Here is a 72089-nt window from a genome sequence, read left to right as displayed (position 1 = left end):
TTGCAATATATCGTAACTGTAGGTAAAATGTAATGTGTAACGCGAGTGCAAATTGTCTTTGGCGCACTCGAGAAACTTTCCACACTTGCCTACGGCTCGTGTGCAACATTTCTCTCGTGTGCAGAAAAGTACCACTTCACTCACTATTTACACAAATCACCATTTCCTGATTAATATTAGTAAACATTATTTTGATTTTAATTATTACAGGAGTGTGCAAAAAGTACGAGAAGGAGTATTACAAAGAGATTGGATGCAAGCCAGCCAAGATGGGGTCCGACGGCTGTCCGTTGAGCTACGATTGTAGTAAGAAATTGTAATTGTAATTCAAACTAACAATAAAAACATTACAATTTGTTTGTCTTTTTCTGAGTTTGTATAAAAGACTTCCGTAATTAATTGCGATAATGTAGATCTGCCCCGACTTCCATTGCTGGTAATTGTGTATATGCCTATATCTTCTCTGTAGTTATGATACGTCAGAAATATACTTTAATGAGTCCTTTGACTTAAATTATCTAACTATTGTAATTTTTTTATTAAAGTAGTACTGGTTAGGAGCAAGAAAATTTACCAGTGCAGTTTAAAATTATTTATATTATAAATACAAATGGCGCAGCATGCGCATTTTAATAGGTTAAACCCTAACTTTTAGAGGCAAAACGAGTCCAATCCATGCAATACCCTTTGAGCTTTCAAATATATGTTTCAAACATATGTGTCAAATATATGTTTGTTTGAGAGAGTTATTAATTGAACAATAAATAAAATTTATAGTTTTTACAAATACACCATAAATAGTCATTTAAACCTACCTCAATAAGGTTACAATTAGAAAGGAGTAACCTATTAAAAATATATTTTCAAAAAATGTCCCCGTATCTTATTTAAAACCTGTCTGTGGTTAAACAAACTGAAGGATCAGCTAAGTCCGTTTCACATTCAATCCGCTTTAAGGAAATTTGGCCCACAGTCAGCAACACTAAATTTAAAAAAAAAATAACTTATGAAATAAATGGAACACAAAGGGGGCAAAGTCTTACATGAAATTGCAGTGCCTTTATTGTTACAATTCGTCCCTCCGATGAATCAACAGCTTTAAAATAAAAAAGGTTAAGTTGGGCTACTGTAAAAAAGATTTACAGAGACCCCTTATTGTATTAACTGTAAAGATGGATTATATGGATTCCACAATCGGAACCATGAGTGATTCAAATTGTAAATTACTCTCAAAATGATGGACTTTAACAAGGACGAAATGTCTGTGTAAACGAACAAAAGTTTCCTCTTAAAATTCTAGGTGGAATCTATTCAATTTGTCATACTTTTGCATTACATGTCTTCAACACAGTATAAGTATAATTTACCGTGGTGGTATTCCTAGCATATATAACACGTGTGCAGGTACAATCAACCAACGTGCGTCTTCGAAATGCCACTCAAGGGGAAGGAATACGAGCAAGGCTTCCAGTTGAAGGAGACAGAAGATGAATGCATTGTAGAATGTTGCTGTGCCGGGTCTTTCCCAGATAACAAGTAAGTTCTTAGAATTTGAAAATAATTACGAATAAGAATATATTTATTTCCAAAATTACAAATCAGAGTACAATCGTGACTTAAAACAAATGTACAAAGAAAAAACAAATCCCCACAAAGACTGTTCATATGCGTGTGGGGAAAGTCTTCTTTGTCGCTCACAACTTCACGAACAAGTTAAAGATACTATGCTATGATATATAATACGATACTATGCGATTTAGAATATATAGCAAATTTCATCATTCAATTTCTACTGAAAAAGCTAAAAAATATGAGTTTCGTAGGTAAATTTTTAGATAATTTACAAAGCCTGTTTGGTTTTTGTCAAGATAACAAATTTATTAAAAGCTTCTTTAAGGGAGGGATTCTGACTGATAAGGACTCTTGAATGAGTTATTGTTTAAATAACACAACGTAGTTTATCATTGATGAAAAATCATAGTGCAGTTCTATTATGTATATTGCAATTGTTTATTGGTTCATTAAGACAAGTAATCTATAATAGTCAATATGAAGGCTATAATTATCATTACAGAACTAAAACTTTTCCTAGGGAAAAGTATGAAATAAAATATTAAATATATTATATCAATATAATTTGGCCTAGAACTGCTATAAAAACTGTGGGTTTCAAAGCGTTTTCTTGGAATACTTAACCGAGCTAATACCTGGACGTCCTGCTGATATTTATGTTGCTTATACAGCTCCACATTACCCCCGTTGCTGCTTTATATTAAAATATTAAAATTTCGCCCAACAACCTTATTATCTGGAAACGAAATAAGACTCTGTTTACCATAGGTTTTTTTATTGAAATTTCTCCCAAAAAATTTGTTTTATATGTGGAATTATTTAGTTTATTTCAATATTTTTGAGCTAGCATTGAAAAGTACGCATCATTTTTATTATTTCCTTTAAGTTTGTCTGAATAAAGTTAGGTTTCCCTTCAATTGTAATGTTAGCTACATGAAATTATAATCAAGCTTGGAATTAAATAAATCATCATACAATTAACTATTTTATAAAGTAATAATTTTTTTGGGAATGAGGGGGTATCACTATTTTATAACTTTCATCTTTGCAGATATAATAACACAAAGTAAATGAGATTGTCTTGTGGCCTTAAAAGTTGAAAAATATTGTGATTAAAATTGCCTTGCTTGAAACTGAAGCGGAATAAGTTAATATCGTAACGAAATAGACAATGTCATGTTTGTCTAAAGGAGGCCTATTGCCCTTTGTCAAATTAGTGCTTGTATGAGGGAGTACAATTTTAGAAAATAAAATGTTATATTTTATTGGCGTGTACACAAATGCCTGTAAAACACTACTGTATTTCGTGCCTTCACGTTGCAAATCTGGAGTGAGTGAAACAAAGTAATTAGAGTGAGACAATGTTAACATTGTCTCACTGATAAGCGAATTGGCCACTTTGCTTTCTCAAATCAGTGAGAGAACATGTACATTGTTAGGTAACTGTAGAAAAAATTCTAAGTTATTATGTAGCGATCTCAAAACGTGTAACTTTATAGCAGTCTTCTGGAAACTTATGAAATACCTGGCTTTTAATAACAGTACATGTTTATTATAGAGGAATGTGAAAATTAAATTTGGCGAGGGTGTTACAGTTGTCATGATGTGAAAAACTGTCTCGTCTTAATACAGTAAAATTAATTTACATCCACCAACAAGTTTGGCTCAAAGAATCTAGTCAATAACTAATTGATAAAATGTTATTGGTTCAAATCATTACATTTAACTTGAATTATAAGTGAATTGATTATATTTTGTACTGTAAAAATTTTAAGATGCGTATATTAGAGAAATATAGCCTATATTGTTTAGGATCAATTAGATTCATAATCTACTACTGACTATAAGCCTACTGTATGGGATAACATTCATCGTAGATGTGTGGAAGATTGAAAATTTTAACTCAGTTTCTTTACTTTTACTTAAATAAAATTTAGTAAATATAGTAAGCTGCTGTAATTCCTATGTTCTTATGTTTTAAATTGGTTTAACATAATACATCCGTCATGAAAAAAAACACTAGTAAAGTGTTTAGTTATTTAGTGTTATTAAATATATCAAACTATTGCAACGTGTTACAACTGACGTATGAATATTTCAAACTGGGCTTATCTAGTTTGGTTTCAAAAAAATGTCTACTTAAATGTTTATATTTTATATTTCAACAAAATGCTCTTACAAATCCACCCCTCTATGGCTTTGAAAAATTCCGAATTTGATATAAATGAGTTTCCCTTTATACACTAAAATTAAGCTTGAAGCAACTTGTCTGTTGGTTTGTAAAATTAAATAGGCCTACTATTAAAATACACACAAGACCACGTGCATTGAGAAATTTTGCTGTCATCATATCATTTACTAACACTTCAACAGAAATATTATATCCCTAATGAAAATAAAAACTTAAAAACATTTTTAATTTTCATAACTTGAAATATATGGATATAATATATAATATATAGCTACTAGGTGAAACCCGTCGAAATCGACGGTTACTTTCAAGGCTTACGCTAATTCATCTAACAGAGATAAATTGAGTGAAATTATACATATTTTGAGCATTTAGCATTGTTTTTTGTTTAAAGAGTAATAAAAGTGTAAAAACAATAATGATATTAATTGCGATAGTTACCAAATATGGTTGATAATGCAATGAATAAAATATTTTCCATACCGCACGTCATTGGAGTTAATATTAGTATGTCATCTGTATCTCTTCCTTTGGTAGAACCTTTAAATAGTATTGAAATCGTATTGGTGGATCTTTTGTAGTTAAACACTTCCGTGATTTCATCAGTGTATATAATGCAGATTAATATATGATTTTATTTGAAAAAAAAAATCTGTTTGTTGGGAAGACATGTTCTAACTTCAAAGGGTGGATTTTTCTTCAGTCATGTGGTGTCAGTTCATATCGTACTTCTGTGTCAATGAATAGCCCTCTAGCATAGTTTTGAGAAGTTGGTTGTGGGGCTACTGTCAAAGTTAGAATTAATTGACATGGAGGATGTCAGTTAGTTGTCTCAGCCTTATCAATTACATAAAGTAGTCAATATCATCTCGCTACGGAAGGTTAGGTGTAGTGGAATATAGCCTACTTAAAGTGAAGTTGGCTTTTATTGTTGAACTGGGGCCTCCTCGTTTATATGGTCATGCGGCTTCATTGGCAACAAATAATGTAAATAACATAGCAATGTGACATTTCCAAAAAGCAAAAAAATACTGTAAATTGGCTGCTACGTAAATATTGACGTTTACGTGCATTTTTAAAGGAATATGACCTTTCTGTCATGACAGTCGCTGCTTAAATAGTATTTACTAGTCGTGGTATTTTTACAGTAAAAATGTGTTATTTTTAATAATGTTACCAACCCAGTGGGCCACGGTCCGTAATATAGGCCACTGCAAATAATTTGTCAAGATAGGTACCATTTTAGGCAAGGTTTCTGTCTTTGGATGTTGTTATACACGGTAAGAACGCAATAAACTTCTTCTGCAGATGAATTATCTGTTGGACTAATATGAGCCGAATTATAAATGTCAGTTTGAGCATTTTGTAACTATATGGGTAAGTTACAGAGATTTTTGTTGGCTGCTGCTCAGTGCACATTAAGAATATATTTTTTATAGATAAATTAAACTGGTTTTGTTGCTGAGCAGCGCTGGTAAACATGCACAAACCTTTTCGTAAGTCTTATAACATTCAAAGGCTCTCTTTGAAGAGTTCAAGTTCTTATTTGTATATATATATATCTATATTGTGTTTTCACTAAGCTGTATGAATACATCAAAGTAACCTCTCTGAAAATTCTGCAGTATATTGCAGTTTTCCAGCTTAATAACTTTCTAAATCATATTGTAAAATGTTTGTAACATGTATGACAATAATCTCATGAACCTATGACGATCTGTCTAGAATAATATGATAAAATATAGGCAAAAGCGGTGAAAAAGGCAGACGCCGACCCGTAAAATAGATATAAGATAGTTCAATAAGAAATAATTGTAAGAGTTACTGTGATAAAAGGATTTTCCAAATTTATCGTAATGGAACGTTATATATTGCAAAACATGACATGATACAGAAGAAAATTAAATTTAAAATCAGAAAATAACATTGCAAATGCTTCTTTTGGACAATTCAGTAACTCCCAATTAATTTGTCTTGTTTAAAATACAATTTAAAATTAACAGCTGTTTCATTAAAAAGTATTATCCACATGGCCAAAATGTAAACAAATCTGTAGAGGGATCTTTAAAGGCTTCTGGGGCAGAGCACTAAGGGAATTTACTTCCTTTTGATACCTCATCTACAGACCAAGATCTTCCTTTTGACACCCCCACCAAGTTTCTACGCCCAGCCGTTCTCTCAAATTAGTGGAGACAAAGTTTCCAATTAAATTTTTAGATTCCCCCATGTTAATCTTATGGGAGAAAATCCAACTTTGATGGAAGATCCTACCCAAACTAATAAAGATATCAAAAAACGAAAAACACTTTGCAAAACTGCAGATCAGGGTGATTCTTTTGACACTTTAATCATCAAAATCGGTCCAAAAATGAGGGAGGAGTTCTGTTCACAAAAATCGGCTTAGCGTATTATATATATAGATATATTATAAAAATAGAAAAAACATGACTTAATGGACAACAACATACAGATTTAATCTATCAGTCTTTGGAATACAAAAAGTATCATTCATCAAGCCACTCATATACAGATTAACCTAAAAACCAAACCCAGCCACAGATGGATCTGCCAATTTGTTCAACTATCAATCAATCTTCCGTTTTTCAAATATTGTTCGCAAACCTGTTTGGTGTTACCATGCGTAGTAAGACAAGCTTAATAATTAAAAAAGTAAAACAAATTTATAAAAAACCCTTATGTTAAACTTTTAGGAATAAGATTTCGCTCTTAGTCTTTTAATGTAAATCACATTTTATAACAACCGTTTTGAACACGATTTTTCTAAAGTTGGCCTTCAAAAGGTATGTATGTTGTAATAGTACTGTAAACAATTTGTAACTTAGAATTATTGAAGCTTTTAAAATCAAAATGGAAAAAAAATTGTTTTACATTTTGGTCTAACAAAAGATAATCTGTAAGAGCGCATCAGTTTTATTACAACTGTTAAATTACTTTGAGAAGACCATTTAATCCAGCTTCGTACATTAGCACAACGTCATAAAAAACTAAATTTTATAATACAGTAGACTCCCTCTTATCCGAACTCCTTTTAACCGGACATCGGTTTAACCGGACTACACTCAGGGGAAATGACATCTCTTTAACCCGATAATCTTTATCAGCACATTGGTTTAACCGGACTCGATCGGCAGGAAGTGGGAAGTACTGAAACGACTGAAGAAAAGAAAAGAAAGATTTGAGACCAGTGATCACGTGTCTAAATACAATGCTCTCCTAAATTTAAGTCGAATGTCACAGCAAACAGCCCGTTTTAACGAGTTTTTGGGGACGTCGGTTTAACCGGAAAACCCGTTATCCGGACTGGCCTTGGTTCTGAGTAGTCCGGATAAGAGGGAGTGTACGTGTACGGTAAAATTATTTTATAGTCGATGGGCTTTCATAATGAATTATTATTCTTGGGATATTACTAAAATGAAACTTATTCAGTCTCAGCGATCGATTAAGTTAGAATTTAACCTGACCACTAACATAATTGTCACAAATGAGTATTCTAAAAAGAAAATCAGTTCCTTTTAGAAAGTAAATGTGACACATTTACCTTTTAAAATTTCAATTTAGAACTTAAATGAAACAACGTCGAAAAATGCCCCAGAGTAATTACTTTCAGCTGCAACGAAATTTACTTAAATGAAGTGTTGAAAGACTGAGATTCATTGTTACTTTGAGGAAGATTTATGCACTGTCAAACTCTAGAGTGGACTTTGCTTTCATAGTAATGAATTGTGTTATGCTGTGTTGCTGGACTTAGATCTAGTACATCACTCATCTAACCTAATTGTCTTTTCCCATAAATAATTAATTACAGCAATCATCAATTAATTAGTTATTAGTAATTAGTAATCAATTAGTTAAATAAAAAAATTAGTTCATATTTAAAATAATTTTATTTTTATCATTTATAATCACTGCATAATAACTACAATGATGTGACCAAAGGGCATTGCACAATTTTGGATCTTATCTGCAATTTGTTTAAAATTGGGATCATAAAGATTAAATGGTACTAAGCAAACATAATTTTTTTTAATAGTTTACAGTTGTTGGTTTGATAATGCAATGTTAGTTTGGATGAGATATGGAATTTCTCATTTAAAGTAATAACTTATTGCAATATTTTTTTATTGAAATTCATGTGGTTTTTTGTCGTTCATTTATATGTATATACAGGATATCTTTTATATATATATATATAGGATGATATTTACCCAACTGCTTTGGTCTGTTAATTATTAGTATAAAAAATGTGGTATGTCATGTGTTTAGGGGTATTACCACCTAACAGCATACATATTTAATTTTCTATATTCACCTAACCTAACCTATGCAGAATAACTTTTATGAAGTTGTTGTTTACATATTATTATTTGTACAGAAGTATGACGTCAATTACTAGGTATAAAATCTAGCACATTGTATCGAGCTCGAGAGACAAAAAGTGTTTCATATAAATCTAGAGACAACAGGATCTAGGTTGACAGCCAACACAGAATCGACTGAGAAACGCTTATTGCAATCTAAAATTTATTGGCAATTTGCTTTTGAGAGATAAAAGGCAAACTATTGCGATATATTTTACAATATCGAAATGACAAGTGTTTTTAGTGTCTGCGTTTCTTATTTAGTAGACACGTTTAGGGGAAGCACAATTTGTAACACAATTATTACAATACTCTTTAATGTACTAAGTTAGGAGTATCTTAAACAAATATTCCTATATCGTTTGAAGTAATTTGAAAAATGTATGTTGCATAACGGGTTAGAAAAAAAAAACTAAATAATATTAATATTTTCAGTTGCAAGTTCTGAATATTGATTTAGACCGCACATATAGAACCTTAATTGTTAAATTGTTTGTAACTGTTCCTTGTAACCCTTATAACATGTATTTTCATTACGAATTTTTAGTTTGTATTAATTTAGGTTTTAATTCACGGTAAAAAGTGTATAAAGTTATGACTAATCTAGAATGTCTTTGTATCATACAAAAGTGAACCACCACTGCTCATTTGCAGATGTTTTCCAAGGTCTGATGAATCGCAGTTTCCATGACAAAGGCAGCTGTTAACATCGCATTGTCTTGATACAATGAATAAACTGATGCCACGTAAAGACTCTATTGTTCTGTTTAAATTAACAGTCTGAAACTCCGATGTCGATTTCTAGAGTAAAATTGGGGGTTTCAAGTTCTAAAGCTAATTTCTGGATCTCGTCATGAACAATTTAGGTATCAAGTAGTTATGGGATCAATAGGTTTAGACGAAAATTTGTTAATAATGTATCATGGTTTACTTTGACAGAAACATTGATCTACTGTTATAAAATATACTTTTTAATTCTTATGGATAGTGACCAAAGTGTTTGTGGATCAAATTCATGAGTCATCTGGAGTCAAAATACCAACCAGAAATTAAAACTAATATATGTTTTTTATACTCAGAGAGAAAATGATTTTTTGTTACTGTTTACATGTGAATTAATATAATTCAGTATAATGCTATACAGTATATGCATCATTACATATATATTCAAAAGGTATTATGATTTTAAATGCTGTATATTAATATTATTTTATAGCATAAAACTATAAGTGTTATATGGACACAAAATGTTTTAAAGTAGTACGTTGTAATACGAATCATGGTAAATATTTCAGGGATATTGAATTATTTGACTTGGCATTGAATCAGAAGTTTTCTGAGGAAATGATAAACACAATTATTTGACAATCGAGTTGCGAGGTCTTTGGTAACTCTAACTCGATCAGCAGTCCTCAAGGGTTTGACGACAATGCTAAACTTTGGTTTTATTTATTAACCTTAGAATTATTGTTGTTTTGCCTCATTGTGCCATGGTAAAAACTTTCTCAACAACTCAAACAATAGGATTAATATTAAGAACTAAATAAAATTGATATATTAAAAAGAATGTGCAATCTTGTAACATGTTTTTAAGTTTCTATCTTCTTACTTATTAAAATATACATGGTGTATATAAACTATATTTAATTTAAATGTGTAATTGTAAATACCTCGTTAAGTAAAAACCAAAAATACAGACATTTTGAAACATATTTTTTATACATTTTTACTAACTAACTTCAGCTTAGTATTATTTTTTCCTGGGATATTCTATAAACTCTATACTACACAACCATACGCCTTTCTGAATTAAAGTGCTGTGGTTTGTTATTGAACAGACAATGTTTGTTGGTTTCTTAACTGTTTACATTTTGTGAGTTCATATACAACGTTGTTGCGGATAGACTTACATATTTTTCTGACAAGTTTCCGCGAGTTCAAGCACCTCCAAAACGAGGGAATCTTAGGTCGAATGACAGTATTGAAAAGTTATCAAGTTAAATGAAATCAAAATATTTATTATTTGTAGTTTCGTCAAGAAATAACAATGGCGTGATACAATAATATAACTTTTAATAATATAACAATAATATAATATAAAAACTAGTAAATCGATTGTTATGGTTTAATACATAAATGGACTGTGAAATTGCAATATATGATAAAGTTATATTTTATTTTCGCTATAACATTAATTAATAATGGGATTATAAACCAAAACATTTGAATGAAATAAATATTGAGAGCATATATAAGTTAAAAAAAATTTACTCCGTAATGTATCATTTTACAAAAACCATAATCTGAATCCGTGTACAGTATTACTCTATTTGTTTGTGTCGTATGATAACTTTCTATAATCGGGATGTACAAAGGACACTGTTTATGCATATTCCAGCTTTCAGTCATTATAATTTTATGTTAAACGGACTCAACCGAATATCTATTATTCCCCATGGTTCACAAAACAATGAACATAAACATCCTTTAAGAGATAGTTGAATATTTCACTAGAGGCTAGCGTTAGTTTCCCTGTTTATATAAAATCATTACATCAATCTAAATGGCGCACCGCCGTTGTCATAGAGTCGTGCACAGAAAACATGGTTATATCGTTAGGTAGGTTCAATGGTAAATATAAGAACATAAGTATTGTATTTAGTGTAGCATTGCAAAAATAGTATATTTCATTAACAAGAGTAGAAAGTGAGTCATTGCATAAAAAATGAATCCATGTTTGAAATTCGAGATTTATCAAGCACTTTAAATGGTCAAGAATATGTATAGACCTACTTTCACTCGTGTTTTGAACGTTACTTTTCGCTACACTACAAAGACTAATTAATTATTTACTTGAACATTACAAGACTCATAGCATTTTTCAGGTTATATAATCAATATTAGAAATATGTAATATTTCCTTTGGTTGTACAGTTTTTGTCGTTGAAAATTAATACAGTCGACTAAACAATAACAGATCATTGTTTGTTTACGTCGGCAAAATCCAAAAAAGATAGTAAACATTACTTTCGCATAGTAAACATTCTTTTGCTGTAGTAATGTAGACAATGTAATGATACATTTTCGCATGTGATAAACATGTAACGATCATTTCAGGTCATTTCACAGAAGTGTAGCTAAAAATATAATTCAATGCCATTCCCGCTCTTAACTCCAATCGTTGTTTTGTTTTTACCTAAGCTCTTTCGGAGATGACAATATTCATAATATTCAAAAGAACTCCATTTGTATTGCCTGCGTGGATCAATTTAACCTGGAACAATCAATTCTTAGATAGTCAGCTATGCTAAATATTTCTGTAAAAATGAATGTGGTTCTTTAATGCGTCTTAAAGAGTTTATGTAAATCCAATTATGTTTGTAATGGTGTAATTGATATTTTGGTGTATAACGCACATTCAATTATCTCTGACAGGGCTTAAGTGCTGACAAATGAACAATTGCATTATACATTCATATGATTCTCCAATTATAGTTATTTAATACAGATTTAATGATTGATAAATGCAGGGAGTCGAGCAGATATCTCATGCACACTGCATTAATATAACTATGCATGGAGTGTCTGTTTTCGTTCCTGGTTGAATGAACCGGAAATATAACAAATATGCGTGGGGTTTGTGTTCAACAATGTTTGAATTGTTACGCGTGTAATATTTGCTTGTGAGCCAATATTATATAAATGATTTGCAAGCAATGTATTATAAACTAGCCCAAAATGAATAAATTTCCCCAAAATGTACAGTAACCACGTATCAGTATAAATCAAGCATTGTCAATCATATTTTAATTCTACAATCAACGTAGAGTGATACGATCAACTAGTGATTGCAATTTCTGCGTTCCTTTATTCAAATTTTTACATCAGTTTGAAACAAAATGCACAATGTTTAGCAGGTAAATTAGTTACCATATTAAAGATAAGTGCAAGCACGTAAAAAGCCTATTTATTTAAAATGTATTATAGTGCTTATTTTTATTGACATACATTAAATATTTATACAAGTAACAATAACGTTGGTGGGTATTAACATGACATTGTATAACTAATGTCACTTCCGTCGTAGCGGCGAACAGACCGCTAGTTATGATTTATATCATTTTAACGAGACCAACGGTTGTCAACCATCCTTACTTCCGGTGCGGTTGGATATTTCCTCTTTACATTTCAATATACTATAGTCTACATGCAGGAAATGTTTTAGTTCGGTTAGTTAACTGAAAGATTAAGTGTCAGTTAATTGGTGCTATAATTTCATAATACAATGTTTTACACCATAGTTGTAACATTATTTTGCGTTCTAGCTGAATCTTAGACAATTTGTTTTGTGAAGTTTTACACATTTTTCAGAATTAATTCACTTTAACTTATTAATGGCAATACATTTTTATTTTATTTACTTATTGTGAGGTTAAATCATAATTTTAAAAAATTAGAATTCACTTTCTTCTTAATCTTTTCGTTTATTCTACTTTAACAAAGAACAAACTAAGAGAAAAATAACGGCAGGGAAAGATGGAAAACTATGAAATATTCCTGATATACTCGTACGTCTGGAACTTGTATTGACATTTGCAGGCTTAGGAAATAAAATATGCTTCCTCTACTTCATTGAGTGATAGGTACGCGATGATGTATTTTATACGTTCAATGATGTTTTTATATAACTCTAATAGTGGGTTAACAATGCTAATTTAATATGTTGAATTATTTTCATTTCCACAAAAAATGGTAGGAGGTGTAGGTAAATCGAAATCCAAGCAAGACAAAAATGGTCTACTTGAGTTTATGTACTAAGCTTTCTAACTGTAAATTAATGGATATCGATAAAAAAAAAACTTGCTACCTGGGAGACACTCTGGTCGCTATATAATCAACACAGAAAATTTCAGAGAATATACAAACTAAGGCCAAAGTTGTGCTTGGTGTCATTTAGCTGGAACGTATCCATGTATTAAGAGTTATTCATATTTTATTGATATCAATCGTCTTTAATCAACATTGTTTTCCAGAAAAATATCATTCGTCACACGTTTTAATTTTCTTTTTGGGTAGGTACTAGCTTTACTATTAATACGCTTCAAACATATTTTAAAGATGTTGGACTTAAAACTTTATAAAATAATTTAAACTTTGTGTCTATGAAAATCATTAATTCTATAATTGAAAACAACACCAAATATCTTGTGTAATTCCAAAGCCAAGATAACTGTGGAAATGTAGGTGGTGAGAAGGTAATACAGAGATGCTGTAAGTCTTGTGTCGAGTGATTGATTCGTTACATTCAAGTGATTAAACAAGAAGCTTGTTCCATGTGGAACTCATTGATCTTCCATTCAGAACTGCCTCTCGGACAACGTATAGCCATATTGTGCTTGCCGGGTTAATTGAGTTAGGTTAAATCGTTAAATTAAATCTTTGACTTTAAATAATAGTCAATGATAAAAAAAAATATAATTGGTAAAGACTCAAACTTTTAAAAGATACAAAGTAAATTGAAAAATATTAAACATCTATCGCAGACTTATGAGTAGGCTCCTTGAAGCATACTACAGTTTGTTAATAGTAGTTTGCGCAACGATCGCGTTCCAAGAATAGTCTTTACGGCACGAGTAGAAAATTTAAGGCACGGGCCTTTAAAACTTCTTCGAGTGTCGTGAAGGCTGATACGCGGGTTGCGTACACTAATTTTACCTACGATCGTTTTGTAATTACTGAACTACTCCTAACTTCTAAGAGAGTAGGTATGTTTTCGTTTAACTCTTTCAATGCGGCCGTCATGTTTACTCTTGAAAATTGCACTTATCTCAATGATAAGGAACCGGTCGCCGGCGACTGACCCGCACGCAATGTGTTAAGCTCTCATTGTCACTGATTGTGATGCAACAACTTAGTGTCCCAAGCACTCACTCATTGTTTAATCAGTTAAATTGGTCTTAGAAGCTAATAAGTTGAACTTTGCAGGGTTACAATTTTACTTCTTTCTCACAATTCTTGAACCTCATTGGTCCAAACTTGTACTGTAAAATAACAAATAAATACTGTAAAGGTCGTTTAACAATACTGTAAAGTCGATCTTTTCAATTTTAAAAACTGGATTGAAAAGGCTAGTTTAAAAACTGTCGTAAGCAAACTAGTTTATTGTGGTTTTAAAACATAAAGTACACTTTTATTTCAATGATAATAGGACAATTGCATAACAATTTAAGTTCGTGTTGCCCAACGCCAGCTGATCCAAGCGGAATGCAACATAAACAACAGAAGGTGATAAACGGCCCCATTCAACTTTAGTAATTCGAGAACTTTTATTGTTATCGTTCCCAACCGAATAGCATAAGTTTGCAAATTATGTTCGTATTTTTCTGTTTTAACTAATGAAAATTGCTCTTGAAAGCTTTAAAACTTTTCGTACACTTCTAACGGTACAACATTGTTATTTTAACATAATCGTTTAGCTTGTCCAATGAATTTTGTTCATACATATAACCTTTGCCTTTGAGAGCCCTGCACTTGTAGCAAAATATCCAAAAATTGTTAATAATCTGTGAATTTTACAAGAACAATTTCCGCTATTTGTCCTCATTTTACGCCGACGTGTCAAGCAAAAGCATCGCGATCGTAGAACATGATCACGATGTTGCCATATACACATGAGTCGTCGCAATTATAAAATATCATCGAGATATGATTCCGTTTGTTGCCGTGATGTCAGAAAGATATCGCGGTTGCTACGACTTCTATCAAGGGTGTTGCTGCAATCACAAGAAATCATCACCAGTGTAAAATGTGTAGTATCTGACGTGTATTACTATGTGACGTGTAGAATGTGACGTTTGTTGTGTAGAATGTGACGTATGTGACGTGTAGGACGACGCGATCCTGTAGGCGTGCAGCACCGTGCTGACCTCGCCTTATGAAGTAGCAGCAACTCAAGTTGTGTTGAGTTGTATTGGTATCTCGTCGTGGACCTCTCACGCTCATCCCTACACACTACACATTGTAAGTACATTGTATATGTAATACATTAATTAAAGACAATTAATTGGTAGAGGAAACCCGATGTTAAACATATGCTAATAAACTATAAAATATTACATTAACTGTTATATCGTCAAGTCTTAATGGTCAAGCTGTAAAAAATTTTAATACTGTAATGATACAATTTTTAAATGCAGAATTTTTATTTTTGTATTACCGTGTCAATAGTGAGAGTCTATTTAGGACTACAATGGTTTTCAATGACTTAAGACGTGCACAAAATTTTATGCAAATAGCACCAATACGTGAGCATGATCAAATGTTACCATATAATTTGTTTTATTACAGACTCTTTTTTATAATATGATGGAAATTGTACATGATTATGTAGGACTATGTTCATTTTTAACGTTTCCTACAAATCAAACGCTACGAGCAATTCTCGGTTCCCTGGTACTATTTTTATTTAATATCCACGTGGGATGTTTTAACTGTTTTCGCTGTTGTAAAAGAACATCCCAATCCCTGGTGTTTTCACTATCCAACAACAACAACAAGCTGTTTATTTTATCAAGCCACTTGTAGGCGGATAGTTGTGTAAAAAGAATCTAACTCGTTTTTATTTAAATAAGCATTTATTTTTCACTGCTATTGAGCTCGTACCATAAACATAAGTTTGTGGTCGAAACCAGTAGTTTAGTAGTTTCAGGTTTTTAAGATACTATAATTATTATAATTTGTAATTAGTTCAAACTACTTTATATATTAAAAAAAAGTACAACGTTGGCTCTTTGTAGCATCACGTTAGCTAAAAATTATGATCCTTATATTTTATGCATTCAATTAAGATGCGAGTTCAATTATTAGATAGAATTATAGCCAACATAAATGAGACACACTGTAAAGTTGAATTACAGTTTAGAGTATTATATTTTTGTTACTTTTAAATGTTTAAGTAATTCCTCTGAAAGATTCCATATTTTTTACGATATAAAACTCTTCAGTCTTTAATTTAGTCCAAAAATAAGCTTTAAGGTATTTATTATTTAAAACCGTTTAAATTATGAAACATGAGTAATTATGTAAGTTTAGGCTCATTAAAAAAGATATTTTGGTCTATTACCTCGATAAACATTAGTTCAGTCGGCTATATGCTGTTGAAAATGTTTCGAAGTTTTCTATCATTTTTACATACATACATATATATATATATATATATATATATATATATATATATACAGTATAGTACATGGTTTTGTGTCGCAAAGTCTAAAATTATCCAGGACACATCATTGAAATATCATTTCAAATTAAAACTTTAGTGTTGTAATTTACTAGCGATTATTTTACTCTATAACACTAATGAGTATTTTATATCTATATTTCAATATATTCCCAACTGTTTAGACAAATTACACTGACCGTCGAAAGAAGGATTTTTCAAATTTACAACAACTTTTAAAATGACTCCAGTAAAGCAAATTGTTCTTTAAACTTTAGAAATAAAATATTAGCCCGGATGTCAAATCAAAGATTTGGGAGACAACGATCTGTCTCCAACTAAAATTACCTTCAAACTTTTCTCCAGGACGTAAAGATTGGAAAACTTTGTTCAAAGCCAATATCGAGGGCGGAGCTACCTGTCAGCCCGACACCTTCGCTGCGGTTAAACTGTTAAACCAGCTCACAGCCCGATCAAGCACTTTTTACGATATTCCTGCTTTGCATTTTTGAATATGCAATACACCAGCTGTTACCAAATAGCTACGGGCTTCAATGTTTTAAACATTGCAATAAAATCAAACGTTCAACGAGTTTACAAGTATGCCAGATCCTTGTTGGCGTAGGCATGAGGATTGCCTCAAAGGTATTTAAAGAAAATTTTTACGAAAAAGTATTGTAATGTACAGGGTTGGGCAAATGTGTGGATACCCCTAGTTAACTTTTTAACGCGTTGCAATAGGAAAACCAAACTCAGCACATATTTACAACATAAGAAATTGCACTTTTTCATCTAAGTTACAACTTTGCCCCAGCCCCCAAAATGAGGTATTTTGGGGGCAGCCCCAAATTTTCAAATGTAAACACCTATCATGTGGCCCATCATTTTAAAGGGTTTTTCAAGGGAAATTGAATGGCGCAAACCAGAGGTCAATATCCCACGCCTAATTAAAATGGCAGCCATTTCAATTATTTAAGATGAGCAATCATGATAGAGTCAAGACACCCCCAGTTAACTTTAAAAATTAAATATTTTAATACTGACCAAAAGGTGAATTCTCTTTTTTCATAAAGGTATGCTGAGTTTAGTTTTCCTGCTATAACCTGTTAAAAAATTAAAAAGGGATATTCCAAAATGACTGCCATTTTGATTAGGGGTGCGATATTGACCTCTAGTTTGCGCCATTTAATTTGTCTTGAGAAACCATTTAAAATGAGGGGTCACATGATAGGTGTTTACTTTTAAAAATTTGGGGCTGCCCCCAAAATACCCCATTTTGGGGGCCGGGTACAAGTTCTAACTTTAATGAAAAAGTGCATTTTTTATGTTGTAAACATGTGCCGAGTTTGGTTTTCCCACTGCCATACGTTATAAAGTTAACTAGTACAGGTAAAATAATACCAAAAACGCCTCCAATAACAAAAAAATTGGTCCGTTGATGAAACTTGGTGAAAACTTTCCTTTTGTCATAAGAATTAAGAATCTAAAGAGTCCATAAAAATATTTTAGGTGGAAGGGTGTTTTTGGGGGGGGGGGGGTGGGGGGGGAAATATCAGTTTGAAAAACAGAAAATTATATTTTGACGAAATATAGGCATGTGACCCATGTTTTCGGGGTTATTTTTTATGCTAAAACGAATAAAAATAAGATCCAGACGATATAACCTCCATATAAAGAGTTTTTGTTTTGATTACCTCTGATATTCAATAATTTTCCCAATTAGTACAGGTAAGATGGTACAAAAAACACCATAGTATAACAAAGTTGGTCCGTTGATGGATCAGGTTGAAAACCTTTCTTTTTCCATAAGAATAATGGATCAAAATAATCCATCAAAATACCCCCGCCTCAGCAAACCTACAGACTAAGCGAATTTCCATTTAGAATTACCGGTATCTGATTGGATTTTCAATTAAATCTAGGTAATTTTTAAATAGCCTACCTTTAGCACTATTTTTTACAAATACCTAGGTTTGCTGCTACAGGGAGGGTAATATAGTTTGTTTTTAGTAAAATATTAATAGCTTAGTTTTAAGTAAATACTTTTTCCAAGTTTGGTGGAAATATATTCACAAACAAGCAAACTACAACAGTTTACTTATTATCTTTAAGAATAACATAGGAAATTTAAATTTATAATTTATTGAATTTTCTCCGTAACCCATAACCTTATAAACACACTTAAATATACTATATTATTTGTTTTTACACTATATTAAAAGGTGAAAAGATAAATTGAAGAGTTTTATGTTTTGCTCCCCAAACCAATTGTTTTGAAAAAAATCAATTTTTACCCCATAAAAGCCCTCATAACACCCCGTTCCTAAGGTCCGATCATGCTGGTTCGCGAACTCATTCAAGTTTATTCCGCCCTACTCCTTCAACCGAATTTAATCAAAATCGGACAAAAATTGTTCACGGACGTAATTTTTTTTTACCGACTTCTCTACAACAGTAGTATTTAAACATCCACAACTACGTATTGCTGGGCCATCCATTTAGTGGTTGTGACAGCACTAGTGTTATATTTGGGAAAGGTAAAAAAAAGATTCTTAAAATACTGGAATCTGAGGCTGCTATGGAGAAAGTCATATCAACTTTCAACTCAAAAGGTTCAACAGAAATTGAAGTTAATGAAGCTGGAGAAACTTTATTTTCCGATGTATGGGGTGAAAAAATTGTAAATATTCTCTACATTGAATTGCAAGTTCTATACAGACTATTTCAAAAGTCTTTGAAAAAGGCTAGTTCAAAACTGGAATCGCTGCCACCCTCGTCGGATGAAATGTTAAATCATATAGGGCCTAGATGTAATAAAGTTCAGCTATGGTTTGGTAATAAAAAAGTGCCTAAACAGAGGGGTTGGACACTAGGATGGAAATTTGTTGCTACCAAATAATATGACAGATGTAACCCCAGAAAATATTCTGAAGTTGGTGTCATGTACATGCAAAGGCAATTGTTTAACAAAACAGTGCAGCTTCAAGAAGAGTGTAATCACATGTACACACCTACAAGGTGTGTGAAAGCCTTACAAGTCTGAATGCGGAAGTAGAAGAGAAGGAACCAACACTCATTTACCAAAAGACTTGAATGAAGGCAAACCATTTTTGTGAAGAAGATAATTAGTATAAATCTTATTATACTATTTTTTATTTATTTTTTTTATTTTTCTTATAGTCAAATGATTAACCATAAGTTTTTTTCTTTAATCTTTGTATCATTACAATATATTCTTTATCGCCTAAACTGTTTGCTTATACTTATATTAATACTTAGTGGTGGGCATACTTACTGCAATATATTTTACCATCGCCATTTATTATGGTGAAAATCTAGAACTAGCACAGGAAAACCCAATATTTTTATGACAGATAACAATAGAGCATGTAATTTTAAGATACAGTATCTTTATTCTTAAGTACTTTCTTTTACAGCTGTAGGTTTTAGAGAAAACGGGTAGGTATACAAGTTTCCCAGGTGTAATTTTAATAGTAATAACCACAAAACAACACCCTTCGTTCAAATTTATATACATATATACAGTATATATATATATATACGTCCATGGACACGATAAACTGAGTAATTTGGTTCCGATTTTGATGAAATTTAGCTTGAAGGTGTAGGTTGGAATAAACTTGAATGAGTTGGCGAACCAGCATGATCGGACCGTGGAAACAGGGTGTTATGGAGGCGTTTATGAGGTCAAAATTTGTTTTTTCTAATTTTTAACGCTCAAAGCATAACATTCCTCAATTTATCTTTAAACCTTTTAATATAGTGGAAAACATATGATGTAGTATATTTAAGTGGTTTTTTACAGTTACCGGTTATGGAGAAAATTCAATAAATTATAAATTTTAAAATCCTATGTTATTCTTAACGAGAATAAGTAAACTGTTGTAGTTTGCTTGTTTATGGATATATTTCCATCAAACTTGGCAAACGTATTTACTTTAAACTAAGCGATTCACATTTTACTAAAAAAAAACACTTTATTACCCTCCCTGTAGCAGCAAACCTAGGTACTCGTTAAAAATAATGTTATTTAAAAGTTAAATAGATTTAATTGAAAATCCAATGAGGTAAATGGAAATTCGCTTAGTCTGCTGGCTTGCTGTGGCGGGGGTATTTTTATGGACTATTTTAATTCTTTATTGTTATAGAAAAAGAAAGGTTTCCATCCTGATTCATCCACGGACCAATATTTTTACACTAATGTAGCCTATATAGTGTTTTTGTACCATCTTACCTGTACTAATTGGGAAAATTATTGAATATACGAGGTAATCAAGACAATAACTCTTTATATGGAGGTTATATCGTCTGGATCTTATTTTTATTCGATTCAGCATAAAAAATAACCCCAAAAACATGGGTCGCATGCCTATATTTCCTCAAAATATAATTTTCAGTTTTTCAAACTGATATTTCCCCCCCACCCCCCCCAAAAACACCCTTCCACCTAAAATATTTTTATGGACTCTTTAGATTCTTAATTCTTATGACAAAAGGAAAGTTTTCACCAAGTTTCATCAACGGACCAATTTTTTTGTTATTACATGCCTATTTTACCTGTACTAAACTGGGGGTGTCCAGACTTTATCATGATTGCTCATGTTAAATTAAAATGGCTGCCATTTTGATTAGGCGTGCGATATTGACCTCTGGTTTGCGCCATTCAATTTCTCTTAACAAACCCTTTAAAATGAGGGGTCACATGATAGGTGTATACATTTGAAAATTTGGGGCTGCCCCCAAAATACCCCATTTTGGGGGCTAGGGCAAAGTTGTAACTTTGATGAAAAAGTGCAATTTCTTATGTTGTAAATATGTGTCGAGTTAGGTTTTCCTATTGCAACGCGTTAAAAAGTTAACTAGGTTTATCCACACATTTGCCCAACCCTGTATATGTTAGCGTGTTCTTGAAAATTAAACTGAATATATCATAAGATTTCGATTACGCAATGGTATCATCATGGACGATTGTGCATACACGTAGTAAACTGTTATACTTCCCCGACTGGAATGTTTACACTCAGTTGAACAGACTAAACTATATTGTTTGTATGGAATTTAAAATGCGTAAATTTGCCGAGATGGGTTGGGCGTAAAAAGTTGGGCGAGATGGGTAAAAAAATTAAAAGCTACAATAAACGCCCCTTAATATTGGCTGAGAGTATTAATACTAGTGTTCTTCTCTAAAACATTTTTGATATTAATTTATCTACAATGCCAAATTAAATTTTCCCCGTATAATGCTGTCTATGGGTTTGGAGGTTGTATTTATTTTACTATTACTCATATTGCGGTATACACACATGACACAAACTTATTCACAAAGAAATGTATGGCTGTTCATACATTTCTGACTGATCACAAATCAAGTAGATTAAATACTATTTATTCATGGTGAAAAATAACTTTTGAATAATTCGATCACTAGAATCTCCATGTAAGTTGCCTTACGCAATTCAAGGTTATGCCTCTCTGACCGTATCAACATAGTTTGTCTTGTGCTGTATGCTGGTCGGAAGACTGACACTATTTACAGTAACCGGTTTTATGGGTCAATATATAAATTCATTGTATGAAAAGGATTTACACTAAGTTCTTTATCGAAAGATGTTGTGTATTCCAGGGTGTCTGCAGCATGGACGATGATAATCAGCTGCCGTCTCTACGAGGTGTCCAGTTCACGGAGACTATTTTGTCAGCGGAGTCCAAAGTCACACCTTACCGTCACTTTGAAATACCTCCAAGTAAGTGAAAATACTACAGTAGCAATGATTTACTCAGTATGGCTTACTACGATGACCTGTTCCATTGACCTTTCTTTTATCTTGATGTCCCCAGAAGCCACAAACTGTATTCGTTAAATGTGTAGATATTTACATACAGTATTGTTTGTATACATATGTGTATTACCATGATAAATAATAAATTTTAATCCAATTTTAATTACAATATTTGGCATGAACATGTAGAGTGGGATAAAACTTAAATGAGTTCGTGAACCACCAATCGGGTCATGGGAACGGGGTGTTAGGTATTTAGATTTTTTGATTGTAACGCTTGAATTAATTTTTACATGAATTAAGTAACGCTTTACTGTGTAAAGCTTAAAAACGAATAATTTTCTGCGGTGAAGTGTTGTTGTACAATAAAAGATTATCCAAAAAATATAGTTAAAATAACCATGTTATTCTAAGGATAAAAAGTAAAACTAATGTAGTTTGTTTGTTTATGAATATATTTTTAACACATTTGGCAAATTTATCAATTTCTTACTATACCATTGACATGAAAAAAACTTGTTTTTTCCCTGCAGCAAACCTAAGTACTTGTTATACCTAATGTTATTTAGATAGAGACATGTTATTTAGATGGGGTAAACATCTAACATGTTAAGGAAATATTTTGGTAAAATCCAATTCAGGCAAATGGAAATTTCCTTTGTCTGTAGGATTACTGCAGCGAGGGCACTTTTTATGTAACAAAGCAATTTATAAAATTCTAATTTTACTGAAAAATCAATATTGGCCGATAATTTCAAGAGTAAAATTGCAGTCATTTAGTGGCTCGCTTTGATTATTATTCACTCTCAGTAGGCTACAATGTTTGATTTGTCAAACGACATTAGTTATAAGCTATAAAACGTGGATTGTTTTCGCTTTAAAATAAGATTTTGCCAAAGCAGCGCAATATTTGTTGCACAATTGATTATTGTGTATGTCGTGTGTTTGTGTGTCAGCCTGTATTAGTATACTCACACACAGTACTAGCAGTGCTGCTAAGCGAGCTGCATTCTGTCTGATACAGGCGTCTTCTGTATGTGGCATCTCCTTTCATCATGATATCTCTATAATTACATCATACTCAATATTATCATGTTAGGCATATAGCAATAGTATTGTTGTATTTAGTAAACGGTTGAGGTCTTGATAAGCCCAGTTATACAGGCCTAAATTAATTCAAATTATACGTTCAGTTGAGTGAATAAAATTCTTAAAAAATTATTGTCAATGAATTTTGTCGTAGTTCTTCCAAAATTAACATTTTATTAAGAAAATTAGGGATTGAAATGAATATTTTAAGTGCAGGAATTAGCGACGATACAGGAAAGAGCAAAGATAATAAAATTTGCTAGTGAATACTTACTATGATGTAAACCTATATTTCGCTGCAAATGTTTCCTGGCTTTTATATTCATGTAGATACCGCGACATAACAACAAGCGCAACTGATTTAGATTCAACGATGTTGTGTTTTAAAGTAACTTATAATGATTATCTCTAAACATTGTGCTTGTTGAAGTATCCTGTAATAGTTACAAAGAGCCCAGCTTCGAACCGATTCACTTAAAAAGTGTTTTGTAATTTTTGTTGTACCAAGCTTCGGTTTTAAACTGTACAAAAGATGTTTATAAGCTGGATTGTTTGTGCTGATCACACTGGCAGTGACTTAACACGTAGGTAGGAGTTAACTGGAATGTGGTCACTCCTGACAGTGGCGTTGTTGCAACATCAACACTTCCTTTGTAACAACAACAAACAGATACAATATTATCAGTAACAACAGTATGTTATGCAAGGACTCTGTACATTCTCTACTGAGTTCCCTTTGAGTAATTTATACAGGGTGAGGCAATGAGAGCGCCCCAATTAATAGACTATAGTACAAATGCAATACTAATATAAATATTACATAAAAAAATATCTTATGCAAGTTTAACTACCCTAAGCAATTCGTTAGCTTCAGTTCAAGCAAATCTCTGAGGTGACTTTAATGGATCTTGTACTTTTAAGTATCTTATAGGGAGAGCTTCTAAAGAAAGAAAAGAGCATAATCTGGAATTATTTAAAAAGAAAACTTACTATTCAGGGTTAACATTTTTACAACTCCTACCGGCTCCTTTAAAGATAGAAGAAAATATAAAAAAATTCAAACGCACACTAAAAAAGTGTTTAATTCAATATCCTTATTATTCGATAGAAGAATTTTTCAAGCACAAAAATCAGCACATAATATTAAAACATTACACACACAGCACATTATATTTAATTCCATAACATAACTAAGGGAACTTAGTTATGCTATGGATTTTAAATTTACTTTTTTATCTTCACAGTGCTTAGAAATACATTATTGTTTTTATTGTGTAAGCCCTCGACTAAATGTTTACTTTCTAATGTTTTTGACTTGACTCTATTCAACACATGTACTCTGTGTTTTATTGAATAAAGAATGATTTGATTTGATTTGATTTTAGCCAAAGTAAAGCATACAACAGCAAACCTATAAAATCAAAAGAGTCTACTAAGTAAAAATGGTCCACTGGATATTTACTACTTTATGTTTCATAAACTTAACATTTCCACACTAAACATTTAATTATAGTACAGTATACTATATACTGTACACACATTAAACATATATTAAACATATATCTCATTTAGTTATTGTGTAACATACTTGATAATATAACAATTCCCTCGTAAGGTTTTCTATGCGATAAAAAAATATTACAACAAATTTCAATGCATTCAAGTGGATAAAATAATTAACTTCACAAGAACTCTATTTCAATTTGAAAATGTATTCTTTGACGATATTGATTAGTAACGAGAGTAACAGGCGTCCACTTGATAAACGCTACAATGAGTAACACAACTCTGACAGTTTGATTAAAAGAGTTGCGATTTAAAATTAAACCCTCGCATCCCCTATGTGACATGTAGGACACAGACATTGCCTCTGCACTGGTTAATGAAGCGGTGTGAACTAATGCATATAGCGGCAAACGATATTACCTCCTATGTGTGGTTACGCATTAATCTAATTCACACATGGAATCTATATTGAATTTATATAAAATAGTTTACACTTCAATGTTTCGATAGTTTTTTTGTATATTTCATGCTAAGCTCATTTCAATTTCAAGCTCAAACATTTTAATCTGAAGCAACAAACTTAGTACTCAATAAAATTCATCTTATTCAAATAGTAAAATAATCTGACTAAGTGATGGAATATTTTATTGAATATCCAATCTCGAATGTAACAAGACCAGGGCTTGGATTTTCAACAACAGGCGTAATTTCATATAAAGAGAAAATCAAATTCCGTAGGAGACAATAAAGAGTCCACCTGGACAAATATAAACTATGCATTTCATATTTTAATTTTATTTCACCCTGTAAACCTTTACCCTCTATTAAGAAAAAGGCACACAATTTAGCAAATTTACATGAGGTGCGAAGAAAGTTTTGAGAAGGTACTTAATGGTGTTGTACATTTCAAAATGGTGAATGAAAAAAAAAGTATTTTGATACGATTGCTTTGGTGTACTAATGGTTCAATCATTCTACACATAAACTTCTACCAGTAATTGAGATTGAGATTAGTCTATTGAAGCGATCCTCGTTTGTATTGAGATAGTTTATGTTCGACTTGCAGGTCATATTCAAGACCGAAACTGACTTGTTATTCCGCACAGTCCATCTCATGAATCATAAACTGGCTCTCGATCACGACCGGAGCGACCTGAGCTTTGTTGTTACACTATTGGCTAGCCAATGATTATACTGACCTTAGACTTAGGTGTACTCAGTCCATTGATTTATTTACCAACTAATATAGCACCTATTGTCACCACAGTTTACATAATAGACCACTGTATAATAAAGCTAAGTATAGAAAAAGGATGTATTTAAAAACCAACCTTCATGGAATTATGTGTACGTTTAATAAGGAAACTTCTGGAGGGTGATTTATTGGTTATTAATGTAACTTGTCGCAATATCTTAAGGGTTTGAACTGATGTAGTGAAGCATTGTCCAGTGGAAAAGTAACATGATATTGAATAATTATTTATTTATTATTATCAACTTTACCACTTGTTTTGGGGGCTATTTCGCTCTTAATAAACATCAGACCACAGAAGCTTAAGGAACTGGGGAAAATAAAGAATTCTATACCCTTCCCAGGTGATTATTGCTTTGGAGATCCTACTAATATTATAAATGAGAAAGTTTGGATGTATGGATGTATGTATGTTTGTGACAAGTAAACACGAAAAATACTGGTCGGATTGGGCTGAAATTTGGCATGATGATAGCTCACATTCCCGATTAACATATAGGCATATTCTTATCTCAAAAATCCTTTCGGGCTCCGCCCCAGTGGCTCTGCAGAACCCCATGTTAACCTTATGAGTATTCATATTTAAAGGGAATTATAGAATTTATCCAGCTGTTTCAACTAAAAGAGTTGGTTCTATGATATGCAAAAGCATTAAAAATTTATAAGATTTACCAACAGGGTACAGCCCTATTATTTTTTTCGTTATTTATGAAAACAGCTAATTTGAACTAAGCAGCAACAACAAACTGTGATAATGAGAACTGTCAAAGTAGGATTGTTTACAGTTATGTTTATGTTTTTAATTTCATGAATAATTTATGATATTTTGCGAATTTTTAATAATCTATCTTTCTATATTGTGTAGGTGAAGTAGTAGAACTTATGTAGTATTATGGCTATAGTAGATGTGTAATACTATCGCATACCGTAAATTTCAGGAAGCAAATTTTCTCAAACCGTGTTTTCTCACATCGCAAACGCAAAGATCGGGTATAACTGCAATAAGCATTTTATACTTATTTGCCAACCCCGTACGAAGGACGGGTACTCTGCTGGTATTAAATAAATATGAGTCAGAGACAGTACACTGTCATTACAGGACGTAAAATAAAAGTTTGATAATATAACAACATTTAATAATACTAACGACTCACTAATTTTTAATACCAATTTTTTACCTTATCTTCTACTTTGAGTTGGTAAAGTCCCTTCGTTGAAATTAATTTCATACGCCTTCGTTCCCTAGGTGGACAATTGTTTTTTAAGTAGATTTTTACGTGAATCCTTGAAATAATAATGTTGTTGTTTATCTCTCTGTTAGTGTGTGGGCGCCTAATGGAAGCAGTATTTACCAAACAAACCTTTAGCAGTAGCATGTGGTGAAGTTGACTTAGTGAGGAGCACCGCACTGAACGCCTGGAGCTGTTAACACTGTGTTGATAAAACGGACAGTAAACAACGTATATGTACTGGGACTGTACAGCTGTGGAGGGAGCGTGCTGGTCTAGTTTTGTAGGGAAACGGACAGAGGAGCGCAAGTCGTAAAACTGTCAACCCCTCGGCCGAAGAATTCGTCGGGGTAGGACCAAGGAGCGCAGAGGTGCTTGCGCTCCTTGGTCCTACGCGTGCAAGGAACTAATCCCCTACTTACGAGGGTTGATGAACAAGACAATGCTTGAGTCGAACCTGCGAGTAAATCCCATTAGTCGCGCCTCACTGACTACACCATTGATTCAGGTATATTTTTCTAGTGCAACTTATTACCAAACTAATGTATCAACAAATTACCAGGCCGTACACTTTCACTTTCGAATTTAAATTGCAATATAAAAGCTGATCCTTCAGTTGAATGTTAAACCACATTTAGATTTTTTTTTATTTTATAAAAATGGATTTTAAATAGGCTACTTTTTAATAATTGCGACTTGATTAAGGTAGGTGACTTTAGTCTTCATGGTGTGGATCTAAAATCAATTAATGGAAATTATTGTAAATTAGTAAGTTTATTCACTTTTAATAACTGCTTTAAACAAACATAATCTTTGAAAAGAAAGGGGTATAGCACCGTTAGTTTTACCTTAGAAAAGGTGTTGAACCCTATTAAAATGTGCAAATTTGCAATGGGACCCCTCGTTATGAAATATACAAATTTTTATGCAGGAATGGTTTGTAAAATCCTTCGCTAATTTAAATCCATGAATACAATTAAATGCTTTCAACGTGTACCCACCATTGATAAAAACAACCTGAATTTTTCATCTTAGTTTTATAGGTAAATTCAACAGACAGAAACCATCTCTTCTTTATGATATGTAAAATGCGCATATCCATTGAAGTACTTAATTTTTCCATTGATTGATAAAAAGAAAAGGTAATACAAAACATACGTACCAATACAGTATATAGTTGATATACTTTGCAGTTTCTCAGACTCGAGAGCAATAATATTTTTTCCAAAAATACAATACGGGCCATTCTCAATTCATTTCACATTTCTTAAGAGGTAAGCTTTACTTTTTAATGCCAACAGTGATAACATAATATTACAAAAACAAGATTTTACAAAGGAGCAATTTTTTAAAGTTACTTAGCTAACACTTTATATGGTAGCATGAATCAAATTCCATATAATTTTAAAGTTATTGCAATTCCAAATCATCTTCCTAATTTAAACTCAATTTGTATTACAGTACTTTCTTTTAGTTTTCGAATTATCATCTATATTTGGCGTTTATGTTGTCACCATGTAAAACGTTTGTTAAATGACACAAATGATGTATAATATAACATTGTCATCACAATGTCTAAATAGCAACATGTCACAACGTCAAACAACATAATTCATTGTTACTAATGTTTGTATAGGTCTAAAATATGTTTAAACTGTAGGCCTACGGTTTGATGTTTTTCAAAAATAACTTTGTTCTCGCTGGATAAATAAGTTTGATTATTTTGCCCTGAAATAATCAGTTAGCCTTATTTAGATGAAACAGTTATTGTTAATTTAAAGAAAAATCACAGTATATTACATTGTGGATGCTGACTAATGGTGCACTCTGATTAGGATTTATTTGCCCCAACGAAGTATTTTTACCCACGAATCTGAGACATTAGTTAGAAAATGTACCAATTGCACCGTTAACATTAACCGAGAATAGAACTTTCTTTAGGAATCTGCACCGGTAACGAGTTTGTAAAATTGGTCACCTTATTAGATGTACAGCAAGAAATTCAAAAAAAAAACCACGTCACTGATTGTAAGTTACTCATTACTTATTATCTCTTATTTGATTCTAGACTCAAAAGTTTATTTTTTATAATAGATAATTTACTTTGTAACTGGTAACACTACTTGAATAAAGACAAGTTTTAATTTTTGTAGTTTAATCTTTTTTTAGAATTCCTTTTAGAGTATGTGCCGGTTATTGTTATTTGAATTTAGCATTAAAATAGAGTAATTATGTTTATATTTATTGGCAATCCGGAGGCTATAAACTACTTAAACGATGCTTAAACCATTACTTTGGAAATAGCCAAGTAAATTCTGATTAAACAAATTTGTGCTTGTCTAAACAGTTGGGAATAATTATAGGATCTTGAGGAGTAAATGTTTTCATTAGATACACTTTTTTTGTCGGCAATACAACAGTTAAAAAAGTAAACGAAACAAAATAATCAATAATTCAATAAAATAATTCAAAAAGTATTTTTAAATTTAAACAAAGCCTATGTAAACAACAAAACAACACTACTTTTTGAAGTAAATTTAGCCCAGGCACATTGTCATTTGGCAAATATCACTTTCAGCAGTAGGCTCACCCACCGAATCCGGAAATGCACAACATAATATAATGTTGTTCTTAAGAATTAGTTTCAAGAATGGTATGCGTTGCTCCTAAATAGTACGAACGTCCGGTAATATTATGTCATTCAATATCCTAACCTCTATCACGAGAGAAAATGTCAGGTGTTTCCACAGGACGGAGACGAAGGTTGAATCACGGGTCGATGATCAAAACAAATCACGTAGAATCATGCATGCTATAAGCAATTAATAGTCGTCATGCCTTCAAAGCTATTTCAAAATTGTATAAACTATACCTGCAAAACAAAATAATATAAACATTTGATAGTTCTGAAACGCAGAGAGAAAGTTTAGCTGTCTCGAATAATCTAATATGATTTTAATAGACAATAGACAAGTTTATTAGTCATTAATTAATTCACAAGAATTACAATAGAAATCGTCAATCCAAACAATAGAAACATTATTTATAAACAACTATAAAATTTAAGTCTTTGTTTACAAATTGTAAATTGAAGAAATCACTTAACTTGTATAATTATAATAGAATAATGCAAATTTAGTTCCGTACTATTTAGTGATAAATATTTAATTTTTATTAAACTGCACTTAGAAAAATATGCAGTTTGTCTGCATTGAAAATGGGCTTATTAACGTAGGACAAAAATCAACTGTTTTAAGATAACTACTTCGAATGCATAATACAGTAACAAATACCTATGCAAGATCTGTGCATTGTCTCTGTTAACATATTTATAGTTTCAAAATTACTCCTTACATTTTCATTTTAAAGTAGTGTATTCAATGAGGCGCGACTAATGGGATTTACTTGCAGGGTTGACCCAGCCATTGTCTCTTTTAATCCGTATAATTAGGGATTAGTTCCTTGCATGGGTAGGACCGAGGCGCGCAAGGTACCTCTGCGCTCCTTGGTCCTACCCCTACTGATTTTATTTATGACCTCCCATTAGAGCAAGTATTGTGCGCTCCTCGGTCCGCGAATCAGTTTTGTAGAGCGCGGGACTTCGGTCCCCAAGATACCGGGGTCAAATCCCGCTTATCGCTAATGGATTTTTTCTAAGTGTAAATGCCACGACCGTCTAGGTTTAGCCTGAAGTAATGTGGAAAACAGTTACGGCTAGAATATAGCATCCTGTGAAGTGAAGTGACACATGCAAAAAGATATCAAGCAGCTGTATCAAATAATCAGAATAATTAGCACAGATACAACTGGTTTACACTATTTTAAGCTCTAAACCTGCATTGTAAATGATTTAGACTTGGGAGAAAGACTTACCAGCTACAAAGATAACAAATAAAAATAGATTAAAACTCAATCATAAATTACATATATATAGTAACTAGCAGAGTACCCGTCCTTCGTACGGGGTTGGCATATAAGTACAAAATGCCCATTACAGTTATACTCAAGCTTTGCGTTTGCAATAGGAGAGAACATAGTTTGATACGATTTGTTTCTTTAAATTTACGGAATACTATAGTATTACACATTTACCATTTTTATATAGCTATGAAGTTCTTTCATTTCACCTAAACAATAAAAAAATAAATGATTGAAAATTCACAAAATATCACAAATTATCATGAAATTAAAAACATAAACATAACTGAAACAATTCTACTTTAACAGTTGTCATTTTGTATCACAGAATTTTGTTGCTGCTTACTTTAAATTAGCTGTTTTCATAAATGCAAAAAAATAAGTGCTATACACCCTGTTGATAAATCTTGTAACTTTTAAATGCATTTGCTTATCATAGAACCAACTTTTTTAGTTGAACCAGCTTACTAAATTATTTAATTTCCTTTAAATATGAATACCTATAAGGCTTACTTGGGAAACTCTAGAGCCACTGGGGCAGAGCATGTAAGGAGTTTTGAGATAACAATGTGCCTATATGTGCGGGAATCTGAGCTACATCACCCCAAATTTCAACTGCCCAATCCGACCAGTACTTTTCGTGTTTACTTGTCACAAACATACATACATACATCCAAACTTTCTCATTTATAATATTAATAGGATATATTCACATGATTATATATAATACACTAAATATAAAATTTAAATTGTTTAATGTAGTCAAAAGGTTATTGCTTTGTCAATATTGCTCTTCAGGTTGCCGTGTTAGAGTTTTATAAAACTAAGGGGTTCAATTAATTGACCTTTTCTTTGTTAAATAATTTAAGGATATGTATTTTTTAGGTAGAGAACACAAACAGTCATGTTCTTTAAACATCATAAAATGATTGAAAACATTGTATATTTGAGTGATTGAGTCAAACATAAATCATCTGAGACTGTTAGAATTAGTTGAATGTTGAATCTACAAGTCATCAACATGCAGGGAGGCTCAGCCGAACTACTTATCAGATTGTAGCCAAGCATTCAGTGCCGTAAACTTTGTTCGGCTAAGTTTGTCGAAGGTAGCAGAAGAAAGGGGTTTTCAATGAATTTGATATAAAAAATTACTAAACACCAAGCATCATTAAATGGATTACCGTTGACCTTTAATGCTCTAATGTTACATTAAGGATCCTATAACACAGTAGAACGGTAGAACCGATGACGCGGTGAGGTTTTGTTACTATATTTATGAAACTATTTTTAAAACATGCTAATAAAACCAGCTGATGGATAAGCATAAATATCAAATATCAATAGAATGAGTTAGTAAAGTTGACTATGTAAATAAATGCAACTAATATATTTTGAGCATAGTGTTACTCAAAAAAATACGTGTCGTGTACTAACTATTCCCGACTGTCTTTATTAGGAGGGTATGAGTTTAACTTGAAATTGTTGTACTTTTCAACTAACAGGACTACAAAGAGTGCTACCATACTCAAACTCGCATCACGTTACAAAACATCCTGAGCTTTCCAATTAAAGATAGTCTCTCTTAAAACAACTATTAACGAGTTTCATTTTAGCGAATTTCCCTATAGGGAAGTAGCTATTACCGTAGGTCTCATGGTAAGACCTAGGCCCGGGACCGATTTACTTTTTCATTTTGATGTCCCCAGAGGCCAAAAACACCATTCGTTCAAATTTTTTTATATATATATATATGTATGTATATATATGTGTGTGTCCATCCGCACGATAACTTGAGTAATTTTTGTCCGATTTTGAAAAAATTTGGTTTGAAGGTCTAAGGCGGGATAAACTTGAATGAGTTCGCGAACCAGCATGATCCGACTATGGGAACGGGGATTTATGGGGGGTTTTATGAGGTAAAAATAGGTTTTTCCCATTTTTGACCCTAAAAACACAAAATTTCACAATTTCTTTTGAAACCATTTTGTGGAGCTTAAAAAAACAAATAATTTAGTATATTAAAGCGTTATTATGCGCCTAATTGAATGGCTCCGCCGTACAACGTTGTAACTGACAATATTTTCAAAACTGGCTTAACTGCAGAACAACGTTGTATTCGTTAGTCTGTGCCGTGTGGTAAATCTATTTCTCGCTAAAACTGATGTTGGCAGCCCTGCACAGCTGATCAAAGTGGCGGGAATCGGGCCTCAAGCGCCAGCACAACGTTGTAACCTGCAAACATGTCTGCCGGCGGAAGCCTTGTTCTGTCACCGGGGGACCAAAAACGGCTTAATAATGGAAAAAAAAGGAAGATTCGACCACAGGAGTGGAAGGATAAGCACCGCAAGGCATGTAGGGATAGTGGAAATCCCTATATTTCGAAGAGGAAGAAGCCAGTGCCTGGAAAATTGCCACCACAAACGGTAAGCAGAACAACGTTGTATCTAAAACCACGGAACAACGCTGTATCTACGCCCATTAAACATTGCAACCGACATAGTTTATACTATACCTAAGTTGGGGGTTTCTGGTAATACGCATATCAGTACAGTAACTCTAAATCCATTTATAAGCTTTCCCACCGTTAGGTTGTGATGTAAGACTATTTTTTTTTTACAAATTAAAAGGGTAATGTAGCCTATGTAACCAAACACCCGTAAAGCCCAAAACCGAAATTAAATCAGGGATATATAACCAAAAAGATCCCTTGGTTTAGTTTTATCTTTTTTGATTTATATAATTTTTCATGTCGAATAAAAAATGTCATTCACTCAAATCGTTTGTGTAGTTCTAAAAGTTAAACAAAATTAACATGTTTAAACGTAAAAAGTGAAAGTAAAAATTTAAAGTAAAATTAAAATTAAAGTAATTACAGTAACTTAAAGTAAAATTAAAATGTGCACTAAAACCTTTTAAGACTGAAAAATTATCACAATTTCAATTTTTACAGATCGTCCAGTGTCATTGCAAAGTTCCATTGTAAGCAACTTTCTCATGAAGAAATACTACGCCACTTCAAAGATTTTTATGGATTGGACTACAATAAGCAAACTGCCTTCCTCGCCAATGCTTGCATCAAGGTAGTAGACATCCATCGCCCTACGGTGAGTGTGGATATTTCTAGGAGACACTGTACAGTGGAATACTATATTCCAAGAAGAGACACTAACGTTCGTGTTTGTCAGAAAGGAATTTGTCATATTTTTCAAATTACTCCTCGTAGAATCCAGATGCTTGTTGAAAAAATCAAATTTAATAAGCCCTTGAATGACTGTCGTGGGGCCCATGGTAAACATGAGAAGGTCCCTGAAGAAATTAGAGATTTAATTAGACATCATATCCGTTCATTTCCTAGTCAGGAAAATCATTATTCACGCAGGGACAGCCAGTCCAAGTGTTTAGATCCCAATTTGAGCATTTCAAAAATGTATGAACTTTTTCGAACTGCACACCCGGAAGCCAATGTAAAACTCCACCTGTACCGAGATATTTTTAATGCTGATTTTAACTTAAGATTTGGTTTGCCCAGGTCCGATACATGTGCCACATGTGACCGCTTCTTTATTAAGTTAATTGATTGTAAAACCGAAGATTAAAGAAAAATAATAGAGACCGAAAGTAAGCTACATCATTTTAAAGCAGATGCGGCCTATAAAGCCCTGGAGCGTGACAAATTAGATGCAGAGGTAAACTCAAATGATTTAGTACTCTGTGTAGATCTCGAACAGGTATTATTTTGCCCCAATCTCACACATAACAATGTGTTTTACCAACGCCAGCTTTCATGCTATAATCTAGCTATACATAACATGGGAAACAATGAAGCATATATGTTTTTCTGGAACGAGACGGTAGGCAAACGTGGATCAGCGGAAATTGCATCATGTCTCTTAAAGTATGTTGAGCTTCATGTTCCGAAAATGACACCAGGTCAAACCCGCACACTAAAGCTTTGGTCAGATCGTTGCATTGGCCAAAATAATAACTGGAGAATGATAAGTGTGCTGCAGCATCTCGTAGTAAATGGATACTTCACAGTAGTAGAACAAAAGTTTATGACTACGGGGCACAGCTTTTTGCCATGCGATAGGGATTTTGCCCTCATTGAAAAGGCAAAAAAAGGCAAAAGAGTGTATGTACCTTTTCACTGGGTCGAGGTAATAGCAAACGCAAACTCAAAGCATCCTTTCAAAGTTTGTGTTATGAAAACTGAGGATTTTAGAAACACTGATATTGCGACAAAAAGTTTGTCAACTAAAAATTTTAACATCACAAACAATGTTTGGTATCAAATAACTGCAGACGATCCAACTACTCTGAGAGGCAGAACATCCCACAATGTCCTTCAGCCGTGGAACAGCCACATTTTGGCTAAGGTTATCAAGGAACCAAAAGACACTGCATCTACATCTGCAACGAAGAATTGTGATGCATCTACATCTACAAAGAAGATTTCAAAGAAGAGATCCAAGAAGGAAACGAGAATATATCCCCCTGTAAGAATAGAGAACTTCCCGCGGTTGTATGAAGGACCATTGCCGATAAAGGCTGACAAGAAAAAGGACCTATTGGATATGTGTCAATACATACCTCAAGAGTATGTACCGTTTTATGAAAATATTAAAGTTGAAAACGAACAAAATACCTAAGTATTTCAAAAGTGTTTTTAGCCAGGGCTTATATCTGCACTTTTAGAATACTTTACCTAAACTTTGGCTTTCTATTACCAGGATTTTTATATAGATTTCATTGTAATATTATTACAATATTTTATAACTTTATGTATCTTTTATATTGTTTATAATATCTTTTATATCTTAGAACCAACAATTCACCTTTTTTACAATATGTATCCTGTAAAAATATATTTTTAAGAAACTACGATGTTGTGTTTTTCTTCAGCCTGTTTATGTTTAATATAAATTGTCCGTAGAACAACGTTGTAACTGACGTCTGTTACTACGGAGTCCGTAGAACAACGTTGTAACTAACGTCAGTTACTACGTTGTTCCGTGTGATTTTGAGGTTAAAAAGGTCATTACTCTTTTGTGAAGTGCCCAAACAAGGTTATGTACATAAATATATAAATCAGGTACAAAACCTAGATTAGTCTAAATAGAAATATTAAAAAGCCCATAAATATATCATACAAAAAGTTTTTTTTGTTCCTGTAAAATTTCGATTTTGTAAGTTACAACGTTGTACGGCGAAGCCATTCAATTGTTACGGAGAAAATTCAAAAAAATTGTAATTTTAAAATTCCCATGTTATTCTTATGGAGAATAAGGCAACTGTTGTAGTTTGCTTTTTTATGAACATATTTTGATAAAATTTGGAAAATACGTTAATTTCTAACTAAACCACAGTACCTTTTAATATTTTACATTAAATATTAAAAAAAAAACCTTTTTTACCCTCCCTGTTGCAGCAAACCTAAGAACTCATTAAACTAATTCTGTTTAAATAGGGAATAAATGTGATATTTTTAAGGAGACATTTTAGTTTAAATCCAATCAGGCAAATGGAAATTCGCTAAGTCTGCAGGTTTGCTGCGGCGGGGGTATTATTATTTTAGTTAGTTGTACGTTTTATCGCTTATTTTCGCAATAATTAATAAGCAATTACCACGGATCGTTAATATTCGGTAATAGTTTTTAATCAAGCTGTCGGAAATTGCATTATCCTTAAATTAATTACTTAAGACGAATGTGTTTGTTATTCCAGCCACGCTTCTGGTGACGTCACAGCCGTGTTTGGCAAGGTCTACCGTTGTATCGTCCAGGACCGTCGGTGTTTAGCATGTTTATGTACAAGCTGACAATCTGTGGAGGTTAAGCAAGACTCGGCGTCCTTCAATAGACTAGCCCTGGGCACAGGGATTGTCAAAACTTGATAGACAGGATCCTAACATATAAAATATTTGGTTTTTACGCGGCTAAATCAAGAATAGGTGAATTTCATTATCAAGAATTGGACCATTTGGAACAGATCTTTGGCTTGTGGGTTAAAAAAATCTATCTAATCAAGTAACACTTTACTCAAACAATGGAGAGTATACAATTTTTATAGCTTTTGTTTCGTTATAACGTCGTGATTTGCGAACGCCCTTACATAATTCATGTGATGAAGATGCCGGGCATATCTTGTTACCCTGTTAAAATTCCAAACAGGCTTTACATAAATATCCTCAACGGACCTCATTAATCTTTAACCAGCTTTGTTTACAATCACGGTCTAAATTGAGTTTTAAACCCCTACAATGTATAATTAAATAGTTTGATTTAATACATTAAATTTATTCATTTGCACAGTACTTCAAATGGTTAAATAAATATATTCCAATATAAATGTGGACAAAATATATTATTCGTGTTTAGTTTAAAAAAAAACAAACAAATTATTGCGATTCCTCCTACTTAATTACATAAATTTTTGAACCAAATTACATAGAATTTTGCACGAGGTCGAAAAGAGAATTTTTCCTTCATTCAATTTCAATAATACACAAGCCTCCAGTACAATCTAACACATAATATAAAAACTGGGTGGTCAAATCAAGACTACTCCATTCCATCGATGTATATAGTCTAATGATGCTCCGTTCACGCTTGGCTATACGTAGACATTTTATAAAGTTTATTGTTGTATTGTTTATTGTTATCCTATTTATTTATAATTTTTTATTTATTTTTTTTATAATTGGTTTTATCCTATACATAGATTCTTGAAGTAGGGGCTGTTTAGTCTTTAACACATAAATATGAAGATACTTCGACCATTATAATGATAAACAGTTTTTTTTTCGAAACTGTTAACAATGAAACATTTTAGCACTTATCAAGATAATCTTATATATTTAAAAAACTTGGTTTTTCTTTTCCTGTTCGTTTGGCTCTTCTACCCGATATATTTTTACGATTGAGGTCTCAAATTGAAGGTATGCACGCACAGATTTTCCATCAAGCATCTATATTCCCACTCTGCTTATACGTAAACGAAATCGCTCCCCATGTATATCTTATGGAAGTTAAATTTGGTTTCTCTTTGCCGAGTTCGATTGGCTCTTCTACGCAACCAATTTTCATGATTTATGTCTCACATTGAAGGTATGCAGGCACAGATTTCACATCAATCATCGGTATATACTTACCTACTGTATTACTCTACTAAAAAAACATAATTTTAATAAATTTCGGATTCTTACATCGATTTAAGATGTATTTCACCAGTTATAATTATATAATCCTATATATATTTTGGTCTAAGAACGTTCAGTAAAATATCGGCTTTTATTTAAGCGATTAAGATACTGTATTACTCAATCTGATTATTTATCGGGTATTATATTTTATTTTAACGCTGCGGAGCAGCTTGGGTCCTCTAATTTGATTTAACTTGTTAATTGTTAACCATAATAAACAATTACAAAAAGCTCATATTATATGCATGAGGAAAAGGAAGAAGTGATTTAATTAATGGAAGTAGTTTCACAAACATAGAGCGAGAATATTATAGAGATGAGAGAAGCACACAACAATTTCACGCATGGAGGACACCCCCGAGCGAGGACGGCAACCCTGGCAAAAACATTCAACATGGGTCAGAGTTGTTAACAATAGAACCTGATTTATACAGCGTGTGTGCCATTAAATAGTCACTGTTGTGATAAATACAGGCTTACAAAAAACTTCGTACATCCCACCACTAAAAGAGATTCAGGTACGACACTAATAAAGTCAATAGATAAATGTTATCATTTATTTATTCTTTATATATATATAAAGATTAGGAAAACTCTGAAATAATGCATTGCATCATAATGATTCTCAGTACAGAAATTAGTTTAATGTCACAGTTACAAATACCATACGTAAAAACAATATGTATAACAAGGAATGAAAATTTCATATTCAAAGTAGGTGCAATGAAAATCTTTCAAAATTGGTCGACTAATTATTGTATTTCCACTTGATTATTATTTTTCAAATATTAGTAGTTAGTTCACTTCATCCTATTCTATTTACCTATCCATGCTAATTTCCTCAGTAGCATCAGTGCAATTGGTTGTGAGAGAAAGCTAAGCTAGACCATTCTATGAGAGAATAACATTTCAATTTAACTTTATGTGAGAGCTACATTTAACATCAACTTATTATTATTTGGTTATAGTAAACTGGATGACCTCTAGAATAAATAAATAGCTTAACATTAACAACTAGTTTAGAATAAGAACAATAATCTTCCTATTGAATATTATTGTAGTTTTATACTTATACTTACTTTATACTTTTCAATGAAATGGCGACCATACAATGTAGGTATTTTAAGCCAAGTATGAATGGTGACCGTGTAGTGACTAAGGCCGACTTATTTCTTAGACACAGCTGATAATTAATAGCCCATACAGCTAATGGCAACTATGGGACCTACAGTTTATAGTGGAATCCGAACCAAATTTTTGACTTGGTATATTCGAATTGGTCTAATTTTCAGGATAGTACTGCGGATAGTCGTAGTAATCACTCGTGCGGACGTTAATCCACATCAGGGAGTATTGCATCCACAGTGCATGCCTATAAATATCCACAATTCGTAACCTCCTAGTAGCTGGATTACAGGACGACGCCACCCGTCCCAGTTTTTTCCTTTAATTGGTTTGTCTTCCATGTGATACATATAATCTAGTTTAAGTCAGTGTTCCTGTTTATAGATGAAAGTAGTAAAACACAAATCAGAGCATTTGTTAGAGATGATTGATATATTTAGAGATAATATTTTTATTAAAACATTTCCTATAGCTTTACCGTTTCAATCAATCCTGTTCACTGTGTACGTCAATCCAGAACACAAGCATGAGAGTAGTTCTGTAATTTGACGTACATGACAATCATTGCTGTCAATCGGCGAGTTAATGAAACATCTCTACAACGCGCCAGATAGGGTAATGAGCTCAATCAGAGGAACTATAGCTCATTAACTCAGTACAATCCTGTATTGAGCTGGACGTCTAGTTCAATAGTCAATGGACTAGAATAATCGCCAATACAAAGAGAGTCCTAGTTTCATTAACTTATTGTTGGATCGAATAACGATAGAGTATACTAGATCTAATATACAATTGTTATTGTCACCATTTTTTAAATAAAGGATAGTAAACGCTTCAATCTTTTATTTCATTCAGTCCAACGCTTTACCATCCTTACTGTAATGAAATGTGCGTTAAGAAACTTAAGTAACCCCAGGATAAACTCAACCAAAAATAGCGAACTACTACTGGGGATTTCGAATAAGACATGGATTACATTTTGATTATACTCAAATTGTTAAAGTTTATGAATTAAATTTTTACCATTTACTTTGACGAATTAATATATTAATATGTTTGTTACATAAAGGCATTCACAGGTTTAAATTACCTTTAAACTTGAACATTCGACAGTGTATATCAACAGTACAAGTTGATTTTTACCTACTGCAAAGTAACTTGATAAGAATCGTGGTTTTTAGGAACAAGTTCATGTGTCTGTGAAAATTATCTCGCACTGATCAAGGAGTATCATTAATTTTGAAAATCTAATGCATAGTATAAAATTCTATCTAGCACTTTAAACTATCCATCAGTTCAATGGCAAATTTTCATGTTAGGGAAACAGAAACCACCTTAATCAGGTTTACTGGCACTCGACGTAGCCATAACAACTCCCTCGATATTACATGATCATCTTAGCATTCCTGGCGTTAGCGTATTCTTTACAAAAGTGAACTGAAACCTGGAAAAAGGCGTAAGCTGATTTGAAATCTGTGCAATTCACCTTCATCGGTCGATTGCGTCATTTGTAAGTTCAGTTCTATAAGCATCTGTCAATCAATCAAAATAACTTTATTCATATTGCACAATAAGTACAGAATGGTATTTCAAAACCCTAAAAGTACCTGTATGTAATTGTACAGGAAGATTGGCAGGTACCGCAAAACTAATTAAGTACTATTTCATTGAGAGCTTGTGATTAGTAGCAAAACCAACGACAAGGATTTAATATTAATCATCTTTGTGGTGGTCTGTGACCCTAACTCAAGCCATTCATTCGGTTGTGGGAGTAACGGTATGAAGAGCTTAGAATTCTATTCAGTGAAGCAAATTAATTAATCGGGATAACAGTCCGCTCTGTTAGAAATTACGAACGTTTAGTCGGTTGGACGCCAATGGAGCGAAAGATTGGCTTAGACAAGACAAAGCCGAGACTTACCAACGGTTACCATTGACGTGACCGAACCTGCTATAACAACTTTAGTAGATTTTTCTTTGTTCTTTAATTGGTTACTTACACAGATCATACTATCGTTACAAAAAACTATCAGCTAAATGATTTTTAAAGTTGTTTAGCATTTCAATGATTACTACAGTACTTCATCAAGTAAGATGATGTTTCATGAGCAAATTATTGGTTTTGGGAAAATATTGTTTTATCCAATTTTATTGATTCAGTATAAATATTTATAAGTGTTTTTCAACGGAAATATGAACTGTGGGAAATGTATCCTATGAGTTTTACACACAATGACAACACAATCAGATATTTACAAAACTAAAGAATTCTTCTTTTTTAATCATAGTGATTTCTTAGACTCAATAGGCTCCTTTTAAACAAGTTTTTTACTCACAAAATAACTATTTTCAATCGTACCTATGTTGTAAATTGTAATTGTTGAAATAATATTTAGTTAACCTTAAACACCTGTATGGATAAGGCATCAAACACCTTAATGAACTTAATCTGGTATGATGGACATCGGTATTCATCAATACATTTTGTTCAGTAAGACTATTTTGTAAATACGATTTTTATTTTTTTATTTTTAGGTTTAAATAGACCAAGGTTTGTTAAAATAGATAAGGTTGTTTGATTTAAATAGATAAGGTTTGTTTATTGGGTAACATATTTTATTGGGTATAACAGAGGCAGCTTGGCAAATAACTCTCAAGTTATGATATCATGTTTGTTTATTGGGTATAAGATTTTATTAGGTATAAGAGAGGCAGCTTACTGAGTACAGACACGAATGTCCAGGCTAATGGTTCACTCTCAAGTTATGATATCAGGTTTGTTTATTGTGTATAAGATTTTATTAGGTATAAGAGAGGCAGCTTACTGAGTACAGACACGAATGTCCAGGCTGGGGGTTCACTCTCAAGTTATGATATCAGGTTTGTTTATTGTGTATAAGATTTTATTAGGTATAACAACAGAGACAGCTTGGCGAGTACATACACGAACATCCAGGTGAGGAGTTCACTCTCAAGTTATGATATCAGGTTTGTTTATTGGGTATAAGATTTTATTAGGTATAACAACAGAGGCAGCTTGGCGAGTACAGACACGAACATCCAGGTGAGGGGTTCACTCTCAAGTTATGATATCAGGTTGGCGAGTACAGACACGAACATCCAGGCGAGGCGGTCACGATCAAGTTATGATATCAGGTTTGTTTATTGGGTATAAGAATTTATTAGGTATAACAACAGAGGCAGCTTGGCGAGTACAGACACGAACATCCAAGGGGGGGGGGGGTTCACTCTCAAGTTATAATATCAGGTTTGTTTATTGGGTATAAGAATTTATTAGGTATAACAACAGAGGCAGCTTGGCGAGTACAAACACGTACATCCAGGTGAGGGGTTCACTCTCAAGTTATGATATCAGGTTTGTTTATTGGGTATAAGATTTTATTAGGTATAACAACAGAGGCAGCTTGGCGAGTACAGACACGAACATCCAGGTGGGGGGTTCACTCTCAAGTTATGATATCAGGTTTGTTTATTGGGTATAAGATTTTATTAGGTATAACAACAGAGGCAGCTTGGCGAGTACAGACACGAACATCCAGGTGGGGGGTTCACTCTCAAGTTATGATATCAGGTTTGTTTATTGGGTATAAGATTTTATTAGGTATAACAACAGAGGCAGCTTGGCGAGTACAGACACGAACACCCAGGCGATGCGGTCACTCTCAAGTTATGATATCAGGGTTGTTTATTGGGTATAAGATTTTATTAGGTATAACAACAGAGGCAGCTTGGCGAGTACAGACACGAACACCCAGGAGAGGCGGTCACTCGCAAGTTATGATATCAGGGTTGTTTATTGGGTATAAGATTTTATTAGGTATAACAACAGAGGCAGCTTGCCGAGTACAGACACGAACATCCAGGCGAGGCGGTCACGATCAAGTAATGAGGTTTGTGATTTACTGCTATTGATGTCGCGGACTCTCGTTGTGTGAATACCAATGTTCACTCGCCGTACTAATAAAAGGGTTCAGATTTATCGAATTGCACTCCAAGACACTGGCCAAATATTTTAGGAAATATTATTTACTTTTTTCCATTTCTCATTTACTAATAAAAAATATTTAGTTTCGTGTTCACAAATGTATAATTTACGTTTAATTATCACTTCCGTATTTAGTAGAGCCCTAACTAAATCGGTATAAAAAATAGCTTTAATAAATCTCATGGATTTTGATCTAATATGGCCCAATTATTCAATTAATTTTTTTCCAGGGCGATTAAGCTCAAAATGTATCCGATGTTGTTTGCTCGACTGAAAGAAAAACTCACTCATTTATCACTTTTGTAATACCAATGTATGATAATCTCGTTATTATTTTTTAAATTCTGTCCTGATTTGACCTGTTTATAGTTTATCATTGTAACTAATCTGTAGTAAAAATCTTCAAGAATATAAACATAATTCAGACTCACTAGATGCAATTGTAAAAATTGTATTACAAAAACCAATTCAATCAAGGTTGAGTAACTGATTCTAAAACTACATATCGGATCAAGTTTGCTGAGTGCAGTCGAGGGCTGGGTGGCGGGGGAAGTCGAGGACCCTTGTCAACGCAACAACAACCGCATTACCATTTTTTACAAATGTAAATTCGAGTCACATGAGTGGCTCAGACCTCCAACCGGACAAAACATGACGTCGTGGCGCTTCTCCAACGGTCCTGGTATATCATTAATCAAATGTTTGTATTTATCAGACCATCGTCGGTTGTGCTCTTACACGGATTAAATATTTTGTTTTTAAAGTTATCATATATCCAAATTCTCTTTATAGAACCTGCATTGCTTGTTACTATATGTCAACAAAGAGTAAAATTCCTCCAATACTTAATAGTTAGTGGCGTTTGGGCAAATTGAAGCTTAGTTTAAACAAACGTCTTTATCGAGAAAACGAATTAGAACTTGAAAATTAGGTTAAAAATTCTCCTCGGTTTGGTAAAAAGCGTAGGAAGCCGAATCGGTTCAGCAGATACGATTGGCGGAATCGTTACTTCCGAGGCAATTATCCACTTACGGCAGCTCCGACGTGGGCGCCAGTTCCCATCGCGTGTTGACTAATCCCCTCTTATTGACAAAACAGATGTTTATGTACACTGCGAACCTTAATAAAAAAGGTTACAGCGTAATAGTAACCGTTTTACAACAAATTTAATGTCTTATCTTTATCACATTTTTGTTAAGTTTTCGTGTGCATTCCAACGATTCCAACAGGTAATACTAACTTTTTGTAGGACGGTGAAGCGATACCTCGATGAAGCACCCACCAGTGCTAGGTGGCAACAGTAGTAGCATAGATGAAGTATAGTAGTAAGGTGGTGAAGCGGTAGTGTCAGTGTGCGATGTGTAAGTCATGAGCTCTGCCTGGCAAGGATCCTAATACTAGGCCACAGATTACCTGTCTAGCAGTAGTGAATGACTTGAGGTGGCAGTGTAGAGCCCCCACCCACCAGTGCTAGGCGGTGACTGTTGTAGTAGTAAGGTGGTGAAGCGGTAGTGTCAGTGTGCGATGTGTAAGTCATGAGCTCTGCCAGGCAAGAATCCTAATACTAGGCCACAGATTACCTGTCTAGCAGTAGTGAATGACTTGAGGTGGCAGTGTAGAGCCCCCACCCACCAGTGCTAGGCGGTGGCTGTAGTAGTAAGGTGGTGAAGCGGTAGTGTCAGTGTGCGATGTGTAAGTCATGAGCTCTGCCAGGCAAGGATCCTCCTACTACCTCACATATTACCTGTCTGGCAGTAGTGAATGACGTGAGGTGGCAGTGTAGAGCCCCCACCCACCAGTGCTAGGCGGTGGCTGTAGTAGTAAGGTGGTGAAGTGGTAGTGGCAGTGTGCGATGTGTAAGTCATGAGCTCTGCCAGGCAAGGATCCTCCTACTACGTCACAGATTACCTGTCTAGCAGTAGTGAATGACGTGAGGTGGCAGTGTATAGCCCCCACCTACCAGTGCTAGGCGGTGACTGTAGTAGTAAGGTGGTGAAGCGGTAGTGTCAGTGTGCGATGTGTAAGTCATGAGCTCTGCCAGGCAAGGATCCTCCTACTACCTCACAGATTACCTGTCTGGCAGTAGTGAATGACGTGAGGTGGCAGTGTAGAGCCCCCACCCACCAGTGCTAGGCGGTGGCTGTAGTAGTAAGGTGGTGAAGCGGTAGTGTCAGTGTGCGATGTGTAAGTCATGAGCTCTGCCAGGCAAGGATCCTCCTACTACCTCACAGATTACCTGTCTGGCAGTAGTGAATGACGTGAGGTGGCAGTGTAGAGCCCCCACCCACCAGTGCTAGGCGGTGGCTGTAGTAGTAAGGTGGTGAAGCGGTAGTGTCAGTGTGCGATGTGTAAGTCATGAGCTCTGCCAGGCAAGGATCCTCCTACTACATCACAGATTACCTGTCTAGCAGTAGTGAATGACGTGAGGTGGCAGTGTAGAGCCCCCACCCACCAGTGCTAGGCGGTGACTGTAGTAGTAAGGTGGTGAAGCGGTAGTGTCAGTGTGCGATGTGTAAGTCATGAGCTCTGCCAGGCAAGGATCCTCCTACTACCTCACAGATTACCTGTCTGGCAGTAGTGAATGACGTGAGGTGGCAGTGTAGAGCCCCCACCCACCAGTGCTAGGCGGTGGCTGTAGTAGTAATGTGGTGAAGCGGTAGTGTCAGTGTGCGATGTGTAAGTCATGAGCTCTGCCAGGCAAGGATCCTCCTCCTACGTCACAGATTACCTGTCTGGCAGTAGTGAATGACGTGAAGTGGCAGTGTATAGCCCCCACCCACCAGTGCTAGGCGGTGGCTGTAGTAGTAAGGTGGTGAAGCGGTAGTGTCAGTGTGCGATGTGTAAGTCATGAGCTCTGCCAGGCAAGGATCCTCCTCCTACGTCACAGATTACCTGTCTGGCAGTAGTGAATGACGTGAGGTGGCAGTGTATAGCCCCCACCCACCAGTGCTAGGCGGTGACTGTAGTAGAAAGGTGGTGAAGCGGTAGTGTCAGTGTGCGATGTGTAAGTCATGAGCTCTGCCAGGCAAGGATCCTCCTACTACGTCACATATTACCTGTCTGGCAGTAGTGAATGACGTGAGGTGGCAGTGTTGAGCCCCCACCCACCAGTGCTAAGGCGGTGACTGTAGTAGTAAGGTGGTGAAGCGGTAGTGTCAGTGTGCGATGTGTAAGTCATGAGCTCTGCCAGGCAAGGATCCTCCTACTACCTCACAGATTACCTGTCTGGCAGTAGTGAATGACGTGAGGTGGCAGTGTAGAGCCCCCACCCACCAGTGCTAGGCGGTGGCTGTAGTAGTAAGGTGGTGAAGCGGTAGTGTCAGTGTGCGATGTGTAAGTCATGAGCTCTGCCAGGCAAGGATCCTCCTACTACGTCACAGATTACCTGTCTGGCAGTAGTGAATGACGTGAGGTGGCAGTGTATAGCCCCACCCACCAGTGCTAGGCGGTGACTGTAGTTGTAAGGTGGTGAAGCGGTAGTGTCAGTGTGCGATGTGTAAGTCATGAGCTCTGCCAGGCAAGGATCCTCCTACTACGTCACAGATTACCTGTCTGGCAGTAGTGAATGACGTGAGGTGGCAGTGTTGAGCCCCCACCCACCAGTGCTAGGCGGTGACTGTAGTAGTAAGGTGGTGAAGCGGTAGTGTCAGTGTGCGATGTGTAAGTCATGAGCTCTGCCAGGCAAGGATCCTCCTACTACGTCACAGATTACCTGTCTGGCAGTAGTGAATGACGTGAGGTGGCAGTGTAGAGCCCCCACCCACCAGTGCTAGGCGGTGACTGTAGTAGTAAGGTGGTGAAGCGGTAGTGTCAGTGTGCGATGTGTAAGTCATGAGCTCTGCCAGGCAAGGATCCTCCTACTACGTCACAGATTACCTGTCTGGCAGTAGTGAATGACGTGAGGTGGCAGTGTAGAGCCCCCACCCACCAGTGCTAGGCGGTGACTGTAGTAGTAAGGTGGTGAAGCGGTAGTGTCAGTGTGCGATGTGTAAGTCATGAGCTCTGCCAGGCAAGGATCCTCCTACTACGTCACAGATTACCTGTCTGGCAGTAGTGAATGACGTGAAGTGGCAGTGTATAGCCCCCACCCACCAGTGCTAGGCGGTGACTGTTGTAGTAGTAAGGTGGTGAAGCGGTAGTGTCAGTGTGCAATGTGTAAGTCATGAGCTCTGCCAGGCAAGGATCCTCCTACTACGTTACAGATTACCTGTCTGGCAGTAGTGAATGACGTGAGGTGGCAGTGTATAGCCCCCACCCACCAGTACTAGGCGGTGACTGTTGTAGTAGTAAGGTGGTGAAGCGGTAGTGTCAGTGTGCAATGTGTAAGTCATGAGCTCTGCCAGGCAAGGATCCTCCTACTACGTCACAGATTACCTGTCTGGCAGTAGTGAATGACGTGAGGTGGCAGTGTATAGCCCCCACCCACCAGTACTAGGCGGTGACTGTTGTAGTAGTAAGGTGGTGAAGCGGTAGTGTCAGTGTGCAATGTGTAAGTCATGAGCTCTGCCAGGCAAGGATCCTCCTACTACGTCACAGATTACCTGTCTGGCAGTAGTGAATGACGTGAGGTGGCAGTGTATAGCCCCCAACCACCAGTGCTAGGCGGTGACTGTTGTAGTAGTAAGGTGGTGAAGCGGTAGTGTCAGTGTGCAATGTGTAAGTCATGAGCTCTGCCAGACAAGGATCCTCCTACTACGTCACAGATTACCTGTCTGGCAGTAGTGAATGACGTGAGGTGGCAGTGTATAGCCCCCACCCACCAGTGCTAGGCGGTGACTGTAGTAGTAAGGTGGTGAAGCGGTAGTGTCAGTGTGCAATGTGTAAGTCATGAGCTCTGCCAGGCAAGGATCCTCCTACTACGTCACAGATTACCTGTCTGCCAGTAGTGAATGACGTGAGGTGGCAGTGTATAGCCCCCACCCACCAGTGATAGGCGGCGACTGTAGTAGTAAGGTGGTGAAGCGGTAGTGTCAGTGTGCAATGTGTAAGTCATGAGCTCTGCCAGGCAAGGATCCTCCTACTACGTCACAGATTACCTGTCTGGCAGTAGTGAATGACGTGAGGTGGCAGTGTATAGCCCCCACCCACCAGTGCTAGGCGGTGACTGTAGTAGTAAGGTGGTGAAGCGGTAGTGTCAGTGTGCGATGTGTAAGTCATGAGCTCTGCCAGGCAAGGATCCTCCCACTACGTCACAGATTACCTGTCTGGCAGTAGTGAATGACGCGAGGAGACAGTGTAGTGTAGAGCCCCCACCTACCTGATAGGCGGCGACTGTAGTAGTAAGGTGGTGAAGCGGTAGTGTCAGTGTGCGATGTGTAAGTCATGAGCTCTGCCAGGCAAGGATCCTCCCACTATGTCACAGATTACCTGTCTGGCAGTAGTGAATGACGTGAGGTGGCAGTGTATAGCCCCCACCTACCAGTGCTAGGCGGTGACTGTAGTAGTAAGGTGGTGAAGCGGTAGTGTTAGTGTGCGATGTGTAAGACATGAGCTCTGCCAGGCAAGGATCCTCCTACTACGTCACAGATTACCTGTCTATCAGTAGTGAATGACGTGAGGTGGCAGTGTATAGCCCCCACCCACCAGTGCTAGGCGGTGACTGTAGTAGTAAGGTGGTGAAGCGGTAGTGTCAGTGTGCAATGTGTAAGTCATGAGCTCTGCCAGGCAAGGATCCTCCTACTACGTCACAGATTACCTGTCTAGAAGTAGTGAATGACTTGAGGTGGCAGTGTATAGCCCCCACCCACCAGTGCTAGGCGGTGACTGTAGTAGTAAGGTGGTGAAGCGGTAGTGTCAGTGTGCGATGTGTAAGTCATGAGCTCTGCCAGGCAAGGATCCTCCCACTACGTCACAGATTACCTGTCTGGCAGTAGTGAATGACGCGAGGAGACAGTGTAGTGTAGAGCCCCCACCTACCTGATAGGCGGCGACTGTAGTAGTAAGGTGGTGAAGCGGTAGTGTCAGTGTGCAATGTGTAAGTCATGAGCTCTGCTAGGCAAGGATCCTCCTACTACGTCACAGATTACCTGTCTGGCAGTAGTGAATGACGTGAAGTGGCAGTGTATAGCCCCCACCCACCAGTGCTAGGCGGTGACTGTTGTAGTAGTAAGGTGGTGAAGCGGTAGTGTCAGTGTGCAATGTGTAAGTCATGAGCTCTGCCAGGCAAGGATCCTCCTACTACGTCACAGATTACCTGTCTGGCAGTAGTGAATGACGTGAGGTGGCAGTGTATAGCCCCCACCCACCAGTACTAGGCGGTGACTGTTGTAGTAGTAAGGTGGTGAAGCGGTAGTGTCAGTGTGCAATGTGTAAGTCATGAGCTCTGCCAGGCAAGGATCCTCCTACTACGTCACAGATTACCTGTCTGGCAGTAGTGAATGACGTAAGGTGGCAGTGTATAGCCCCCACCCACCAGTGCTAGGCGGTGACTGTTGTAGTAGTAAGGTGGTGAAGCGGTAGTGTCAGTGTGCAATGTGTAAGTCATGAGCTCTGCCAGACAAGGATCCTCCTACTACGTCACAGATTACCTGTCTGGCAGTAGTGAATGACGTGAGGTGGCAGTGTATAGCCCCCACCCACCAGTGCTAGGCGGTGACTGTAGTAGTAAGGTGGTGAAGCGGTAGTGTCAGTGTGCAATGTGTAAGTCATGAGCTCTGCCAGGCAAGGATCCTCCTACTACGTCACAGATTACCTGTCTGCCAGTAGTGAATGACGTGAGGTGGCAGTGTATAGCCCCCACCCACCAGTGATAGGCGGCGACTGTAGTAGTAAGGTGGTGAAGCGGTAGTGTCAGTGTGCAATGTGTAAGTCATGAGCTCTGCCAGGCAAGGATCCTCCTACTACGTCACAGATTACCTGTCTGGCAGTAGTGAATGACGTGAGGTGGCAGTGTATAGCCCCCACCCACCAGTGCTAGGCGGTGACTGTAGTAGTAAGGTGGTGAAGCGGTAGTGTCAGTGTGCGATGTGTAAGTCATGAGCTCTGCCAGGCAAGGATCCTCCCACTACGTCACAGATTACCTGTCTGGCAGTAGTGAATGACGCGAGGAGACAGTGTAGTGTAGAGCCCCCACCTACCTGATAGGCGGCGACTGTAGTAGTAAGGTGGTGAAGCGGTAGTGTCAGTGTGCGATGTGTAAGTCATGAGCTCTGCCAGGCAAGGATCCTCCCACTATGTCACAGATTACCTGTCTGGCAGTAGTGAATGACGTGAGGTGGCAGTGTATAGCCCCCACCTACCAGTGCTAGGCGGTGACTGTAGTAGTAAGGTGGTGAAGCGGTAGTGTTAGTGTGCGATGTGTAAGACATGAGCTCTGCCAGGCAAGGATCCTCCTACTACGTCACAGATTACCTGTCTATCAGTAGTGAATGACGTGAGGTGGCAGTGTATAGCCCCCACCCACCAGTGCTAGGCGGTGACTGTAGTAGTAAGGTGGTGAAGCGGTAGTGTCAGTGTGCAATGTGTAAGTCATGAGCTCTGCCAGGCAAGGATCCTCCTACTACGTCACAGATTACCTGTCTGGCAGTAGTGAATGACGTGAGGTGGCAGTGTATAGCCCCCACCCACCAGTGCTAGGCGGTGACTGTAGTAGTAAGGTGGTGAAGCGGTAGTGTCAGTGTGCGATGTGTAAGTCATGAGCTCTGCCAGGCAAGGATCCTCCCACTACGTCACAGATTACCTGTCTGGCAGTAGTGAATGACGCGAGGAGACAGTGTAGTGTAGAGCCCCCACCTACCTGATAGGCGGCGACTGTAGTAGTAAGGTGGTGAAGCGGTAGTGTCAGTGTGCAATGTGTAAGTCATGAGCTCTGCTAGGCAAGGATCCTCCTACTACGTCACAGATTACCTGTCTGGCAGTAGTGAATGACGTGAAGTGGCAGTGTATAGCCCCCACCCACCAGTGCTAGGCGGTGACTGTTGTAGTAGTAAGGTGGTGAAGCGGTAGTGTCAGTGTGCAATGTGTAAGTCATGAGCTCTGCCAGGCAAGGATCCTCCTACTACGTCACAGATTACCTGTCTGGCAGTAGTGAATGACGTGAGGTGGCAGTGTATAGCCCCCACCCACCAGTACTAGGCGGTGACTGTTGTAGTAGTAAGGTGGTGAAGCGGTAGTGTCAGTGTGCAATGTGTAAGTCATGAGCTCTGCCAGGCAAGGATCCTCCTACTACGTCACAGATTACCTGTCTGGCAGTAGTGAATGACGTGAGGTGGCAGTGTATAGCCCCCACCCACCAGTGCTAGGCGGTGACTGTTGTAGTAGTAAGGTGGTGAAGCGGTAGTGTCAGTGTGCAATGTGTAAGTCATGAGCTCTGCCAGACAAGGATCCTCCTACTACGTCACAGATTACCTGTCTGGCAGTAGTGAATGACGTGAGGTGGCAGTGTATAGCCCCCACCCACCAGTGATAGGCGGTGACTGTAGTAGTAAGGTGGTGAAGCGGTAGTGTCAGTGTGCAATGTGTAAGTCATGAGCTCTGCCAGGCAAGGATCCTCCTACTACGTCACAGATTACCTGTCTGCCAGTAGTGAATGACGTGAGGTGGCAGTGTATAGCCCCCACCCACCAGTGATAGGCGGCGACTGTAGTAGTAAGGTGGTGAAGCGGTAGTGTCAGTGTGCAATGTGTAAGTCATGAGCTCTGCCAGGCAAGGATCCTCCTACTACGTCACAGATTACCTGTCTGGCAGTAGTGAATGACGTGAGGTGGCAGTGTATAGCCCCCACCCACCAGTGCTAGGCGGTGACTGTAGTAGTAAGGTGGTGAAGCGGTAGTGTCAGTGTGCGATGTGTAAGTCATGAGCTCTGCCAGGCAAGGATCCTCCCACTACGTCACAGATTACCTGTCTGGCAGTAGTGAATGACGCGAGGAGACAGTGTAGTGTAGAGCCCCCACCTACCTGATAGGCGGCGACTGTAGTAGTAAGGTGGTGAAGCGGTAGTGTCAGTGTGCGATGTGTAAGTCATGAGCTCTGCCAGGCAAGGATCCTCCCACTATGTCACAGATTACCTGTCTGGCAGTAGTGAATGACGTGAGGTGGCAGTGTATAGCCCCCACCTACCAGTGCTAGGCGGTGACTGTAGTAGTAAGGTGGTGAAGCGGTAGTGTTAGTGTGCGATGTGTAAGACATGAGCTCTGCCAGGCAAGGATCCTCCTACTACGTCACAGATTACCTGTCTATCAGTAGTGAATGACGTGAGGTGGCAGTGTATAGCCCCCACCCACCAGTGCTAGGCGGTGACTGTAGTAGTAAGGTGGTGAAGCGGTAGTGTCAGTGTGCAATGTGTAAGTCATGAGCTCTGCCAGGCAAGGATCCTCCTACTACGTCACAGATTACCTGTCTGGCAGTAGTGAATGACGTGAGGTGGCAGTGTATAGCCCCCACCCACCAGTGCTAGGCTGTGACTGTAGTAGCAAGGTGGTGAAGCGGTAGTGTCAGTGTGCGATGTGTAAGTCATGAGCTCTGCCAGGCAAGGATCCTCCTACTACGTCACAGATTACCTGTCTGGCAGTAGTGAATGACGTGAGGAGACAGTGTATAGCCCCCACCCACCAGTGCTAGGCGGCGACTGTAGTAGTAAGGTGGTGAAGCGGTAGTGTCAGTGTGCGATGTGTAAGTCATGAGCTCTGCCAGGCAAGGATCCTCCTACTACGTCACAGATTACCTGTCTGGCAGTAGTGAATGACGTGAGGTGGCAGTGTATAGCCCCCACCCACCAGTGCTAGGCGGCGACTGTAGTAGTAAGGTGGTGAAGCGGTAGTGTCAGTGTGCAATGTAAGTCATGAGCTCTGCCAGGCAAGGATCCTCCTACTACGTTACTTTAGTGACAGGTAAATCATTGTCAGGGGAACGAGTCAAATAGTTTTTCTTTTGCCTTATTGCTTTCCTTTGGGCCGAATTATTTTTGAAATTTTAAAAGCAGTGATTGAGTAATTTGTTTTCCTATTTTTATTTTGTCAATGCTATTTCCGAATGTATAAGATATTGTTGTTTATGTGTTTAAGGTTTTGATGGATTTTCTGACTATTGTGTTTTTGATAAATATATACAAATTTGTTTAAGTTAATATGAGATTTATTTTAAATAGTTATGTAAGTTTACCTATTATTCATAAATCCATTATTCGTTATCCTCAGATCATAAGTTCTGTAAATCAAAAATTATGTATGGCCCACTGTATCACCCGCTTAAGTGATTTTACTGACATTTTTCCATACTAAATATTAGTTTACCCTCATGACTTCAACAGTGGGCCGTCGTATCTTTAATATAAACAATGTGTGGACTATGTGTCTGAAGTAGTAACTGGAAAGATATTTGGTTTTACTTGTCTATTTTAATAGAATAATTCCTTATTTCTTTATCTAAAAAGTTTAAAAATATTCGTTGAAATGCGCTTTTGAGTTGATTATTTTAACCGTTGATTTTCGTTGTAAACATTATCTTAACCCACTTTCATCCAAACATAGAGTTTATTATCAATAACTGTGCTTGTAAATAGTAGGCTATGTAGTAAAATTAAGACATTATTGACATTTTAACAACGCATGTATTTGCTGTTCATCTAATAATTGAGAGAATTCTACTATAACAATCTCTGAATATGATGCCGCCAAATTAAGTTATATCACGTTATTTTCAATGTCAATTTTGTCTGAGTCGTTTCTAAAAATAAATAAATATGTTTTTACAAAAGAGTTTCTAAAGCATAAAATCTAAGGCAAGATTGTAAAAAAAATTTAAATTTTAAAAGTATAAGGTTGATGAAATTGTGTACAGACGATATAGTTTGGATTTTCAAAATCCCACAAACACTCCACCCATTCAAAACTTACAAGGACCACATGAATAAATTATTGCGAGAGCAAAGCTTTTAGTCTGTCCTCCCTCATAAGTGATGATTAAAGAACCAGATGTAGCCCAATTAAGGTGTTTTCCAGTCTGTTGTGCCGGTCCATTCCTCAGATAAAGCAGTGGCAACGCCATAAACTCTGGCCCGTAACCATAAAATTGTCGTCAAACCAGGACTTGGTGACATCCTCTACTAAGTCCTCCTTCCTAAATTACATCTAATCGTCACGAATACCACTTAATCAACGAGTTTTAATGAGTGTTGGGCATACAGCTAATTAGCTCAGACAATCATGAATCAATAATTAACTTTGTCTATTTTATTGCATGAATATCCTATGAATATATACGTAGTGAATATAAACCGGTGATTTAAAAAAAAAAATACTAATCATGAATACTTTAACAGAACCGGCATGAATAAATAAACAAATGATGTTACTGACCCAAAAGTAACATTATTTATAATTGCATAAATGGAACTATCTAAACCATATATTAATGCTATTAGTATTAGACCAGCAACGTATTTTTTTATGTTTATGATCCATACGGGTTCGGTTCATGTATTCGTGGTACAGGTGGTACTGATGCTATTTTTGACGAATATGTGTTATTAGCCACCAGTGTCGTTTGCCACCACTGTAGGATTTGTGTCATTTGCCACCACTTTATACCTGGCTGGGTGAGTCATCAGCCCCAACCCTAGTCCGTCGGTCATCACCCCTCTAGGCACCGGCCGATGGACCAAGGAATACCTATAATTCACACTATCACCCTCTCTTGCAACATTTTTATGGTAAAAAATTCCAACACTCTCTCTAGGAGTAGGGAAATACATGACGGAAACGCTCATTCCTATCTGTGGTTTTGTAGTGTTACGACATAGTTAGTGCTGTTCTCACCAAGTTTTACAAAGTGTTAGTCTAATTTATTTATTTATTTATTCGCTAAAAACGTGCATAATTATTTGCAAATCTACATGAATTAAGCTTTCCGATGACCCACTAATTAATAAATCGGTCCAGTAGAACTCTAGATTTAGCTCTACAAAAAATTTTCAAAGTTGAATTATATATTAAGTAGATGCATATTGCACAAGAATGACATCACAGTTAAATGAATCTTTAATACAAACTATATCTAAAGCGGCTAAATAAAAATGTAAACTAATAACGTACTAAATAAAACCACATTCAATCAACAAATTAATTTAGACGATAGACGGACTTGGTTAACATAAATGTTTTTAGTTGCTTATTTTTAAGAAGTTATCATGCAGAATTTTACACAACATAATACAGAAATATGAAGGATTCTTTCTAAAGAACTTCAAGATAACTTATGATAACAAAACACAGTTTTTAGGTCTGTTATTTATCCCATAACTGTTACATGAACCTAACGACTCAAAGGAATAATTTCAATATATTTTATGATCTTTTTAGAATGTAGATATGTAATTTTTAAACATTTATAATTTATTCTTTGCAATTTTTCTCCAAACTTACTCGTTTAGGAGCTATATCATGCTGAATGTAACAAAAGCTACTTTAATCTAAATTTTACACGCTGTAACTCCTTTACGTAGCTTCATAGAAAAAATTAAACTAAAAACATTTTTAAAATTACAGTCTAAAATCGTCATAAAATACAAGGTGTCCGATAAGAAATTTTTAAGTTAAATATTGAAAATATCAGACTTTAAGGGAAGAGAATTCATATTTTTGAATGCCATAATATAGTAGTTGAAATTCCCCATATAATGTTTTCTCTAAATCGAATAGTTTCTGAGATTGCAAAGGTGGTACATTTAAGTTCTTCACCCTGTATATTCGAAGAATACTAAACACTGAAACTGCGTCTTTTCAAGTATTTTAATGGGATTTAATCTCATTGATGCGTTGTATACTGTGCCAAATGTTATTTTTGTAATAAATCTAATCTTAGGCCATGTAAGGAATATTCAAATAGCTTAAAATACCTTAACATAGATAGACCTATACTGTTTAACTTGCGATTATGTGATTTTGGACTCAAAATGTGCGTTTTCTTTTACCGAACAAGATGGTAAAATTAATTTTCACAATTCACAGTTGTAACTGGAGTTATAAACGTTGATTTAATATCAAAAAAATATAAGTACATCTACATGGTTATGACTAATAGGAACGTCCACGGCGGGAATTCCAGGAACTGACCCTACTGGTGGCAAATGACACTGGTGGCAAACGACACTGGTGGCAAATAGTAGGACACCATTTTGGACCTGAAATTGTAACCGTGAAATCATCGGAAACTCTATTTATAACTAGGTCTAATCTGTTTTCCTATTTTCACAGACCATCAACAATTAAATGGCCTATAGTATGAGCCTATTACTTAAGACTTGTTATAGCCCCATATAGATCACAGGTTACTTTGATCATAATATTACGTAAGTTGTTTATAATAACAGTTGCATAAATACTTTGTATTTAAAATGTTTGTTGTATGAATATTAGTTTTACCAAAATTGAGGGGTGTGCACTGACGATGAAGAGTGCACAGTTATGGAACAGAACAAATAAAACTATCTATCAAAGGTAACTTTAAACAACAACACAAATGTATCGGTTAAGTGCAAAGGTATCCGCAATACAAAATTTTGTGTTGGATTTTGGGTTGATGTTTAAAAAGCCACTTGTAACTGTTTCCCAGATCTAGGCCAACTATGGACAATATATTGGCGATATTGGTACTACCAATGAATATATGTACTCAATGGTTGGGTATGTCCAGAATCCATGACAACGTCACTCGCAGGATTCACTGTAGATGCGGACATTCCAACGGTAATTACCTATTTGGTAGAAAGCACGTTTCTCCGAACATTACCACAGTCGGAATTACACGTTTGTACCCAAATTTTCTATTCCTGCGGATGTATCATTTAAATGTTCCGTTAAGTTTCATTATGTAGCCCGATCTGAAATAGTATACTACGTTACTAGTCCGGAAAATATATCTTTACCGGGCGAGTGGTCGTTACCATACGAGTTTGGTAAACACATTTTGTACAAGTGACGCACGATATTTTTTGTCCTACTACACTATCCTAACCCAAAAAATCCCATACTACTCACAACTCGATTTCATTAAAATATTATACTACTAATCAATTACCAAACGTCGTTTGAATTTGTCCTCAGAAATAAGTGAAAAGTGAAAAAGTTAAATGTTTACTGTGAAAAATCTGTTAACATGATTTGTAAGTTCAGTAACAAAAACTAGAAGGCCCTACGTATTTTTTACTATACAGGATAAGTGTTTTTTATAAATACTGTTGACGCTATTATACAGACATGAGCTGTTCAAAAATAAAATTCATTGGATTTGTAATGTAAATTTTACTACTCACAATAATTACGCGTGCAACTCCGTGTACAATTAGGATAACAAGCAATGTATTCACATTCCAACGTACTGTTCTAACTTTTTAAAAAATAATCAGATTACAGTACTTTGATGGGTTAAATATTAGAGTAAAATGTTACGATTAATTGAACCCTTTCATTTTGAAGTATGAGATGGTATGAGGTATGTATAGTATGGAAATATCATAGTAGGGCGTGATGTCCAAAAAGTTGTTAGTTGAATTACTGTAGTAGGCGCGTTCCTTATCACGTCACCAGACCACAGTTTGTTATCAGGGTATTGGATATACTCGGGGGATGATAACAAGAATAGCCTCTAGAAACATCGACATTGTTCACTTGGACATATCTAATAAAATATATTGTATTGTTATTAGATATTGTAGTGATAAAAGAGCAAATTTCTCCGAGAGTGTGTTTTTAATACAAAGAAAATACTGTAAATTGGTTTACTTCAAAGTATAACTTACCCTCATCCTCATGATCTAAACTTTAACACTTCCTAGTCTTATTATGTTGCATACAAAACGTATACAGATCTGGCTGTATCGACTATCGGAGAAAAATTAACGAATTCAGCCGAGCCAAACACATTGATATAATCAAATCTATATTGGGTAAATTTATTCGTCAGACACTCCATTTAAACTGCTTGATCTATAAGAACCTTTCATAGCGATGTTTGTGTTTAGATAAAAGGGATTTGGCATATGACCCAATAAGTGTTATAAGTGCTACGGTCTGATTGCGAGGGTTATCAAACTAAGGTTATGTAGAATAATACACCTGTATTTTATTTTAACCACTCAAGTCTGACTAGCAGTATTGGCTTAAGGAAAACAAAAGTAGACATCTCATCAAGTTGCTTTAATTAAAAAATAACCAAGTTGAATAACCCATTATTAAATTTTTCTGAAATTATAATTACAAATTTCTTTGTTACGTTGACAGTTTGTGTGACATTAAAGATGTTATTTTGTTAACGAAAAGTTTTCTTTCAGTTTGGTTCGTTCAATTACATCAGCGTACCTAATCAATTGGCTCAACTAACTATGTTGATTATTTTTCTAACACTGGCTATACTACAACTTGACATCGGAATGGACTCTAGTTATATACTTAGTCAAAGCAGCATTTATTGCAGCCCCTTTAATTACCACGACCTATGTTTAAACTACTCGTCATATGATACGTTTGTACCGAACTATCCCAGCTAAGGCCCGGGCCTAAATGAGAGCGACCATAGGTGCGGTGCTGGGTTGGGCTATGCATTGTGAGACTTTCGCTACAAAAACACTATCATACATTCTCATGACAGCAGATATATGATATTGGCCGAACCTTTTGATTTCACCGACGCAGAATCAACCTCAATCCGTGGAAAAATAGAAACTTCTGTCTAGAGCTTAGAACATAATTAATACAGTTGTGTGATGTATATTATAAGAAATAGATTCGTTCATAGGAGCTTGTCGCTTGTTCTCAAACATATGACAGAGTTCAGACATACGACGGAGAACATGGCAAATGTGTAAACAAAATATGAGAAATCGTCTCCAGAAATGTCCTGACGTATCGTTGAGCCAAAAATTACCTTCTATCCATTAAATAAATCACTCCACTCATTCGCCCAAAAGAGCGAAATGTAAAATCACGACGAGCCATTTGAACACAGTCTTGTTACATTTAGTCTGGTATTTGTTCTTGTTTATCTGTTGATTGAAACTTTATCACGCTACGTAACAATACTTTTATATTTTATAGTTCGCCAATACATTGCCGTTTCCACAGTGCCACTATAATACTATATTATATCACTATATTGTTCGGAAATAATAGAACTGATCATCATCATGATTGGTATATATTGTTTCATTTTAGTTAAAATGGTAGAGCTGAATGACGGATTTTTTCCCACGGTTCCAAACAAGTTTTCAATTAACATGGCAGCGGCACCCACCTTGCCACCTCTTGACCCCGAAATTGAGAGGAAAATTAAATATAATGTCTACAACATAAATCAAGGTGTGTCGATGATTGTAGAATGTTACTTAACTGAATCGGACAATATTTACTGAACGCCAAAAGTGCGTTCTTTTTTATATGGTTTGTGCCTCTTTTACATGATTAATTTGAGCAAAGTATCACTTGAATACTTTAAATACTCGACATGTAAGTTAAATTAAATTAGCTAATTACAAGTTGTGTTCAGTAAGGCGTATAATTGGTATTTGTCCATTTACTACCACGAGTATTCCTGTCATCCTATTTTTCACCTATTATAACTTTCGAGTGGCGGAATTGTTATGAAGAAATATACTGGAGTGTAGGGCGGGGCATGGAATGTATTAGTTCTAAGAAAAAATTTTACAATTGTAACTTTTATGGTAATTAGGTGTTTTACTACTTTGTTTGGTTGAGCATATCTATCAGTTTCTTTCATTTCTCGTTTTAGCATGCTTGACTATATGTTATATCTTGAAGGCTGTTAGTTTAGAAGTAAAATACCATTAACAAATTGTTTAAACCCATTAACTTACTGTACGTTTTAGTTTCTCAATAGACAATGGTGGACTATTCAACACTGGTAAATCAGTAATTAAATATCTGAATGTCATTACGTGAATTAAAGAACTGATAATAATGTTTCTCTTGTATTAAAAATACGGACAGTGTGTTTTATTGATGAGCACTACAAGACGTAAACACAAAACCATTACGGCCTTTATGTGTTGCCACCTTTATCGGTAATGCATTCTAAACACCCCTGCCACAGCAAACCTGCAAACTAAGCGAACTTCCATTTGCCTAATTTGATTTTCACTCTTTTTAAATTGCATTAGGTTTAAAGAGTACCTAATAAACGAAAGTGAGTAAGTTGAGTTTTTAATAAAACATTATTAGTTCAGTATACAATTTTGCAAATCTGCTTAGTTTGATCAAAATAAACAGTTTACTTAATAATATGGTGACAGTTAAGCGCACAACAACGTTTCAATGTACTAAATAGTTGTTGTTTTTTTTTTAATCTACAGAATAGTTGAGAAATAAATTGCATAAAATTGTACATGTAAAATGTTATATTTTTAACACTAAACATGGCTAAACCCAATTTTTACCTCATGAAGCATCCCCAATACATTACTGTTCCCATTGTCCGATCGATCTGGTTCTAAAACTCGTTTCTATAAACGGATGTTTAAATTATCGTGCTAACGGACACACACTTACACACTAAAGTAAATTGGCCCGTTATACTGTTGGATGAAGTTTAAATCAAATTCAAGTGATCTATCAAGAAGGAATTCGAAAGGGGATCAACTAAGAATTTTAAAATTATGCATGACAATTATGAAACTGAAGTTGCAAAGATGTTCCATAAGACAAAACAAAACAAATTCCATAAAAGAATCTATGTTAGGCATATTCTATTACTCTCTACTTTTGTCCTTGTGTATTTATTCGTATGATTACAATGTACATACTGATTTGAAGAGATATTCGTTTCGACAATTCCAATTCCCCCCTGGCTCAGTGTATACGTAGTTCAGTTCAGCATGTGATTGTCCGGTCTCACTCATTACGTCACGCTATGGAGCTTCTCTAGTTATGATATGCAAATCAGCTGTTTGTTACTTTGACCACTCCCTCTAATGTCTCACTCACACACGGTGACTGTGACAAGGTCTAACCCATCGCATGATCACACCAGTGGAGAATGTAGGTCTACGGATCAACCGAAACCTAGTCTGAAGTAGTTGAAGTTTATGTTAAGACATTGAGTCTATTGTGGTCAATCGTCGCTGAATTGGCTGTTTTCTATGGGTTCTTACATTGTTTGAAATTCTATTGTTGATTAAAGGTAGTGAACTGACTTTTCAAATAGCGTTATTCAAATTCACGTTAATGTTATACTAACAACCTCCTTCCTATTGATGTTCATATAATTCCGAATAAAAAAGGCTACTTGTAAAACTTTTTATATTATCATTTATGTTGTACCAGCCACATTATTCTTTCGTTACTAACCGTATGTTACTTTTGTTATTTACTTTTTTTGTGGGAAGCAATGATTAAATTCATTGAGACAGAAACATGTTATTTTACAATCGATGAGAAAAAGCATATCATATAAATCATAAAAACGTGTAAAAATTGTTGTTTAATCGTTGTGAGGTTATGACTCGGTCCTAATTGAATAAACAGTTGGTATACAACTTGCTGTATCCCTCCCGTTTATATCGTTTTATTTATGTTACTAGAGACATCTTGCAGTTTTTTGTATGAACTTGTTTATTTGTATCTATCATTATCTAACATCTAGGGGAGAATAATTATTGTATTTCAGTTCAAAGAAGAATGATGATTATCAAAATTATAATCACGTCCATGTATGGTTTACAGAATGCATGGTTCTACATTTGCTGTAGACTACATGTGATACTCTGTGTCACTGTTATCATATCTGTATATGTTGTACAGGTCAAGACAGTGAACCTCCTCTAGGACCTCTCGCTCTACTGTCGTTTCTCTCCCCTACCTCATCAGTCATCAACAACAGTGGCTCCTACCTCAGAGACACACTCACAGCTCATTTCAACACGGGCATCTTTCTCCACGCTAAAGAAAAAGGAGGTAAGCAAACAAGCAATGCATTTTAGTTAAATTTGTCTTTTTTAAAGAATCAGTTAAATTACTATGTTAAATATGTCAAAAATATTTTAATCTATTCGAAAAATTATATTTTTCAGCCCTTTATCCCGTGATACATTTTACGGAAGACCGAAATGCACTCAAGAAGAGGCTTTCTGGCGAGGATACACTCGGAAATGAATTTTTACTTTACCAAGGTGAGTTAATACATATTAAATATTAAAGGCATTGAATGCGTGTGAGTGTTTGGATTTGTATTTAAAATAAACACAATAAATGCGTGGTGTCAACTTTGTCCTTATTTGTATAGGTAATAATCTAATTTATTCAAAATTAAATTTAAAAACTATATGTGAAATCAAGATATATAGATTGAAACTGTAATTTTCTCAATATTTATCTTTGTTGTTTTAAAGGTGTGTACAGAGAAGTCAGAAGCATCAGACCTGAAGGGGTTATCCTGAACGGGCACAGAAGTTCCGTGGAAAGTACCGCGTATATCGTTATGGGATTTAAAAGCCTGGATAAAAACTTTAGCCAGGTAGGTGACTGATTGTTAGTATTTTACTTATTATCATTCAAATTCACATGTCATACTTTGCCATACTTTGCTTTCGTTTGGATTTCTTTGCAAGTTCAAGAGATGGGACTATAGCCTCAACATGTTCTTGTATGTTGTACTCGTGAACTGTTCTCTATATCTATGATGTTGTGTAGAATGTGATGGTTGACTCGTGGAAGGAGTGGACGGGGGCTAGGAACATCTACATGAACCTACCAGACGAGCTAGGACTGAGTCGCATCAGCTTCTACCATCGCGAGGCTCCTGATAGCCTCAACATGTTCTTGTATGTGTACTCGTTAACTGTTCACTATATCTATGATGTTGTGTAGAATGTGATGGTTGACTCGTGGAAGGAGTGGACGGGGGCTAGGAACATCTACATGAACCTACCAGACGAGCTAGGACTGAGTCGCATCAGCTTCTACCATCGCGAGGCTCCTGATAGCCTCAACATGTTCTTGTATGTGTACTCGTTAACTGTTCACTATATCTATGATGTTGTGTAGAATGTGATGGTTGACTCGTGGAAGGAGTGGACGGGGGCTAGGAACATCAACATGAACCTACCAGACGAGCTAGGACTGAGTCGCATCAGCTTCTACCATCGCGAGGCTCCTGATAGCCTCAACAAGTTCTTGTATGTAGTACTCGTGAACTGTTCACTTTATCTATGATGTTGTGTAGAATGTGATGGTTGACTCGTGGAAGGAGTGGACGGGGGCTAGGAACATCAACATGAACCTACCAGACGAGCTAGGACTGAGTCGCATCAGCTTCTACCATCGCGAGGCTCCTGATAGCCTCAACAAGTTCTTGTATGTAGTACTCGTGAACTGTTCACTTTATCTATGATGTTGTGTAGAATGTGATGGTGGACTCGTGGAAGGAGTGGACGGGGGCTAGGAACATCTACATGAACCTACCAGACGAGCTAGGACTGAGTCGCATCAGCTTCTACCATCGCGAGGCTCCTGATAGCCTCAACATGTTCTTGTATGTGTACTCGTTAACTGTTCACTATATCTATGATGTTGTGTAGAATGTGATGGTTGACTCGTGGAAGGAGTGGACGGGGGCTAGGAACATTAACATGAACCTACCAGACGAGCTAGGACTGAGTCGCATCAGCTTCTACCATCGCGAGGCTCCTGATAGCCTCAACAAGTTCTTGTATGTAGTACTCGTGAACTGTTCACTTTATCTATGATGTTGTGTAGAATGTGATGGTTGACTCGTGGAAGGAGTGGACGGGGGCTAGGAACATCTACATGAACCTACCAGACGAGCTAGGACTGAGTCGCATCAGCTTCTACCATCGCGAGGCTCCTGATAGCCTCAACAAGTTCTTGTATGTAGTACTCGTGAACTGTTCACTTTATCTATGGTGTTGTGTAGAATGTGATGGTTGACTCGTGGAAGGAGTGGACGGGGGCTAGGAACATCTACATGAACCTACCAGACGAGCTAGGACTGAGTCGCATCAGCTTCTACCATCGCGAGGCTCCTGATAGCCTCAACATGTTCTTGTATGTTGTACTCGTGGAATGTACAAGTGTGGATACAATAGAACATCAGGTGAGAAAATGTCACTGATGATGTAATTAATATATTTCCCCTTTCTGTAACGACAAACCATCGTCATTATGTAAAATGAATGAATATAGGTTATTTATCTCATCTCACAGCTCATTAACTCGATCATTCACGCTGTTCTGCTATTATTGTACTGTAGCATAATCTGGAAATGTCCGTGTCCTTTGCTGTATTTGTGTGTATTCTATGTTCGGTTGGCCCCCACTAGGTATGAATATTTTTACCCCATTTAGTATTGTTTGAATTGAGAGATTGTAACTAGTCAGGGCCTTATAAAGATTAGTGGTCTAAATGGTATCAACGAAATTGTTAAGTATATTTCATACCAGCTCTAAAAGGTTAACCAATTAGATTATAGCTGTCAATAATCGGATGTTTGACGATACTCATACGTTTAGACACTACAAAACACGTACAACTACAAAGATATAAATCAAAGAGATTTGTCGTGTGTTAACGCTGAAGGTTTACTTTGTTTTACACAACTTTCCGCAGAGTGGCGGAAAAGTTTCAGCTACAAAACAGTCAGTGGGCAAAAAAACTGTTTCTCCTCCACTTTAGATGCATATTTTAACACTAACTGATGTTGAGACTGTAAGATTTTTTGCTGGGTGTTTGGAATATATTGCGCATAAAAATACATCTCGCAAAAAGTTTCTAATTATTTTGAGAGAAGGTTTTTTGCACCTCTGACCAAAATGAAATACTACCAGATAATATGGTAAACGCCAATATTATTATCATTCTCGTAGATATTGTATGTTTTATTAGACTTATGTAAACTCTTAAGCTTGAACAGGAATCCATGTAAATTGGCATTTCTTTTTACCTTTTTACAAAGCAATATAGTTGTAATCTTTTCAACGATACGTAATAGCTGTGTGAAAACCTTGGTTATCAATAACTACTTTTAACTTTTGATTGTTGTAGTCATAAACATGCTGTGTTGCGTTATTTGATATCTAATAAATGTGTTCATTTATTTGTATCCGTGTCCCAGATGAAGCTGATCGACTTCGCTCAAAGACTGCGAGCGGAGCGAATGACTGCATGTGTGACTGTGTACGGAGTGACACTCGTTGACTGAGGTAATATTACTACGTAGTAATTAGTTTCTTACACTATCAATCTAGGAGGAGACTAAGCTCTATAATATTTTTATATGAAAAGCTTTCTAAAAGAAAATTATTAAGATCGGGTATCTCATCGCTTTTTAAAATTGTGCAACTTTAGCGGAGAGTAGCCTATCGTTCTTTGGCTATCCAAGTTCATAATATATTTACGTACAAAATATTAGCAATGTGGGCCTTTTTTCAAACATATAACGCCTAAAAAGTATTTTTTTAATTATTCTGTAAGTGATATTTAAAGTAGTCTCCAAGCTAAAATTCATGCTAAATTTTTATTTTTTGTATTTGAATTTATGGAGCGAAAAAATGGGAATTATGAAGTGGAAAATGGGGATTTTTTATTTATGGAGTGAAAAATCATACCGTCTCAACATCAGTGTTAGTGTTAAAATATGCATCCAAAGTGGATGAGAAACACAGTTTTTGCCCACTGACTGTTTGTAGTCGAAACGTTATGGACTAGAAACTCTCATAATGTCATTTAATATTTAAGTGTTTGAACAATAATAATTATACAAATTATTATTAGTATTTATTTATTAACTAGTGTTCATGTTGCTCGAAATCGAGCGATTGCAAAGTAGTACAGGAGTTATTATAAACAAATAACTTGTTTAAAACTAATTACAGTCATAATTTCCGATGATTTTAAAAGAGTCAATTAAAAGATTATTAACTAATGGAAATACTCACAATTTACATAACAGTGCTATTCTAGTTTAAAGGGTTAATTTTTTACAATCAAACTGCCCATGGATGGGAAAAGGTAAGCTTACAATTTAAGTCAACGAAAAAAGGCGGTCAGCTTTTATAAAGTAACGTACCTACGTTATTTAGTAAATTTGTAGACAATAAGGTGTAGGCTACTTTAAACTCTACAGGACAGAGTTAGGCAAAAACTGGCAGAACTCTGAAATGGTGTTATTCATCATAGGCCTACTCATATGTCAAATCCTTAAAATAAAAATTCAATAACTAATAACTTATATCATGAAACACAAACCAACATCCAAAACTATACACATTTTTAATACAACATGGATAATTTACACATTGACTGTTTACAATTCATATGTTCTTCTCACTATTATTGTTTGCTTCGCAACGGGAAAAATATGTTTCATAATCATTGAAATAGATTTATAATAAATAATCCATCATAAAGTTTAAGATTAAATAAACCTACCACATAGTTGTTTTATTTTTTTGGATCAGCTGTCTGAAATTGTGAAATAGGCATTTGAGAGTTCTGTTTTTTTCAGTCATTTAAATGTCAACTGTTTAGCTGCTAACTCGTGTATTCCAATTTTTATTTTATTGTTAAAAATGCCAAAATACTTACTTATTGTTTAATGCAAAACAGATTGTAAATAAAACTATGTAAAAAAAAAATTTAAATGTCAAAGCAAATGTAAACATTGTGAATTTTCTCCTGCTTCCATGGAGACCAACTATTAATATTTAATTTCTGACAACACAATTAATATATTAACAACCCCCCCCCCCTAATATATTAATATATTAGTTCCCTAGATGGGTGTCTCCGCATTCGTCTGTTTTCAAGGACCCAGTCTTCTTCCCCTTGGCATACTGACAATTAATTACCTAACTTGTCAAGTTCATGTAGTAATTCATTAATACTGTTAGTTTATACAGAAAATTACATAAAAAGTTACTTGGCTTGGTGTTCTAACAACTGCAAACACAAAATACACAAAAAAGCAAAAAGACAAAAAAAGCAAACACAAAAAAGTCAAAAAGAATCAAGTTATTGGTAAAAAAAACCATGTTTGTGTAACAACATTATTCACATGAAGTAAATTATTTGTTTGATTTGTCGATCAGCTGTTTCGTTTCAAATGAATTAATAATGTCAAAGATTTGTGATTTTAAATACATATATTATTATAGTAAAGTTTTCTAAATCATGGTAACTCAACTAAATTTTACTATTGCCAGCATTAAAATAAAGTAGTAAGATCCATTATGAGTAAACTTTAAGGCACTCAATCCTTGATTGAAATGTAGTATACATTAACAGTCATAATACACAACAATTATTATGTAGTAGACTTTGACTATTTTAAAGTAACAAACATATGTTTCTGTAAATAAAAAATACCTCCCATGTTATCCTTATGGAGAAATACGAAACTTTAAAGGGCCCCAGGGCCTCACTCTCTAATTGTTTCCCTAAAAAGAAAGTTTCCTGCACAACTTCATGTTATGCTCTTTCCAATGACACCAAAAACATGTAAATCGGTTCAGTAGTTTTGGAGGAGTAATTGTAACAAAAAACCTGCTTGCGTATTAAATAAGTACTAGTGTAAATGTTGCTCGAATTCGAGCAATTGCAAAGAAGTACAGGGGTTATTTATAAACAAATAACTTGTTTAAAAACTAATAACAGTCATAATTTCTGATGATTTTAAAAGAGTCAACTATAAGATTATTAACTAAAGGAAATACTCACTATTTACATGACAGTCCTATTCAAGTTTAAAGGGTTAATTTTTAACAATCAATCTGCCCATGTACGGGAAAAGGTAAGCTTACATTAAGTCAACGTAAAAAGGCTGTCAGCTTTTATGAAGTACCGTACCTACTTAGGTACGGTACTTACAACAACTACTTAACATAACACTAGTTTAGTTTATAACATTTATAACATTATAACATAATAACAACATTATAATATATTATTATTATAATATAACATTATAACATTTATAACATTTAGTTTAGTTGATAACGGTTAAACAACTTTGTTTAGCCAATATTTAGACAATAAGGTGTAGGCTACTTTAAACTCTACAGGATAGAGTTAGGCAAAAACTGGCAGAACTCTGAAATGGTGTTATTTATCATAGGCTTACTCATATGCCAAATCCTTAAAATTGCAATAACTAATAACCATTCAACACAAACCAACATCCAAAACTAAACACATTTTTAATACATTATAGATAATTTACACATTGACTGTTTTACATATGTTCTTCTTCTCACTATTAATTTTTGCTTCGCAACGGGAAAAATCTGTTTCATAATCATTGAAATAGATTTATAATAAAATAATAATCTATCATAAAGTTTAAGATTAAACAAACCTACCACATAGTTGTTTTACATGGTGGAAGGAAAATACTTTTTTTTGGATCAGCTGTCGGAATTTGTGAAATAGAAATTTGACAGTTCTAGTTGTTTACAATAAAATGTCAAAGCAAATGTAAACATTGTGAATTTTTTCATGCTTCCATGGAAACAAATTATTTAATATTTAATTTCTGACAACAGCTGGAGTTTCAAAACAATGTTTGTTTCCCATGTTAATCTTATGGAGGAATACGAAACTTTAAAGGGCCCTAGGGCCTCACTCTCTAATTATTTACCTAAAAAGAAAGTTTCCTGCACAACTTCACGTTACGCTCTTTCCAATGACACCAAAAACTTGTCAATCGGTTCAGCAGTTTCGGAGGAGTAATTGTCACAAAAATCCTGCTTGCGTATTAAATAAGTACTAGTGTACATGTTGCTCGGATTCGAGCAATTGTTAAGTATTACAGGATTTGCAAACCAATAAATTCATACTTAGCTATCAACATTTCAACAAAAACACACCTACCTTTCCTGTATGTGTTTCCTGAATGTGTTTTCCTGTGTGTGTTGTGTGTTTGTTGTGGTTGCAGCAAACCTAAGCACTCATATAAAAATTAACTTAATGTTATTTAAATAGGAAAACAATTTCCATTTTCAGGGAATATCTTTGTATAAATTAAGCCAGGTAAATGGAAATTCACTTAGGTTTGCTGCGGATACACAATTTTAATAACAGCAAAGATTAAAGAATCAGAATTATTACTTATATCCATGAATTTATCTAACAATTATTTCCTGTAAAATATTATTACAGCAGTTCAAAAATATTGAAACAAACTCGATCAACAAATGATGTAACTGAAAGAATTCCATACTAATGACATTAACATATAGTTTGACAGTTCCATTTAATCAATGTTAAATGTTTACATTCGGGCATAGACAAAAATGATTTAGGCGAGTGACATATTTTATTAATGTTTATGATCCCTACCGTTCCTGTTCTAATAATCATGCAGTATTTAATATGTTTGAACCAGCTGTGTGGAATTGTGAAATCAAAATTAATTTGACAGTTCTGCTTGTTTACATTTTTAAATTTTGTGGATTTGTTCTTTGTTACCATGGATACCATCAATAAATATTTCACTTTTAATTTCTGACAACAGCTGGAGTTTCATAACAAATTTTGTTTCCCATGTTAATCTTATGGATAAATACAAAACTTTAAAGGGCTCCAGGGCCTCACTCTCTAATTATTTCCTTAAAAAGAAAGTTTCCTGCACAACTTCACGTTACGCTCTTTCCAATGACACCAAAAACATCTCAATTGGTTCAGTAGTTTCGGAGGAATAATTGTCACAAAAAAACCTGCTTGCGTATTAAATAAGTACGAGAGGTCGTCCAGTGGTCGAAACTCGACCAAAAATATCTAATGTACTGTACTCACTTATCTATTTTCACCCCACACTGTAAATAAAACATGTGATTGGAGTTTCTTCCATTTGTTTTGATTTTCTGTTTATATTTCGTTGTTATTTCGTCACCATGGCAACGCATAAGATCCATGTTAATTTTTTCAAATTTTTAAACTCATTTTTCGTGCTTATCTTTGAGCCTATTTAAATTTATAAAGGGATTCTGCACACCTAGAGGAAAATAGCTTTCTAACGGTATGCGTAGATTTTACCTTCGATGCACACGAGCTGAGAAAAAAGGTTTTAAAGAAACATGCTTGCCTATTAATATATAGACGAGAGGTCGTCCAGTGGTCGAAACTCGACCAAAAATATGTAATGTACTCACTTAACTATTTTCACCCCACACTGTAAATAAAACATGTGATTGGAGTTTCCTCCATTTGTTTTGATTTTCTGTTTATATTTCGTTGTTATTTCGTAACCAGCATAGCAACGCATAAGATCCATGTTATTTTTTTACAACTTTTAAACTTATTTTTTGTGCTTATCTTTGAGCCTATTTAAATTTATAAAGGGATTCTGCACACCTACAGGAAAATAGCTTTCCAACGGTATGCGTAGATTTTCCCTACGATGCACACGAGCTGAGAAAAAAGGTTTTAAAGAAACATGCTTGCCTATTAATATATAGATAGATAGATAGATAGATAGATATAGATATATAGATAGAAATAGATTATGATTATCAATATATGAAATATTGAAACCCATGCCTATAAAAAGTTTTCCCTATAAAAAAAGCTCTTTCAAAATAAGTTTATATACATATTTTCATAATAATACCATTCATAAAATTGACAAGATGTTCAAATTAAATTTCCTAACCATATTTCCAGACGACAGCTACAACACGATAAACGGGGACTTCCAAGGCGGTGACTGTTTCTTACCACATACCTACATCATCAGGTGGTTGGATGTTGCTACACTACAACGCTAACAACCTAACAAAGAGTGTTACAGTTGTAAAGACTTACTACTTCTCTCATTTACAAAACATGATAGTCCTAGGGTTCCTCACGTGTTTACTAACTGTGAAGTGGTAAAATAATATGAATATACTTTGAGACCGTTGTTAAATCAATATATTTCACTGTCTAGCCTAACAGTTTGATAATGAAAGGTATGAAATGCACAATACATATCAAGGAAAGATGAACAATAATGTACCTGCTGGCTACCAAAACTGTAGCTGCTGTTATGAGTTTGTTTACAATTGTAACTTTACAATGGTCAATTGTAACTCGACTGTGATTATTTTACTAAACATATCTAGATTGTTTGATCACAATCAGGTTTAATTTAATTAGATAATGATAACGATTAATGAAGGTATTGTTGTCGAACTATGATGTTAATAGCGTACTTAAACTTGTTGAAAATAAACTATTTTGAAACCAATATTGTGTTGTTTCCGTATTCCGATAAATCTCGAGTGAAGGTTGGTGTCAAAACTGTAGGCCTATCATTGAGTAGACTATTTTTTCGTAATCCTTAGCTTTTATTTGGATAAAGATAAGAGTGTGTTGGCTGTAAACAAAGCAGTTTAAACACAACGGCAGAGCTGGGTATCTGGCTAATGGACGTGGATCTATAGACTCTAGAGGGTTTAAATTAAATCCATATCCCGTTACGAAAGAAGATTAGCATAACAGGATAAACATTTCCAGTTAGTTTCACATGGACTAAACAAACTGCTGTTTTAAACCTAACAAAACAACATCGGATCCAACGGATTTTGGCTCTCAAATCCCTGCTAAGTCTGATTACAAAACTATTTTACGGCGTCCTCGAACGATTTGTTTCATCATCGA

General features: G+C 35.3%; 1 protein-coding gene across 1 annotated transcript; it reads left to right on the top strand.

Moving 5' to 3' along the window:
- The first annotated feature begins 15053 nt into the window (after positions 1-15053).
- LOC128983015 (uncharacterized) lies at positions 15054-71676 on the top strand. The gene is made up of 8 exons (XM_054402137.1): positions 15054-15162; positions 22008-22128; positions 62237-62389; positions 62506-62604; positions 62824-62948; positions 64368-64547; positions 65566-65653; positions 71112-71676. Exons 2-7 carry the CDS (start codon positions 22020-22022, stop codon positions 65650-65652), a joined length of 753 nt encoding a protein of 250 aa, XP_054258112.1. The 5' UTR covers positions 15054-15162; positions 22008-22019; the 3' UTR covers position 65653; positions 71112-71676.
- The last annotated feature ends 413 nt before the right edge of the window (positions 71677-72089 follow it).

Source organism: Macrosteles quadrilineatus, unplaced genomic scaffold, assembly GCF_028750875.1.
Source record: "Macrosteles quadrilineatus isolate MER2022 unplaced genomic scaffold, UCM_ALF_1.0 Scaffold_1__1_contigs__length_201487025, whole genome shotgun sequence".
NCBI lineage: Eukaryota > Metazoa > Arthropoda > Insecta > Hemiptera > Cicadellidae > Macrosteles > Macrosteles quadrilineatus.
Note: the sequence above shows the minus strand (reverse complement) of the source record. Positions and strands in the feature narration are given on the sequence as shown.

Bases quoted from the DNA above. Each gene is read 5' to 3' on its own strand.
- LOC128983015 (XM_054402137.1), top strand. From the start codon at position 22,020: ATGGACGATGATAATCAGCTGCCGTCTCTACGAGGTGTCCAGTTCACG. The intron at 62,605-62,823 runs GTGAGTTAATAC...GTTGTTTTAAAG, and splicing joins TGAATTTTTACTTTACCAAG to GTGTGTACAGAGAAGTCAGA. The intron at 62,949-64,367 runs GTAGGTGACTGA...GGTGTTGTGTAG, and splicing joins TGGATAAAAACTTTAGCCAG to AATGTGATGGTTGACTCGTG.